We start from the raw sequence: 70,898 nt of genomic DNA, 5'->3' as shown, positions 1-70,898 counted from the left end.
CAACTCTCGGAGCCATGTCATTAAATATAAAGACCCTGTTGTCAATCAAGCAGCAGCCTTGAATTAATTCTCCTGGTACACGGGCCTGATCCACGTGGCGTCACTCGGGTCCAGCGCGAGTTTTCAGGCTTGTACTTGTGCAGGTCGGAGAAATGCAGATAGTAGTTGAAACTGCCAAAGGTGTACATACATTCCTCCTTTGTGCACGAAGGCAGAGTGCCCAAGCGACGTTCCCTATACAAAAATGGTCTATAGACAGTCTACAGACTTCTTATAGACTCTATTGCCTTCCTATCGATGTTTATTCTTGTCTATTCATAGTCTATAGACAAACGTCTACTAAAAGTGTATGGCCATAAATCTATAGATTGTGCATAGTGTCTATAGGATTTGTATTGCCTGTAAACTGTTCTGTGGGGTTAATCTGCCGAGAGTCTACAGACTTTATAGACAGAAGTCTATGGGCAGTCTATAGACTGCCAAAAGAAATTTTTGTAAGGGTTCGGATGGCGTGCCTTCTATTTGCGGGCGTACACATGTCGAGGTGGTCGTTTCGAAATAATGCACGGACCTGCCGAAGTTCCAGAATAATGATGGGTTGAGGTCTGCACGCACTGACATCCCAAACGTACATCCGGGTCCCGATGGCACACGCCGCGTGGAAACCCCGCCCGAAGGCTTCCCCAGTGGTGGCGACGCGATGCCATTTCATTGTCTCCAGGTCCAGGAAGTACAAACACCAAGTGGAATCAATCCGCAAGCCCCCAAAGATGTACATGCGCTGACCCACCACGCACGACGTGTGACGGGTTCTTCTTCCCGGCCCCTCACCACTGACTTCAGGCCGGCTCCATGTAATGGTGTCGGTGTCGAGGCGGCAAACGGCATTGTCTGCTTCTTTGTCGCCACCTCAGCTGAAAAAGCCCATTGGTTCCAATTGGGTTCCAATTGGCAGCAGCTTGTCCAACTGGTCTTGCCAAGTGGTATTAGCTGGAACCAATTGGAGTTACTGCGTTCTAATCGGCAGAAGCTTGTTCTGAAGGTTTTGCCAAGTGATGTTAAAAGGGCTGCAAAAGGGGGTCTCAACAAAGATGCGATGTGCCTAGGATCCTAAAGGACGCTGCTTCACAAATATCCTCCTGCAAGAATTTATTAGATGCGTTTTGTGGAAGCTGAGTTATCTGTAGACAAAATTTTAATTTCCGCGTCTTCGCACCTTTCCCTCTCCTCTCGTCACTTTTTCACGGTGAAATGTCGGCGCTCCTTCGCCGGCCTCTAGCATTCGCCCCCTCCGCCGTCTGACAACGTGCGCGAACCAATGCTAGCAGTCTGCTGCTGACGCAACGAGCGCGGATGCTGACGTATATACCGAGCGCGTATTCGGGCGAAAGCTCACCACCAAAGGTCGCCGCTAGGCGCGCAAGCAGGAGTTTTTAAAATTGTATCCTAAATTATCGGCTCGCTCTTGAGGTCTTGTACACGGCATGAACGTTCGTTGGCCTGTACTTTGGATAATGCGAGCATTTTATAGCCAACCTCAAACACCGCTTTCAGGGACCCTTTAACTGGAACCAGATGGAGCCACTGGGTTCTTTCCAACTGGCTGTAGCATGTGCACCTGGATAAAACTGGTGTCCGTGTGCTTCACCCTAACATGTTCTGTAATTTTTAAAAATAGCTTTTGTTAGCGAGCGCTTTTTTCGGCATAACATTGACAGCGGCTTAGCGCATCAAAATACAGCTAAATTAATGTTAACTATTAAGTTAGTCTGCTTATTTATTGAGAGGTGTGTCGCCCACCGTAAGTAATATATCACTTTTTAGAATCTCGAGAACGCAGTTACCCTCTGTGCTGTGACCCAACAAATTACATCATGCACCGAGTAACTGCGTTTTCGAAATTAAAGAAAAATGCATTGTTTCCAGCATCGGTGAACATAAAAACAGATGCATGGGCCGATTGAAAAATTCTCGGTAAAAACCTTCAGTGTTTCTAACCAAACCGCTCTGGACTCAAAGGCCTTAGACGTCAAGCTTTCCGCTATGACGAAAAAAATGAGGTGCTTAAAATTCAGTGCTTGGTCCTTTCAATACGGAAAGAAAAGACCCTGTAGCAATCTCACACTGGGTGGACACCTTCTCTGCCATGAAGAGTGAAACGGACAGTCCATGAATGCAGACCCAAGCTATTAATGAGGTGTGTGTCTCGACATGCACGATGCTTTCTCATCGCGTCCTGCAGCCGCAGCGGCTGCTTTTTATGTAGGCGAAGCGCAAAAAGACGTCCGTGTGCTTTGCAGTGTGTCATTGCATGTTGAAGAACCCCAGGTAGTCGAAATTTATTCCGAGGCCTCCAATACCAACCCTCTTCCTTCTTTCATCCCCTTGTTCCGCACTTCACTAAGGACACAGTATTGCCTGTTGAAAGCTTGATGACAGCCTCGACTACAACCCATAGGCTGGGAACCTTCGCCTGAAGAGCCGGTGCTCTAAAACAACCAGTCATTGCAATATACAGCAGCTACGAACTCAATTGAAGCGCTCGTTATTTGAGAAAGGAAACTTTTAAAATCAGCAAAGCCAGTCTGGATATCATTTAGCTCCTATGTACACAAGCACATGTTCTCAGTGATAAATCCAACTAGTACAGCATAAGACTTGATTGTAAGCAGAACTTAATGCTGCTTGTGCTCAGAGAAAACAACAAAACAGCATTAAAGAATTGACATGGCTGCTTTATTTCAGCTATGAAGGACATTCCCTAATGAGAGACATGCACACACAAGCACACATCACCAGAAAGTAAACACAAGTTCAGGCATTACCAACATAACATATAAGGAAAGATGGCCCAAGTATAAAAGCTGTAAAAGCATGTTCCAGACACACAAAACGAGGAAAGAAACACCTCTGAACGCTTCAATCAGTCGAGATACGCCCGATGAGTTGGGAATGTCAATAAATATTGCAGGTAAAAACAAGAGTTCAAAAAGCAAACTCTCAGGAGTATTGTTGCACAAAACGGTTTCAAAATATCACAATAAGTAACGTGCAGGGCTTGTACACGTGAGAAAAGGCAGTCTCATTTCATTTTCTTTTGTCACACCAGCATGAACGTTTTGTGACAAGGAAATATCAACTGCATCATATCACTGTGTGATCATGACATGGCAAAATATGCCTTCCTGTACTGAGCTACGACAAAAATGGAGCTCTAATCAAAGGTAAAAGAGGAGATAAATCGCATCACAGTTATAGAGGTTCATATTGCCACATCTCTGCTTACATACAACGAGTTCACTTTATTAAAAAGAAACCTTGAAATTGAAAAAAACAGATACTGACCGCAAAAACAGAATAAGCCAAGCAAGGGATGTGGTAATGGAGTCCCACTTTAGATAATATACAATGCCACAAAAAATTGACAGAAAAGGCAGAATCAAATTTCATTTCAAGTCAACAGATTCCTTAAGATGTCAAGTTAAGGAAGTAAATGGTACTGCTCGTATTGTAGCTGATTACGAATTATCATTGTGAAATAAAAACCTAAGTTTTTTCTGCAAAGCAGTTTTGGTTGTCAATTTTTTTAACCTACAGTAGAACCTCTGCGATCTGATCATGGCTGATATGAATTTTGGAGTGATATGAATTTGTAAAATTCCCTGACTGTAGCTTTTCCGAACACTGTCCCGCATCTTTATGAATGACATGAACGCAGAAGCTATGATCGCACCTGTGATCAGTGTTGCCTTCACATTGTCAATGTTGTGATTGCCATTCATGCAGTACCCACAGGCAAGCATTGAGTGGTGGCACATGATCCGCACATTGCTGACACTGTAAATAAATCTGGCCAGTCATAAATAGATTTGCTTCATTGCATTTCCCATGCTTCAACATAAGAATTTTGTTCAGTTTTTTGGTAATACGAATACTTTTTCGTTCCCACGAGATTCCTACCAGCGAGATTCTACTGCGGTGCAAGTGGTATTAGCAATACACCAACGAGCTAATGCAAGAACACAATGACAGTTACAAAGCATAGTGATACTGTGATTTATTTACTTGAGCTGAGCACTTGTGCTGATCGCACAGATGGTCATCTCAGTCATCGATGACAGTAATTCAATGAGTCGAAACCCTTCCAACTATATATACCTCGACACCAGTATTACGTTAACATACCTGACATTCCACAAAATCTGACCTAAATATGCACTGAACTTTCAGTTTTCAGTGACGTGATCAAAGTTGATAAATCACACTTGAAAATGCACTGTAGTGCATCCCGCTGGAGACCACAGCCACCAAAACCACTCTGCAGAAAAAGCTAGTTTGCAGAAAACTTAGACGTGTTAGGGGATCCTACCTCATGCAACATATTATGACCAGGGATATTGTGAATGCTGTTTGGAACACAATAAATGACAAGCACAATTTTTATATCTGCTCGTACATCATGAAGTGATGCACTCATTCACTGTTGGAAGGAGCAAGTCTACATTCCTACAAAGCATATGGAAAACAAAAGTAAGCATGATGCTCAATGCAACATTCACACAAATACTATCTTCAGGGGCGACCTCAGTCTTGGATGAGACAGCACTTCTGCCAGTGTGTGGAGTGCTAACATAAACAGTGCGACCCTAAGGGAAACTAACAACACCCTGACCTGAGCAATGTAGGCATGCTATATGTCAAGTGACTGAGTGCATGTGAACGTCGCAAAACAAAACACAAGACACCAGGAACGCAGTGTCTTAGCTTTCTTCTCTGGTCATCAGTCTTGGAGCACGTCAATAATTCCTTCCTCTAATGCAAAGCTCCATACACAACAGTGCCCTTGCCTTTAAACTCAGCATACTATTGGAATTGAGCTGCACTATATGGCTTTGTGACCATAACGTCACGGTAAGCACATTTCACTTTCGTTTACACACAACCTGAAAATGATTACATGTGTACTCAGGTGAAGCTGCAGCTACATTCTTGGAGTGGTCCTTTCCTTCAACACCTCTTTCAAAAAGCATAAATTGGCTAGAGTGGCAAAGCCGGGCACGGCAAAAAGAATTGTAGAGCAGGCCCAGACATAATGAACATCAACTTGAGGTTGTGCACTCACTGAGCACACTAAGATCAAACAAGGAATACTGCTGACAAGACAGAGGTCAACTGGTCACCTCTGCGTAGACTACAAGTGCAACGACATGGTATCCCCCGACGGATAATATGCATTTAATTGTTACCTCAATCCATTCTCCAAACCAAAACACCTTTTCTAGATGGCATTTTCAGTGCTGATACCACAATTGGGCTTCACACAACCGGCCATGAAAAGTATGCTATGCTCAGCAAAATTCCCTAGAGGTGACATTCTCATATCAGAAACTGCTATTTGCTGCAGCAAAGCATCAGGCCAGAAATTAATCAGACAAAAGGGTGCAGGTTTCACTGAAAAAGACCAGTTGAGAATGCAGCCCTTTCCGATTGCATTTTCATTTAAACAGACCTTATATAAATACCATTCAACAGAAGTTACCTTGAGGACAAGGTAAGCTGCCTTAGGGGGGCACGAGCATTCTCATACAATTTTCCACTGCTAACATTCTTTACCATCTGAAGCCCAAGACAGCGAAATCACACTATGACAAGCGAAAAAAATACACCAACAAGTATTTGCTGAAATTTCAAAAGCAAGAAGATTTGCTGACACCACCGTCCAACCTAATTACAGCAGATGGCACCCTGCTCCGCAATGGCAGATACAGTCACTTGGTAAAAAATCACAGCCGGGACAGTGCAGCACAAGTAGAAAATGGATAAAAAAATCCTAAATGCAAACACGTCACACAATTATTCAATATCTAACATCACAAGCACAATAACTGTACCACTTGCTAAAGCAAACATCCACGCAAATTTTCTTTTGTTTTTTCCAAAAAAAAAAATAATTTCTTGCCCTGGATCAAAAACAAACTTGCAAATGTCATTAAAACTGATAACTAGCATTTGCAGTAGAGAGTTTTGTAAGTATGCCTCAGTCTCACTGTGTAAAAAATTGTCCTGTACTGCTCAACCAAGCAGTGAATACAATTTCCTAAGCTCCAGATACACCTGACCGAAGACGGCAGTCACAATAGCGAGCTTTCTTTTAAGCATAAAAACTGCAGCCTCACAATGTTTCTGTTCACTGACAAGGCAGTACCTAAATTGACATTAATTGAAAGATAAAACAAATTTTAAAGCAGTAAATTCTGGTGTTCAATGTCTTGAAGAGGCAAATGGGTTATGAGGGACGCTGCAGATTTATAGCCAGATACAACTATAATTTTCAGTGACCACCACACAGAATTCCTAGATGACAAAAAGTTGTCTGCTAATCACATGGAAAAATTATAAGCTCCCGAATTTTGATGCCTCTGGTTTGTCTGATATATTCAAACATCAAAAAGCTGATTTTGTTTACGGTTGTGGTTGCTTAGTTCAATAATACAGGATGCCTTGGACCATGGCCCATTGTTACCAACTGCTGTTTTCTTCGAGCTGTATCCTACTACAGACTGCCGGGGTTCTTTAACGTGTGCTAACATTGCGTATATTCGCACTCTGTTACTTTATTTTTTCTCTCAAAAGATACAGTTCACATTTCCTTAGACAGCTGTAACCTGCAGTGCCTATACAGCTGTCATTATCATCAGCCGAGGGCAGTCCACTGCAAAATGAAGGCTTCTTCTACATAAGCATTGCTGACGAAAAAAGTGTTTTGTAGCTTGTTGGAGATCTTTATGTGCGAGGTGCAATGTGTGTAACCCAGATATGTCTGCAAAGACGAACACTGCTCATGGCAACAAAACAGCCGAGTGACTATCCTGGCCTTGTTGGCCCACTCACACTTTATTGCTGGCTGCCGCTTTAAAGAGGCACTGAGGACAACTTGACCGAACATTTGCTTTCAATAAAAATCAATTCTACGGCATTTTCTGGATATGCCCATGCTTGTCCGGCAGCAAGAGATGCGTTTATTGCTGAAAAAATTGCACTGAAAAAGTTTCCTGCCACTTGATCCAAGCCTGTGACGTCTAAACCAGAAAGGACTCCGTGATCATCATTTTGAAGCGAATGATGTAGCCTGGTCTCTGGGGTACAAAATAAAAAACTGTGTCGACGTACCACAGTTTACATGTAAAATCAGCCAGAGATGGCCACATCTGTACTTCATTTCTTGCCCTTTTCTAGCTTATAGCTCCACTCTCAATGAAAGAAACGTCTTTGGCATTAGAATGCGGTAATCTATCAATACAGGCCAAGTTCGATTAGTCCTCAGCCTCCCTTAAACGTCGACAGTTTTACATCAGCATCCTTGCTTCAGCTTTAAAGGTCATCTTTAACATTGCTCCTCAGTATGCACAGCTGAGAGAACACAGTGATGACTGTCCGAAACATATTTCCACTAAGTATTGCACTCAGGAATTGCAAATTGTTAACTGTTACTACTGTATATGGAAGAACTCTGTAACTGCTATTGCTTTTACGACATGTCAAGACAAGCTTGTTTGCAGTTCATACTGGAAATCATTGGCTTGGACAATGACACGAAGACCAGAGTGCACACGTATACGACTCATGTTTTCTCACATTGTTTCGTCTTTTCCGCTGAATTAAAATACGCTTCCTTGACATCACTGGCCTTTAAACAGCATTGGCTATCCCCTGACACCGGTTAAAATACGACGTGCAGTATTAAATTGAGAAGTGAGCGCAGTTTTCAAGTTTCTTGCGCCATCAATTCTTAACTGCTGTGGCTTGGTAATGCACTACCGACCAAGAGTTCAGCACAGAACCCTAAAGCAAGTGAGTAAAGACAAAGGGTGACCAAGTACCATTAAAGGGCCAAAAAATTACGAGGTTAACTTAAGTCTCCTTATGTGCGGAAATGCGAAAGCTACGAGTGGTCCGCCACTTGCACCATCTGCTCGGCCGATGTCTTACATTGCAAGGGGGGAGGTTTCAGTGGGTGCTGCATGACGCTGCTACTACTGCACGCCAAGCATGGAGGAAATTTACCGGAAACGGAGGAAATTTGGTACTCGCTTGATTGCAATAGATATAACTAGCATGCTCATACTTATTTCGAAGATAAATTTTTTAGAACTGTGGATTCTCTAGATGTGCCTTTATTCAGCTTCAAACGTCAAAGTGTCGTGGTGGAGTAGCAGCGTCCCTGTCTCACACGTTGGTGGCCCGGATTCTATTCCCACCTAGACCCCAATTTTCTTATGTTTATTTTAATGTCTTATGACTTGCATGACTCATGATGTCATATGACCAATGCCATCACATACCTAGTCACGTCACAGGGGACCAATTTCCAGCAACACATTTTGCGGACACTTCCAGTGTCAATATAGCCATCTAATGCTTTCGCTAAAAGGGTGTTACTTATATACCTTCAATATTTTTTTCTTGAAACTGGGCCTCAGGTTCTCTAGATCAATTTTCCCAGTTTGTGCAAAATTATGTAAATATTTTTCACAAAAAGCTACCTTAAAGGAAAGGTGAAATGGTTTTTGAGAATTTAATGTTTTTAAGAAGTCGAATCTATGAAGCTTTTAGGTAAAGCATGCCAAGTAGTTTTGCGCTAGCATTTAAAATAATAAAGTAATTGCCGATTAAGACCACAGCGGTAGTCAGGCTTCTCCTCACTACTATAGAGAAGTGCGTAGAAACTTGTGATTACATCACTGTTACCGAAATTTCAGATGTCCGCTGCCTTCGCTCGCGAGCTGCCGTGTGTTTTCCAACACCGTCAAACAATGCTTCCTGGGCTTCACCTTCGGCGACGTTGGTTTACGACATTGAAAACAATTTTCATAGCTAGAAACGCAGCACCACCCTATGTGACGTCATCACTGCAGCTTCTGCTAGTCAATGCGCACTGCAGAGAAGCCTGAACGCCGTTGCAGCGTTATTCTGCGATTACGTCACCATTTCAAAACCTAACACAAAAATACTTCGCATGCTTTACATGCAAGTTTCACACATTCGATCCCTTTAAATTAGTCAAATTCTAAAACTTCTTCACTTGACCTTTAAAATTAAAACCAACTGTAGCTGGCATGCTATCAGCACAGGCCGTAATGTCTTTGTAGAATTACTGATGTGCAAGTTAATGGCGATACTAATGATGATAGCAACACCCAGCTTGGCTCAATTCTGTCATGCCAATGGCAGCAGTTACTGGTCTGATGGGCATAACCAAACTAGCAGAGTTTAGACTAGTTGGTTGTCTATGACCAAACACAGTAGCGCTTGAAATCCTAGACATTTCTAAAAAAAATTAACTTTACTGAGCCAGATAAAGATAACGGTGATGCAGGAAGTAAAGGCATGGCACAGAATAGGGCCATCAGCCTTTTGGCTGCCGAGGACCGACATGAGCAGTTTTGCAGTAACCACTCATGCATGGCGTGGAACACTGATCATTTTGCTGACAGCATAAATGTGTTGTGTGTATGTATAACACTGAAAGGACACAAACTGCAAGGCTGCAAATCCAAACCACTCCACGGGAGATTATGGGAAAACCTGGATGGCTGGATTAGCAAAAAAGTGGGAAACCATAAACCAAGAGGAAGAGAGCCCAGCTCAGCAGGAAGACTGAAATGATCAGGGGACCTGCAGTTCTCAAGCACAATACTGCTCACAACCATATAAACTCGGTAAAAGTTCACGGACTCTTGACTAGGTGGTGAATTAATGCACCCATTACCAAGTGTTATATCTCATGCATGCTTTCTGGCCTGCTCAAAACATGTGTAAAGAACTAGTTTGGACAGCCTGATCTATACTGATCTAAAGACGTTTTTTTGAGAAAATGCAGTCATTCTATATCTGTCTGACCTACAGTCACAAGTTCTTTTTCTGTCTCAGGATAATCATGCCCTATACATAATTATAGACTGTCTGGATACAACGAACTGGAGCAACTTCTCTCTGTTAAAATCGAAATTACTGAAGAAAGATGTGTGGCTCCCATTTAGTGTTCACTGCCACAGAGTGCAATGTATTCAACTACCAAGCAGCAGGTGTGAGAAAATCCAACATTGGCAACTCGTAAGTACGTGGCAGTTTGGCAACCTGAAATGGATAGCCTGGGCGAAAACTAACTCAGAGTTGGTGATTTCGTGTTTTTAATGCCACTGGTATACAGTATTACCTTCAAGGTCTCCTATAAAAAAAAAAAAAAAAGCAGTGAACGGTCCTAACGCTCTAACTTCGACTGCATTATTCTTGTTCTCTGGATGGCGCCCACCGGTGAGGTTATCATCAACTGCGCTAATGTGGTGTCAACCGAAATGCAGATGAAACAGTGAAGAAGGCTGTTGGTTGCCTCATAGCAGGACTTGTCGAGTACTGCTGGAGCAACAACAACAAGGCGAGAAGCATTACCATGTAAAAGAAATTTTTAAAACAAGCGTAACGAAGATTCAACTGCTAGTCAAGAGCATAAATAAAATTTATAATTCTGCATAATTCGATGCATAATTTCTTCATTCCTCACTGACTGCAAACTTGAGGGATAACAAACATGTGAAGCTTGACAATTATGTCATTATAAGCAGGGGTGACTGTATTTTGATACATGTTGTATTTACCCAAGTGAAATAGGACCACAATTGTAACAAGAGGGCCGACCTCGCAAGTGCAGAAAGGTAAAAACAAAAAAACAGAAATGTAACATGATGGACGATGTCACAGTAGACAGAAAGACGAGTAGAAGTTTACGAACAAAAGTACCTCAACAAATGGCTTTCGCATGCTCTCTTTCAAGAGAGCCCCACAAAAGATTATCACATAATAACGATGCGAAGATAAGTAGAGAGTCTCACTGCGGCGTCACCACGCACTTTAGAAACCTTAAAAACGAAACTTACCAGTCGCTCAACCGAGCGGCGAGTCATGTAAGGTGCATCAACCAATATGCGAGTAAATATGACAGAGTGTGCTTTTGGCTCTGCGTAATATTAGACTTTAACGCGAATACTTTATTATAACGAGAGGAGTGACTTTTCACTTCTATTTTCAGTAAAAAAAGCTTGCATTACATTTGAGTAAATAAGGTATATTATTTATGACAGCTGTTGAAGAAGAAAGAAAAGATCGAAACATGCGTATGTATTTACCGAAAAACAGAGAGCACAAAAATAAGTTGCAAGTCGTCTTTTGCATTGTGCTCTTCTTGACCATCTGATTTGTGTTGTGGTATCTTTTGGAGATTACCAGGATTGACTGGCTATATCAGAGCCAGTGGTGTCACCGGGTGCTTTAAACAGTCTCCATAGTGCCCTATACAACTTAATCTATGTCATAATACCATTGTAAAAATTCACTTGCACATCCCTCTTGGCCAAGTGATACCATTCCATGCAGCGCATAATGCCCGTGACTGAAACAGCAGGATACCTCCACCTGTTCCTAACGAGCCGCGATTTGCTTACCATACTGTAGGCAGCCACGAAACATCACCACACTAGTACGTTTGCTGCGGCCTGATCAATTTGCACACAAGCAAACAAGCTAGCCCAGGTGGCAAGTGAATACACATGGATGTGTGCCTCAGCTGGAGAAGCCAAAGGCATGATTCGAAGAGAAAGTAAAAAAAATTAATCGGGAGAAATAAGGGACTGAAGTTGATATACCAAGGAAGCCAGCAGTCATTGAAATCACAAATGAAGTGCCAAAAAAACACTGAGGAGTTTTTAACGGGACTTTCAAACATATTTCGGACTTCTGTAGCATCACTGGGAATTCAGTGCCGTTATGGGCATGTCTGGCTGATAGCAGCAGAGATAACAGCCTGTACAGCTTTCCATAAAAACTGGCCAGGAGAAGAGCAAAAGTGCCGGAAACAATTAAAAAACTATGCTGTCGATGAAAGTTCTCCTAGTGGTCCTTTAACAGCCATCAAAAACTTTTTTTTTTCTTTGGCTGTCTGTTTTCCAGACTGCGGACTAGCCAAAAGAAAAAAGAAAAGTAGGCCTGTGTGAACAGCTCTTTCTTGGTACAAAGTGAATAGTAACTTTCTTTAAATAATTTCGAAGTGAATATTTTGGATACTTCTGGCACAGAAAAAACGCTGAACGGCGCCATAGGCATTTTTAAAATCATGTTTCACAGGTTTTTAATGTAGTGCTTCGTCAGTAACACACAAGGCCGTTGCAGGAAAAAAAAAAGAGGCAGTGCACTGAAGCTTTGTCACACTCATTGACAGTGTGTGTACTTTCTGCAAAAATGGCCATCGGAAATAAGGGGAGTAAAGCCAACGTATTTGCACATTGTGGGACTGATTTGTGGCATCTCCAACAGCTGGTCTTATTGCAACTGCGACGTTGCGCAGCTGCTACCTCTAAGCAGTGACCTCATGAACTCCTGTTAGGCGTGCCTGTGCTCCCAACAATACCTCGTGACAGGGGGCACCCATCACCATGTGCCTCATGCTAGCTACCTCTCGTGCTCACGCCGTCATGCTTGATCAGCGAATTTCGCACAGAGAAGAGTGACTGTGGCAGCTGCTGTCAGCTCAGACCCATCCTGTGACAGTCAAGAGAGCCACGCCTCCTTCAACTGATGCACGTTTGCAGGCATCTGGCAGGTACAGATCTCGGCATCACACTAGCATCTGCTCGCGTGTGCTGCCGCATGGGCATGGAAGCATGCGGTGTGAACGCACTGCAGGTGTTAACCCTTTGAGGGTCAAATTATTTTGAAGAAAACTTTCCCAAGTGGTCAAATTAGTTTATTGCGGATCTTGAATGTACAAAATGTATAAAATCGGGAATAAATAGTAAAAAAAAATTTGGAACAGTACTTTGGTGTCAGCATCACTCACAACTGGAAAATGTTCAATAGAATTTCAAAGTGTGGTACTCCTTAAAGCACGGCTCCACGCACAGCGCCTTATCACAGGCTGCACACATAAAACGCGTGTCTGCTCTCCTCTTGGTCCGGCGAGTTGTGTTGGCACACACATGGCATCTTCTCTGCGTGCGGCTGCCTTGGGCAGAGGTCTGAGGCACCCTCTCTGGGAAGTGGCGCGCTGTCAGTCGCAGCGGGTTGTCCGTCGTTCGTCTTCCGCGCCTTGGTCGTTGGATTTCGGTTTGGTATTTTTCCAATATTTGGATGGCGACTTTCTTTCTGAACACAGCCAGCTTTACCGGGGTGCCAGTTCTCTCGCGGTAGAGAATAAATGCGTTCAGCAGTGTCATGTCGAGCAGGTGAAAAAAGAACTTCTTGTTCCACTTCAGAGTTTTCCTGATGCTTTCACTGAAGCTTAGCTGCATGTCGACTCTGTCGACGAGTCCCATTTTTTTCGTGTATTCAAGTACACATGCAGGCTTTTTCTTTTTTTCTCCGGTCGCTATGTCCACCTTATCAGACTCCTGCATCTCCGGTCCATGCATTGTTGTCAACATAGTGACTTCGCGCTTGTCGCACCATTTCAAGGCAAGCAGAGTGTTTGTGTGAAAGCTTTGAGTTTCACCCTTCTTCAACTTCTTTTTGAAAGAGGGTAGGCCCTTCCTATTGATACGCACAGTTCCGCATGCATTTGTGTTGTTGCTGTGCAGAAATTCAAAGAGCACTGGGCTTGTGTACCAATTGTCCACAAAAAGAGAGTGTCCTTTTCCAAGGAAGTCCGCCAGAAGGTCAGCAACAACAGCGCCCGCATAACCAAGCTCCTTACTTTTGGCCAGGCTAACTGTAGCTCCGGTATAAACTAGAAATCTAAGTACATACCCGGTTTTCACATCACACATCATGAACATCTTCACTCCGAACCGGTGTCTTTTGGATGGTATGTACTGCCGGAATGAAAGGCGGCCTCTCCAAGGCATCAGAGATTCATCACTGCATAAATCTTGGTACGGAAGAAAAAATCGGTCAAATTTTTCCTGAATGGCCTCCATGACCGGTCTGATGGCCCTTAGGCGATCGGATTGCTCCGTTATTGAACTGAAGTGCAGGACGCGCAGCAGAAGAGCAAAACGGTTCACAGAAAAAATCTCCCGAAAAAAAGGGGTCACCAGCATCGGGTCTGTCGACCAATAGTCCCGCAGGGTGTTCTTCCGCACGAGGCCCATAAGCAGTACTATTGCCAAAAAGCAGTAAAGCTCCGGGAGGTCCATGACAGCCCAGGCTCTGAGCCGCGATGCGCCGGAGTGACATGCGCTTGCTATATCATTCCCATACTTGTTTGTTTCGGTGACGATGAGCGACACAAGTTCTTCATCGAAAAACAATTGGAAGTAATCCAATTCACTTGCTTCTGGCGGGAGCAGAGAGGCCGCAACCTGTCCTGATTGCGAGTCGTCAAAGGTGAAAAGAGATGGCGAAAAATCACCTGTGTCCCACTGGGTGTCGTCGCGTCTTGCCCGCTTTCGAGATGTTGCGGCTGCGCTGAGGTCGGAGGTCGAACTTGTTGAATGCAGTTCGTCATCCGAAGATGAGCTGTCCTCTTCCGATGAAAAACTGTCTTCTGATTCCCACTCGGTGAGTGGAGCAAAATCAGGATCGGAAGAGTCATCGCTGTCGGTGTCAAGAGAACGGGCAGTGCGTCCGGCCATATCGCCGCTATGCCGTGCATCTGAAGAACTCGACCGAAACTCCGTAAAGAAGGAGAGCGAGAATATCTCGCGAGCGACGGTGATAAACAAGCTAAGAGCAGCACCAATAAAGATAGAAATCAACTTCCGCCGCCTCTGCAAGATAGTGCTGACAAAAAGAAAACTCAAATTTCGCGCGACTCCGTTGCGATCACGCGGCGAAACCAAAACTACAAAAGGGGCGTTGCCGCAGTCTGTGCCGCGCTAAAGCTAGAAATCAGTTCTGCTTATCTCCGTAAGAAGGCAGCACAAAATTCAAACACTTGTAAGTCCTAAGAGGTGGCAGCACCTCCCAGTGAGCACGCATCATCCTTTTGGCGCAAAATTTCAAACGGAGAATCGAAACCGTACCCGTACGGCAAAGACCTTGCGGGACAGAAAAGCGCCGCCGTACATATACGGCAAAAACCTTCAAAGGGTTAATGAAGTCAAGGCTTTGGTTGCGCACGCACCGCAATGCCATCCCAGAGAAGGTACCAAATTTACACGATTGCAAGTCGACCTATTTTTTAAAATTTGCAAATCCGAAGTGGGGGGGGGGGTCGACTTACGATTGAAACGAAAGCACCGCACTATAAGTAAAGGCGAGACAAACGAGATATTGGGCATGCTACAGCGTGGTTGCATTTTTGTTGCGTGGCTCCGTCGCATCGCTCTTGGTGCTGGCCTTGAGCAGCTGGTACGTCAACGCGCAGAACTGGCATACCCTCCTAGCACGCACGGGCGGTGGCCGATGGCAGCTATCGATAAGCAACAAACTAGCTCCCCACACGTGGCTGCTGACTGCGGTTGCTGATAAGCGGCGGCGGCCCGATAATGCAATCGCGTTGTATGGGAAGCTGAAACGTCCAACAAGTTTTCTTTTTACTTTCAAATGCGCGCTCGGCGCTGACGGGAGTGTTGATATTTGATGAAAGGGCCGCTGTTCCAATCGAGGCGGCACCCCCACTCGGAACGGCAGCGGTGCCGGGAAGTGTCCGTAGCTGAGGGAAGAGCCGACACCATTCACGCGTAGTTTCTCTTTGGCTCTGACGCATTTGACTACTGCTGGCCGCGTTTCAACAAGTCTTTAATGAAGTGCTTCGTCAGTCATCATTTGTGCACCAGGTGTGGCAAGCAACCAGCGCTCGTTCATGGCTACATTTACGTTGGCTGCCATGTTTTATGCCGAAGAAACAAACAGCTGCGCGCCAGGCCGCAAGTTTGATGTTTGCAACGGGTGATACAGGTGTGGCAGCTGCAGCGAGGAAAATTTTCAGCTGTTCTACGCTATGTCGTGATGTGGCTGTTTGCGAAGTGCGGGATTTCGCTGGACGACGACGTTAGAACGATGAGCTGTGCGACCGCAGCAGCGATCATGACGGCAGCGCTAGTGAGGACGATGGCGCAAGTGTGGACGAGTACATAGTCCAGTGACTAATACGTTTTCGTTTTGGAATGTGCCGATGGGCACGCCCGCGCGCAGCAGCCGATAGCGGCTGGCGATAAACGGTGGCCACTGGATAATGCTATTGCATTCAACTATTCAAGGCTAAGCTTAAACAACCTCTGAAGTTTTTTTTTTTTTTTTTTTTCGGAAATGTGATTTGGGGGGTCGACTTCCATTCGTGTCGACTTTTTTCAAGTCGAGTTGAAATTTCGACCACCTGGGGTTCTGTAACGTACACCGACATCGCAAAGTACATGGGCCTCTACAATTTCACCTCCATTGAAATTCGAGCGCCGCGGTTGGGATCAAACCCGCGTCTTTAGGCTCAGCAGCTGAGCACCATAACCACTAAGACACCTCAGCAGCCCACTGAAAATGACCGCAGCTGGTGCTACTGCACCTGTGTGCTATTCTTCTAAACTCAGAGTTCCAAACAGTTTTGCCGCTGCACTTATGAGGATCAGTCCTGATGAGGACCAACTAGAACTATCACTTTCTAACTTCCAGTTAGAAAACGCTTCCAGCATCGCTCTCAACCACTAAGCCAGACTTAACATATTATGAGACAGTAGATGCCAGTAAAATAGCTGGGATGAAACAAAGGCAGCTGGTTTGGTATCTTTCGTACACTGCCCATTATTATACACAAGCTGCCAGATCCTAAGCCCCAGCTCTCAGAGAGTAACACCAAAAACGAATGAGTTCCTTTCGGTTTGCAACAAGACTGCTGACTTCCCTGATTTACCAAGGGGACAGGGAAACAATTTTATCACGAAAACACCATTTTCATCTGAACCATCACATGAATTATTTTCGGAAGAAAACATTCCCTGGAAGGCATTCCATTACAGCAATAGCTTTTCTTGGATTTCTGTACATTGTCCGTAGAGGCCCCCCTGAACAACTGATTATTGAGGAGGAAGATAATGACAGAAAGGACAGTACTAGGACAATCTGCAATCCACCTTTTCCTGCATCTTGAGTAAACGAAAACTCGAGACAGTGTCAAATTTTGTACTGCTTATGTGGAAGATACTGCACTCGAGCCAGACTACCACGGCTATACATTCCACCACAATCTTAACAAAGCCCATTTGGCGTCACATTAAGGCTACTATTACAACAAAACAATGTCGAAAATGTCTTCAAAGTGCATTGGAAAAGAAGTGCTACTAGGAGACTCACAGTCAGGCAAAAAGCCTACACAACTGGCCAAACACCCACTCACACAATTATTGCCACAGTTACTTTGTAGTACTCACGACACGGCAAAAAAAAAAAAAAAAGAAAAAGTATGGTTCCTCTCTCCCACCTCGCCTACTTCCTGTGATTGGGGTCGACGTTGTGCCGTAAATGCATGATCAGGTCCATGATCTTGACTTTGGCCGTGTCACGGCCCACGGCGTCGAACGTGCGAAGTGCAGCGGCCACATACATCCCGAAGTAGTGCTCCTCATCGAGTGTGCTGCTCCGCGTCGGTGCCGCTGGCACCGTTGCAGGCTGTTCCTCCTGCTGTTTTCTTCGCTTGTGCGGGGGCGTTGGGGCACGGTGCTCCGAGACGCTTGAACTATCCTGCTCAGCCTCCAGCACCTCTGCAGACTCGTCCTAGAAGGTTTTCAAAGCACGACACAAACCTTTTTCAGTCACAGTGTCGCCACATGTGCATATACCTTGTTTGGTGTCACTTTTTCATACTGCAGGACTATGAATGTGCTATGAATGGCATTTAGCCTATATATTTTGTATGCTTTGTGCAACAAGCTGTTTAGAACCACTGGAAGCCACACTTACAAAATGAACACAAAAAATCAGTTATGGGAGTTTAACGTCCCAAAGCCACACAGGCTATAAGGAACGCCGTAGTGAAGGGCTCAAGAAATTTCGACCACCTAGGGTTCTTTACCGTACACTGGCATCGCACAGTACACGGGCCTCTAGGATTTCACCTGCATCAAAAATTGACTGCCGCAGCTGGGATCGAACCTGCGTCTTTTGAGTCAGCAAGTGAGCACCATAGCCACTCAGCCAGAACGCAAAGTATAATTTTAGAAGAAACATTGCGGATAACTCCATCCAATTCTTGTTTGTGGTTAGAATTTGTTGTTTTGTCCTTTCTGGCTAAGTAGATGCTTAACAGCAAAAGACATGGTTGTTGCCAAGAAAACTGAAATGGTGCATTTTCCCTCCGCCGCCAAAGCCATCGCGTCAGGACTAAAAAGAACTCTACGCTCACTATTCAGAAGTGAATGGTGGTGAAGCATAGCCTCAGCGATCTGTGTTTAAAAATCGGCCGTGACATAATTCAGTTTGTAAAAACGGCCAGTAAAAGCAATTCCTGTAACTATTTCACTCGCCTTTTCGAGGTAATAAATGCTCTGATTACAGTGAATGTAGCCATCTTGTTATTACAACATGGTAATTTATCGATACAAAGGCCAAATTCGATTTTTTTCTCGGTGTCCTTGCAGGATGGCTATCGCTAGGCTGTTTTGGTATTTTGATGGCCGCCTCCAGGCTTTTCTGGTAGCCTCGGCCCAGCTTCTGTGTGTGTGTTTTCAAATGCTTGTTTTCTGAAGCGCAAGCAATTTAAGAAACATAAAATATGCTGATCTATTTACACAAGGACTTGTAGTGATAGAAATGACTGAGTCTCTGAAAGCAGTGTTGGGTCATAATGTAGACATAAGAGTACTTTAGAGAAATTACAATACCCATCTGGGAGGCAGTATGTTCCCTTCAAGAATCTGAACATTTAAAGTCCTCCTTCTTCCCACCCCCCTCGCTTTGCACAATTCATGATTGAGGGGGACAATTTTGAGAAGTCAAGCAAAGCTGTTCATGTGAAACTAAAAGAAGTTACAGAGATTCAATAAAATCTGAAGAACAAGGTCAAAACAAAAAATAATATTATTCAGGACCGTGTCAGAAAATATTTCTCCCGACTGTTTATAACTGCACTGACAGGAACAGCAAAAAAGAGGTGGTATCACGCGAAAAAATTTCACACAACAAACTGAGGCTCACAATAAGACAGTCTGGCTCGAGAATGCTGTTGACGTCCCAGTTGCACTCCGTGCTCGGCGCATCTGTTGTCGGTTCGTGGTTGTTCTCGCTTGCGGCTGCCATTTCCAAGGTCCGTGGAAGATAGCACACATTGAGGAACTTCATGTCTTCATAGAAGTCCCATTTGGAAGTGTACGTCTCCTCGCCATTGCCATTGCACGTCCCATTGTGCTTGAGGACCTTGTTGTACTCGCGGAAGAAGTAGGTCCGCAAATTGTGAAACTTGTTCTTGCATTCCAGCACTGCATTCAAGAAATACGACTCAGCACAAACAGTGAATATTGGGCCAATTCGTTTGGCATTCGAGGCATTGTGTCAGCAACTCTCAGGAGTGGATTAGTGAAAGATTCTTGGAGGCCATGGTAAGATTTAGGGGGGGGGGGCAGTCTTGTTAGCACAATGCATTTGTAGAAACTTTTTGCTGAAAAAGATGGAGGCCAATGCTGTTTTCTTTGTACCAACGTTCCAGTTTTGGTAGAATAAATAATTGTCGTAAAAAAAAAAGGACTTGTAGCAAAATTTGGGTTTTTGAAGCATGAAATTTTATGCACACTTTGATTGCAGTCACATAATCTTCAGAGCGCTGTTATGAAATTAACAAACAGAGATATTATCAAACACAATTTTATTTTTATCCAGGATGAATGCATGTTCACATCCTTGCTTATTGAATAATAAAAGAACTGCAAGAACGAGATGCGAATATACCAAAAGCCACCTCTAACTTTTTGATTTAGACATTGAAAGTTGTGACATGAACAAGCAATACTGCCACTACTGAGCGTGTGCACCATAACGCACATTAGCTTTGGTGTTTTGAGACATTCCCTTGATAGGACAAAATGATAAATGGGTAGCATGTAGTTCTGTCAAATTTGGGCACTGCTAAATATATTTTAGCACTGATCTCAATACCTACTGTTATAAATGCGGCTATTGGCTGTTGCTCAACTCCCGCAGAAGCGGTTATGATGCCGTTTGTTTGGCATCTGGCTGCGAAATGATTGTGATAACTAGGTTTAACATGTATGTTTCAGTGAAAACGTAACGGCACACCAGTGGCTAGGTGTAGACGCAATAAAATGATATTGCATTTGTTTGAATACATGTCACAACGTTTAGATGAGAGATATTTGACTACTTTCAGTATGTTGATCGACACAATGCAAAGGCTTTGGCTATGCAAAACAACAATCCTTATTTGTGCAGTTGCTAAAGCAGAGAGCACTTTAGGACCCAGAGCAAAGATCATCTGTTATTCTATCCATTACAACTTACTTGAACATCCAAGTGTATTGCACAGTTCGAGAATTTTTTTGTCTCGAAGTCTCCTCTTCTTGTAGTCTGGGTGAATTGGGTTGTAAAGAAACTCGTTCTCCTTGAAAAAGTCGATGAGTATTTTCTGCCGGTCGTTACTCCAAAGAAACTGCAAAGGAATAAAAAGAAAGATTGTACACGCCTGTAAACGCGCAGTTACCGAGCATTCTTGGGCACAAAACATACTTTCCAATGTAAGAGCCTCGTACAGCGAAAAAACACTAGTCTAGCTTCAATCAACACTTTATCCACACGGTAGTTCCCAGATAGAATGTTCAAGTTCTGTCACTATATCAGCATTAAATGTGGATATGAAAGATGCGGCGAGAATAACCAGCATCACTGAAAGCAAGCATACAAGGCCAACGTATCGAACTTTAGCAGAAAAAAAAAATTGATCCGATCGCGCTTTATTACCTTCAGCGTGCGCCTTAACCAATCGGCACGTTTTCATGGCGAGAACACAACAAATGTCATTAGAAGGCCGTCAAACCCTTTGCTGCTAGGTCTATGGCGACGCAACACATAACAATAACGGCTATTTACAGCCACTCACCGGTTTGTGCTCCATATTGCACGTTGACTATATAGTTTTACAGTGTATAAACACGCGATCAGAGTCAGCAAAGAGGTTTGGAGGGCAGTTTTGACGGCATTTTGCCTACCGCTCAGCAGCGGCCAATGCCCATTGACAACCAAAAAAGAAACCAACCTTAAAATGCTGCGCTGACGATGCGGACAAATTTCTTCAGAGGAGTACTGCGTTTCGCTGGCGTTTGCGTTTGCTACGGGGCCTACAATTCGCCCCTAAAAGGACCACCATTGCTGCGAGCAGTAATTTTTTTTTAAACTGAAAGTTAAACTTCACTTCGTAACCGACTGTGCTTCGCTTCATTGCTTAGTTTACAATGTTACCATAACAATGTTCGCTCTCGCCATCCTTCATTCCTTGCAGTTGCTCACACCGGCTGCTCAAGGGGCGCTGCCTTCAGTTTGTTGTGTTTGTTGGAGGAATGTAAGCCTAACTGCAGAAGGATGTTACTTTTGCCAACGTACGAAGGTTTGTTTTTGTAATTACGGTATCGGACTGCATCAGGTTTCAAGGTGAGATGTCCCCTTTTCTGGACACCATTTTTCCACCATTTCTTTCGTCGCATGTGTCCTGCCCCAAGTTCTCGAAACTCGCTGGTGCTTGTTGCGGAAGGCGATGTGTGACCGTTTCCGTTGAATTTTCGCTGCTAGTACCGCACCTAGTTAGTTCAGAGTAACAAGAGTGTGTAGAAGTGGCACTCAGAATTGACCTTGACGTCAGGAAAAAGTTCTGCGTTCTTGTGGAAAACGGCAGGCAACGCGCGTAACGGCTTCGTCCAGTGACAGATGTTTGTCTTGGAGACCATCCAATCTTTGGTACCCGTACTTATCTGACAAAGACTTGTTGATACATCGCGGCTTATATTTAGGAACACAGAAACTGCTGCACTGAAAGTTATCGCTTGAGAATGTGCGTCTGAATATGAACCTGAGCGCGTGTCGACCAGGCTCTAGTTACCAAATCCTGATACGTGTTTTTTTTTTCTTGTGTCGTAAGGTAAGCATTGCTGTACCGTTTAACAAATAGTTTGAAGCTGATCGATCGCATAATATTGCAAAGTGCCGTCTGTTGTTACCTGTGAACTTTGGAGGGTTGCGAAATGCTCTCTTGCGCAAGTTCCGATTTCTCTGTCGGCGAGCGACGCCTTGGCACGGGCTCAAGTTTATTCGCGTTTCGGGTTATTTTTATTCTGATTCCTCCTGAAACTTGTTTCAAGTTCCGTGCCGTGCTTTCGAAACCGTGACGAAGTCGAATGCACGCCTCCGACCGGGTACGTCGAGGCTGCACCTGCCGTAATCCAGAGTAAGGGGTGTCTTGTAAGTTCTTGGAAAGTTCATGTTTCGAAAGACCTGTACCGTAACGCGGTTTCAACGAAAACCTAGTTAGCTTCTGTGTTAATTGAAATGACTCAATATTGTACGTATTGCAGCAAAAGACATATCTAACTGTAGTACATCTGGCTGTCTGCATGTACTGTTTGAGCTTCCGTTCTGTCTTCACTATGGGAGTTTTTAGACCGCAGTGAATCCAAGAGGTGGAGGCTGTGCACAAAGTGTGGAGAAAAACTTTTGAAAAATGCTTTAACTCGCCTGGAGGCCTCACGCACTTGACATTTATCCCGGCGATGAATACACCTGTTCAAAGCGGAACTCATCCTTGTCACTAGTATCGATTTTAGTACTCAGCGGCACTAACATCAACACTGCAAAACGCTGAACATAACGTTTTGTAGTGGTAAGAGCATGTGCACATCTTTGCACATTATTTATTAACTTTTTTTTTTCAATTATAGTTGAATAATTCAAGCGGGGTTACCAGTTGGGTTCGAGCACTAACTGCCAAACAGATTTAAAAAATAGCCCAAATATAGCCAAATGTGAAAATGACATGTAGCCCAAAATAAATTAAAAGAAAAATGACCACAAAAAAATGATCAGGAACAAAAGGGCTGTCCATAACTAGTCTCTAACGTTTCTCCGTTTCCATTTCCTTCTGAAACTCGCCATCGCTGTCATTCGCTCCACTTTGGTCCTAGTGGTATGGTGCCACCATACTAGCAGTGGAGTTGAAAGCAGACCATTTCGGCCCTATCGTTTACCCCTCCGACGGGCTTACCTTCTAATTAATTAATCACTCTTCCCCAGACTTTCTGTCCTGTGAAGCAGTGTGCTGCTTTGTGCATGTTTTTTTAAACACTTGAGCAGCTCTCATAGCTCAATACTTCCGTCATGAAAAGTGCCGGCTCGATGTCTTGTGAGCAATCACGGTGGATAAACATTCCAGTGGTGTTAATGAAACAGTTTTCTTTTTCATGTAAACAACATGCATACTTCATACGTGCCTGCACGCACATACATACATACATACAGCATCATATTTGATGACTTGTGCTTCAGTCGGAACAATGCATGTGAGGGTTCCTTACCTGGAGTTTAAGCCGATGTTTCGAATACAAAAACATCAGCCCGAAATTTTACACAAGCACTAGTGGGCCTGTATGTGTGTGGGCAAGACGAGATGCGGGAGAACGTTCCCCTCCGCAAGGCTTTGCCCCCGCTGGCGGAGAGCGGAGCAGAGCACCATGGCGACACGTCAGCACGCGTCGAGTTCCCCAGCCGAAGAGAGAGTCCTGTCCTCGTGCGCGTAGCAATCACGCCATCCTTGGCGCTCGTGGCACTGCTACACCGGCGCCCTCCCTTGTTCAAGGGACACTGAGGAGAACCCTATCAAAATTTTTTTGTTAGCAATATCTGATAGTTCGGCATTTCATGGCTTTGTTGACGCTTGTCCGGGAGCGAAAGATGCATTTATTTCGAAGAAATTTGGTTTCGAAGTTGAAAAATTTTTTCCCGCCGCTCTGATTCAAACTCGAGAAGTCTTATGACGACACAGAACGGAGTGACATGCAACGTGACGTAAACGGAGACTCCGTGATTTCTGGCCGCTAGCGGTGCGGTCTAGCAGCGGCCGAAATGAAAGCTACCGCCACCGCACGTTGAAGGCATCTATTGGGAATCGCTGCCGTCGCTTCGTTTACGTTTGCACCGGCGTCTTGCCAGCGTTACAATGGATCCCGTTCCCGAAAGCGACGACGTAGTTCTCGCAAAAACTCTGGCCTGCATTTTAGCGACATCAGCCCCACAGAGCGTGCGATGCTTTTGAGGGAGCACGGTTAGGTTAGGCGCCGGTGGGTCGTTTCCCCCTTCCTCAGTGAGCAGCCGTTGCAAACTAAATATCATAACCCCAGTGCGGGGAGTCGCAAGGGGCTAGGACAAGGTCGGCGCCTTGCGCCCATTGGAGGCTGGCCGGGGCTTTGGGGCCAACGGATTGTGATTCCTTGAACGGCGCGGTTGCACGGCGCAGCAGGCGGCGTCGAGGTCTCCCACGGTGGCAAGGGCCAAGTTATTTATTTATTTTCTGCCACAAAAAACAAATGGGTGCTCGAGGGCGGTCGCGTTTAAAGTCGGCGGCTTGAAACCAAAGCCGGCGCATGAAGCTTCAACGGCTTCCGCTAGATCCAACGGGTCCACTGGATCTGGCTCTCTCGCCAACTTGCATGTACCTTCAGATATGTACTGTGAATGGATTAAAATAGCCGAGATTGAAAAGAACAGCTCCGCCCAACTGCCGCAGCTATTGAATATAACGCGCACCTCGCCGCGGAGCCAAATCAGTCTGGCCGGGCCGGCGGCGGCTGGCGCACTCGGCGCGAAATAGATACATGCTCCAATCTCCCCGCCAGTGCGGTCAGAGTGCGCTGAAGCCGCCGAACGCGTCGGCGGTCAAGCGCAGTTGGAGTTTAGTCTCGCTTTGACCGACATGACTTCGCCGTGCAGCACGCGCGCGCGCCTCGTCGCAGCATAAACGCGCCTTAACAGAGCCTGCGCTTAACCGCTAACCAACGTATTCAGCGGCGGCATCCATGGGAGCCACTGAAACCCCCCGCCCACTCACTGAATAAAAGAAAAGAAGTCGGGTGCCGAGGTTCGGAATCGAACCAGGGCCTTCGGCGTTTGAGGCGGAAACGCTACCGCTCCGCCACAACGGCTCAAGTTACAGCCGACAATAAAAGCGCATCTAGTGAATGCACTCTTCTGATGCAGAAATCTCCGCGCTTTCGCTAGGTATATCCTGGCCTAACAGAGCTAGGCCATCAGCACTTCTGAACTGCCTTGTACCTTGTCTCCCGTCCCTAATAAACGATGTCCGTTAAGTAGTTTGAAGTTGACTGGCACAGCCGCGAATGTTTCGCCGGGCAAGCGTGCGAATACACAAGTGCTGCCTTGTACGATCACCGACCATCGTGCCATCATAGCTTTTCATCGACCGTTGCGATCATCTGACAAGCCTTAACAGGCTCCTTCAAAGGTTAACTAGCACTTGAAGCGGCACTTGGAGTTCCTCTGCTGTTCGGCGCTTGTAAATCGAAGCGCGTCAAAAACAAAACCACGGGGCACGCAAAGCTCATAGAAGCGAAGCGCCATAACAAATCGAAACTCTCCTGGCCGCCTGTGGCACCGCCAAGCATTCGTTTTCTTTGCTTCCAACATTCAGGTCATCTTTTGCCTGCCTTGCTTGTGTGATAAAAGTGCACTATTGGTTTTAAAACAAAACTTACTTCAATATTGATCTGCGCAGCCTACCTTTGTCAGCCTCAGAGATTCGCGAAACCAAATAGGATGGAAAATTCCTCCAAGGTGGCGTCTCTCGTCCTATGGCGTCACCACGCTTGTACTTGCGAGATTGGCCTGTGGTGGCGATACCTGTATTTTGGTTCTTGCTATTTTCTACCTTACAAGAGCTTTGTCTTCAGTAAGAGCAGCGTTTTTGTGATCAGGAGCTGGTATTCTATCGATACAAGCCAACTTCAATTTCTCCTCAGTGTCCCTTTAAACTAACTAGGGAGGGTGCATCGCGGGAAAGCAAACCACGAAGGATGAGCGGGACAAGTCCCAACATCCTATCCCCCTGACCGGTAGCATCACCCTATTCTGAAAGCCTGAAAACTAAACACGGTGGTGATGAGAGGCATGTGACCAAGTTTGAGTTCAAGGGTACTACTGCGCCTTACTTACTTACTTGAGTCATGGCTCTTACTTGAGTCACGGCATATTCAGCTGACGGGGGGGAGGAATTTTGATGCCTTCCTAGGAACCCTTTCCCTCTTACATCCGGTAATGGGGGCTTATAAAGGCAAGCTGCCGCTCGCCCACAGTCACAGCAGACAATGCGTTGTTGCACCAGATCATAGAATCAAGTAGGCTTAGTGCGCTGTTATCTGGATACGCTGAGTTCATAAGTACTTTTAATTCCAACATGCACCCAGCTTGTGTGGCATCCTGTGTTGCCGTGTTATAAAAAGTGCTCACAAGTTGCATTGCTTAGGAAGTAATGAACTTGCAGAAGTATATGGTCTCTACAGGGTGGGATACATGCCCCCCCCCCCCCCCCCACTTCATTTTTGAGTGACCTGTGCAGATGGTTTCATTAGAGGGCAGTTCTGCCATAAACTGAAATAAGGCAGTATAAAAAAATTGTTCGGGAAATGTGTGGTTTTTGATAGCTAAATGACATGCTGTCAGCATTCTCTCTTCTGCAGTTGCAAGGCACGTGCTTCTCATCTTTTTGCTCTTGTTTGTATCTATGGTATAAAGTTTTGTTAAAGCGGAATATGCACTTTCCCTGTCAAAAAATACACTGAGGCTTTATATAAAAAAAAATAAATGCTTATGAGTGAGATTATGGGTGGTTCAGTGCTTTTCTGTGTCCTTGCGCTGTGTTGTCACAATGCCATTCCTGCCAACTCTTCTAAATTTTCCGTGAAATGTACGAATTTGGGCACATATTACGATTTTACGAACCTTTGCCTAAATTTTACGGAAAATAAATTCTATTAAAAAAAATTCACATCTTTGCTGGTGGTACCTAGTAACTACTTGTACCGTTGAGTGGTACCTTGTGCCGTCACAAGAGAGGAATATGTATCATCTGTGAAATTAGCAGCAGCAACTGGAACATTGTAACATTGTACAGTAAAACATCTTTAATTCGACCCAACCAAATAAATGTTTTTCTTACTTGTCAACCCCCGCTAATTCAGATAATCCGGACTGCCGCCAGAGTCCTGCCAAAGGCCAGTTTAAGACTATGGCTTCGGCAGCTTGTTTATTCGGACGGGATCCTAAAGTGGTGCCCGTGCCATGGTTGAACGTGCTTGACAAATCGATCGCCCAAATATTTGTCCCCAAACCTGAGCTTCATGTTGCATTGCTTCCGGTGTCCCTCTGACACATGCGCAACTGCAGGTAATGATTTGACGATCGGCAGGCCTCCTGCGATAGGGCGATAGAGAGCCTGGCCTGGCTGCGTAATTTCATCCTCGGAGCTTCACCACCAGCTCAGAGCAGTGGCGGTGCCTGTCAGCTACGCTTACTAGCCAGCCAGCCGAGCCACACGCTGTTAAGAGTGTTTATTTATTGAAGGCTTCTTAATTGTCACTCATCCACTTGCTGTTTGCCATTTGTGTGTCTCCTCACGTGCAACAACACGTGTGAAGAGACTCCAGCACCGTCACGTCGTATCGTACACTGAAAGATGCATCGCACCATGACATTTTGCTTTAAAAAAAAAAAAATGTCTGACTGGTTGGAGAGTTTTTAAAAATTTGAAAGCCTTCAGGTTGGCAGTTACGCAATGCTTTAGTGTGACCTGTCTCACCTGGCAGCTGGAGGGATGTATTGTTGAAATGCCAGCCATTTGCATGTTGCAGAGTTCCTTCTTTAGTTTACTAAGCTTTTCTTTACCTCTGTTCAGGATTTTTTTCGGGTTTTTTGTTGTCCATTCACTGTTGTTATGCTTCTCTAAAGTAAAGAAAAGTTAACAGAGGTTATTTATGAACTGCCCACTTGCATTGCTGCTTTAAGTTGTTCTCTGTCTACTGAGAGTTGGGCAGTGAAATCCCCTGCACGGCTATACTTCTTTCCTACCAGATGTCGGACGCAGGCTCTGACGCTGAAGTGAGCTCAGGTTCGGACCTTGGCTACGATGACTATTATAATTGCCCGGAGGACGGCGAGACTGACCAGCAGGACAAGGAGAAGCTGGACCCCGAGTACTTTGAATTCCAGTGCCTAAACATAGAGGGTGTTGAGCGGCTACTCAATGAATCTGTCGAGGCTATCTGTGCCAGCCTCAGTGTGAGTGAAGGGCTGCCTTTGCTCTTTGTTTACATAATGCTGCTGCGTTCTTCTGTACTTTCTGTTTACACGAAGCAGATCGAGATGCAGAAATGCTGTTATAATGGTGGCTCTTTTAGAGCTACATGTGGGAACTTCTTTTATATAAACAATATTGCAGTTGTTGTAGTATGTTGTGACTGAAAAGGCCCATGTTTGCCTATTGGATAGTGAAGATGTTATCCTCGTAGACTTGAGCTGTGAGCCTCGTGGGGTGGAAGTGGGTACAATTAGGGGTGAATTTCTCGGCAAAGAGTCTTTCTTTTGTTGCGGAACAGATGTCAATAGGGCCACAAAAATCCAGGCAGTTGAATTATGCTAGGGACGAAAACTGGGTGAGGTTGTCCTTAATGTCATTGCTAGCTATACCTGGATGGAAAATGAGGGCTTGCCCTTTCCCAAATGTTGATTCCTGTTCTAGCCTTTCAAACGAGAAAGTTGTTGTGTTTGGTTTTATGGAAACTAAGCCCATCATGCGCCAAATGCAAGGTTATACATGTCTTCTTTGTGAGGAAGAATTGAAATGCTCTTAAAAAACTGGAACATGTTTAGAAGCTTCACCTCTTTTTAAAAAAAAGTCAAAACACATGAACCATCAAGTGCATTTTTTCCTAGGAGTAAGGTAGGGTGGAATGGAGTGTGTCCATAAATTGGCGAGAATTGCTTTTTTCTTAGCGTCTCGAGTCTTGTGCATGAAACTGCGAGGTAGTTCATGGTGATCATTTCTCTGCATAGCTTGCATGTCAGTTTCTCATTTTCAGTGTGGGTGAAGCTATGGGGTAGGTGCATGTATGTCCATTGCGAAGACAACTTAGAATTAATTCCAAGAAACGTACCTGGTGTATGCATGACTTCCATTCTCCTGTGATGGGCTTTACTAGGTGTAGCTTAGTATTTACTTCATTATCTCATTTATTCTGCCATTCATCTCTCAGTTTACAGTGTACTGACTTCATGCAATCTTTGTAGAATACAATTACTCTTTTGATTTCCTTGACACGAGCTTGCGCTGTGCACACGTCTGTTCTCTCGCTGCCACTAATTGAAACATGGTTCGGGGCCCAGTAGAATTTATTGTTGCGTCATTGTGTTGTGGCACTTGTTATTTTGTTTATCATAGTTCATCACTCCTTTTATATTGTTCTAGCTGTATATTTCTGACAAAAAATGATTTCATAATCATATCTCTGATATGCTGTGCTCTTATTACATGCCATGTGCAACGAGTCTCAAGTACTATTCAAGTGAAAATGGTTTGCTTTTTTCTCTTGCCTACTCTTATCCTAATTATTTCGGTGAAATTAATTAAATGAATTGAAAAAAAAAAACATGTTGCTGGGTGCCTAGTGTGATGTTCTCCCTGGCGTAATGTCCAATTTGTGTGTAATAGTTAGAAACCATTGATAAGACAGTGTGGAGGAAGATCTTAAAGGCAAAAAAGCTCACTCAAGTAAGAGTAAGTTATGATGAAGGCAAAATGCAAAAGTCTCTAGTATGCTGTGTGGTGTCAGCACGCATTAGAACACCCCAGGTGGTCATTGTTGATCCAGAGCCCTCTGCCACAGTGTCCTTTATAACCCATGTGTTGCTTCGTGGGCATCAAAACCATCAGTTTACAATTTACAGTTTACTACTGGGGTGGTCTGGAGAAGGCTCATCAGAAACAATGAAACAGTGATATCATATAAAGATAGGACAAAGCTGTTAAGAAGTTTGAAAGCATTAGGCATCAGTTAGCTCACATTGTTGAGTCAAAGGGTAACCATTGAGATGTGTGTGTGCTGAGGGACTTGCTAGTGTGCTAGTGTGCCTAGTGTGATGTTCTCCCTGGCGTAATGTCCAATTTGTGTGTAATAGTTAGAAACCATTGATAAGACAGTGTGGAGGAAGATCTTAAAGGCAAAAAAGCTCACTCAAGTAAGAGTAAGTTATGATGAAGGCAAAATGCAAAAGTCTCTAGTATGCTGTGTGGTGTCAGCACGCATTAGAACACCCCAGGTGGTCATTGTTGATCCAGAGCCCTCTGCCACAGTGTCCTTTATAACCCATGTGTTGCTTCGTGGGCATCAAAACCATCAGTTTACAATTTACAGTTTACTACTGGGGTGGTCTGGAGAAGGCTCATCAGAAACAATGAAACAGTGATATCATATAAAGATAGGACAAAGCTGTTAAGAAGTTTGAAAGCATTAGGCATCAGTTAGCTCACATTGTTGAGTCAAAGGGTAACCATTGAGATGTGTGTGTGCTGAGGGACTTGCTGATAGAAGCTGGAGACATACGATGCTTGTTGAAATGACCCGTGGGAAAGAGCGCAGTTAATCTGCCATTCCTCTCCAGGTGATGCCCTCGCTAGCCAAAGTTTTGTTGCACACCCACAACTGGAATGCAGAGGAAATAATCCAAAAGTACAAGCAAAATGCAGCGCAGGCCTTGGCGGATGCTCGGATCAAGCCGCTGCGATCTGCGGCCGTTGAAATGCAGGTGGGAAAATTTTCATTGCTTGATCCTTAGTCACTCGCCCTTGCCTGGCTTGCAGCGGGGTATTGCAAACAGATGTCTGCTTCAAATGCCGGGTTCCAAGATATCAGCAGCTTGTCCCAGCTTATAGAGTTAACAAGTTCGCTGTGGCATTGATTTTTGGAGCCCTAATCCCTGCGATTCACGGCCCACCAGTCGGTCACCTTCAAATTTTCGTGTGGGTGTGGTGTGACCCATTTGTGAGCCACCAGCAAAGCCACCTTTTTGGAACGGCCAGCAGATGGCGACAGCGACCTGGCATTTTGTGTTTCACGGGCTATTTGAAAAACCTGCGGCTGTTTCGCGCGCCTTGGTATTCATGGCTTTGCAACATGAATACACGACGTGATCCAGTAGTGACCCAGACAGCATGAACATGCTAAGCTGCATGCACGTGAAGTGTGAATTTATTTTTTGTTGCTTAGTGATTATGAGCAATGACAGTGTTTTGTAGCCTCTGCTAACAGGCAAAGGTTTTTCACTGGTCTGTATGACATCAATCCTGGTGCATTCTCGAGACCAGGGGTCCTCAATCTTTTTCAGCCACAGTGTTTTCGAAAGACGCTAAGGGACCCCACATAACTTTGCCTTTTCTGTTCCTCACTACCTAACATGCATGCAAAAAAGAGCGTTCAGATGCACGGGCCCTAAGAAAATGGCTAAATTCAATTAATAATGAGCAGCTGTGATGTGAAACTGTCTGCTGTGGAGCCATCACAGTATGGTCAGTCCCTAAAGGAAGTGCATAAAGGAAAGGTGGGTGTTGAGGCATGCATGTACTTAGGTGCTGAGGGAACCTAAAAAGCACTCCCAAGGATCCTAAAGGTTCCTCGGAAGCCAGTTTGACAAGGACAGGATAGTATTGTCATTTTTAGACTTGTCCACTTCTTTTAATAAGGGAGTAATTACTCATTGGCATCCACCCGAACGCAGCCATATGGCTACAAAGGAAAGGTATAGTACAGCTTTCTCAGAAACTTCGTAGTTACAGGAAAATTCGTCCTGGTCCGGGGTTCAAATCCGGGACCACCGCTACACCGGAGCAGTCGCTCTACCAACCTAAACATTTGTCCACTTCTTTTGCATCTAGGTTTCTCATGAACACTTATGAAAAGCGTGCGCAGTGATAAGGAGAGATTGGTCAATGCTGTATTGTTTAGCTGGCAGAACTCTTCCCAGAAACACTCTCAGAGTTGTCTGCACTGCACTTATGACTGTGGCGCGTTGCTGTAGCTGGAAATGCACTGTTTTCAGGTAAAATACATTGCTGTCGCAATTAATTGATTAACTTGCTGGAATCTGGAATGCGGCTGTCCGATTCATATACTCATATACCAGGACAGTTTAAGTGCTCTGCGCAGCCAAGCGCGTATACTGACCCTGTAATGCCGCCAACGCATTGCATCAATGAAATTCCTTTTCCTTATCTACCACAGCTGTATAAACATAGACAGAAATGAACTCCTGAAACCACCCTCTCAGTATTTCAGCAGATTAAATCATGCATTGTCCGTTATGTAGTACACTTAAATATTTTTATTTCCACTGGCCATTGCAACATGGAAATTGCTTCTGCATGACATTGTGAATGCCATATCAGTCGATGTATTCGCCAACAAAATTGAATTGTTATTTTAGGTATGAGACATTCTTTTGGCTTTTTTTGCTTTTCTTTTGCGTTATGAAGCTTATTTTTTAAAAATTTCTGTGCCTGCCCCTCCGTCCTTTTTATCAACCCAGTCCTATATGGGCCTGTGCTGGCTCACAGTATGACCAAGTGAATGAAAAATTTAACAATTTTCACTATCCGATATATCAGTGGCAGCCAGCATGTAGGGAATATGCCGATCTACAACTATACACAGCAATATGAACCTGGCTAGGGATATGTGAATATAGCATTGCATTATGCTGTGAGACGTTGCTGTAATTGGCTTTATGAAAGTTTCAGTTTTGCAGTGCTTTGTTGACATCATTTTGTTGTGGTTGGATAGGAACAGTTTGCTGCGCTCTCCTTGCGAAAATTGTTTCTTTGTTTCGTTAGACTGTAGATGCATGGCGCACAGTGCAAAAGATGCATCTCCTTTTTCTTTTGTCTCTCATTTTCCAGGCAATACGGAACAACCCTTCAATGCAGTGTCCAATCTGCCTTCAGAACTTTCCTGGGGAACGGTTCAGGGGCCTGGCCTGTGGCCACTACTTCTGCCCAGACTGCTGGGCAATGCACTTTGAAATACAGATCCTGCAGGGCATTTCTACATGTATGTATAGCTTGCCACGGCAGCGTGGAGCCGTATTATAAGAGAATTCATGAAGTGCTTATTGTATGCGTGTTGGATGTGGTAAATCGGTAGAGAGGATATCATTCGCTATTGGGGGCCACTGCGGAAGCATTCATGGCTCTTGCAAATGCGGTAGCTGCTTGGCCATTCTGAAACAGCTTTCAATGGGTTCTTTCGATATTTGAATCGTGTGGTGTGCTCGGGAGACTTTGGGAGTGCCATATTGACAATGACAAATGTTTTGACTGAAACTTCCCCTTGATGCATCTGTTCCCACCTCTGCAGCCATGGAGCATGTGTTGCAATGGAATTGTAGAAAATTTTATTCAACCGAACTAATCTATCGTTACCAAGCTTAGTGCGCCTAGTGACAGAAACCTTGACGATGCACTATTGCAGGGGTTACTAGAAGTAAGCATTGCTAAGTAACTTTTACATTGTTATATAAACGAAATTTTATGCTGTAATCGGGCATTACAAATGTCAATTTGCTGCAGTATTTTTGGTGACTAGTAAATAGGTCATTTTTTGTGCCTGGAAAGCACTGTTATTAAAGGTCTATTCATGCGTTACTGACTGTACACAGATGCTACTGTGGTCTTATAGGTGACACTGTAGCTGAATAAGCAGAAAATTTTTGTCTTGATTTTGTGCACTCCTCTGTGTGTGTATAGTACACTACCATATTTTCCGGACTATAGTCGCTGGACTTTACATGTGTAGAAGCTGACATTTCTTTTCATGCAGACTATTTATGAGTATGAACTACAGTGGAACCCCGTTTATACGTTTTTCACCGCACCGGGGAAAAAAACGTAACAGCTGGGTAAATGCAACAGTGCGCAAAGCTCCGAAAATGAATGAAAACAGTGCAGCTTTGACTTGAAACAATTTATTTCCGCAAAGTGATCTTAGAACTTGAAAAAAGTGGATTGCCGTTTCTTTCGCTCGCTGGAAAGCACCACGTGTTTCTAATAGCCTGGAAGGCCTCATTGCTGTCAGCGCCGCTTTGAGATGCGATGTACCGGCAGAGGATGTCAGAGCCGCCGGGGTCTCCAAAGCACGTAGTATCTGCCAACTCCCTGGAATCATGCAACGCCTGCTCCTCATCGACATCGCAGTCGGCAGCCTCACTTGCGTTTGAGTTTGCAACGATCTCAGCGATGCTTTGGCACTCCGACGTCACGACGGCAGCATCCACGGCGACATAGCCGTCGTATGTGACTCCCGTGGCACCCAGTGCATTCATAGCCTCAGTTAGCTCTTAATCACAAGAGGCTGCTTTCGACTCTTCGGCTTCCATAGCAGTTTCCACTTCCTCGTCTGTGCGAAAGCCACACCGCGCGAAGCAGTGCCGTGCAATTGATGCACTCACTGCAGTCCACACTGAAGCGACGTAGTGCATAGAGTCAAGTACTCAAATGGTCTTAGGCTGCTCTCCGTGACCAATGTGTGCGAGACAGCGCTTCACGATGCACTTCCCTTAGGAATGCTTCAAGTTCTCTATTGCGTTTAGTACGTCCGGCTTTTACTCAAGGGGAAGTGCCTTTTGCTTGCTAAGCACGCATAGATCGCGGTTACAAGCTCCACCATGGTTCAACATTCACGAGGGGGATGGCCATCTGGCGATGGCCTCTCCAACTCGTGTGCGGTTTCTTGCAGCCAGCTCCGTAGCCAAGCTTGGCCAAGACTCGTCAAAACTCAGAATGGCGGTTTGCGCGGCGCATTGCCAGGGCGGGTTCGGGGCGCCAGGTTGCGACGTATCATGCGGGAACGTTTTCACAGCTGCAACGTAACAGTGAGGTTCCCAATATATTGAATCCTATGGGAGCTATGTCGGGACCGGATGAAAACGACGTAACAGTCGGGAAAATGCAGTAGTGAGGAACGTAACAGCAGGGTTCTACTGTATACATGATATAATTTTTCAAGATCGTTGGTTATAGACTAAATTTAGCATGGCTGTCAAAGCAAAAAAAGGGAGGAACATACTGCAGCTGCGACATTTTGCTGTGCTAAATTGCAGTTAAATCAGCTTCGATATGTAAGCAAATGCTGCTGTGTTGGCGGTGCTTAGACTGGCTGCTCTTGATTGCTTGGGTTTGTGAGCACATGCGCAAAACCTCGATCAAAAGCGCCACGAGCGATGAAATAATGCCACGGGTGTTTTGTTCTTGAAGAACAGTTGCGATGGTTCTGAAAAGACGAAAAGCCTTCCTGGCAGGACTCAGTTCGAGGTTGTCTAGTGCACTCAAGCAGTAAAGTTGAACCAAGCAGCAGAGAAAGAATTTGAAGTCAGTGAAAATTGTGCACAGATGTGGGCTACTTATCCAAGATGTCTGCAGGAAATCTGGGCTGGTTCTTTGAAACATCTATGAGCGATCTAAAAAACTAATTTTTCAGCCAAAATTCATCACCGGGTGCAGGCTACGTAAGCAAAAACTTAGTTTTAAGCCAAAATTTATGCCACCATGGACTATATACCATGTGTAGACCATAGTTCGGAAGATACAGTATATTTTGAGCAGAACCACTCTTTTTTTGGCATTGTGCTTCTGTTTGTGTTCAACTACTGCTGAAGTGGGGTTTGTCGTCCTTTTGAAGACCTTATAGACGCAAGTGCCTATATACAGTGGGCTCTCATTAAATCGAACCTCCTTAATTCAAAAGTCCAGTTTTCTTTAGCTGGCAATTTGTCCCTCTCAGTATGAACTCCATCTAACTTGAACAGATTTGCAGTCCTCTACGAGTTATAGATATTGAGTGTCGACTGTGCAGGTGCCCATGAAAGTTTTTGGTGCGCTGAAATCACGAAAAGCTTTTTTCGTTACATACGGCTTAGCCAGGCATTGAGAAGTGCATTGGGCGAGTCGCACAGGAAATTGCATAGCACATTCATGAGTTCGTGGCTGCATGGTTAGACTGGCCAGAAAATAAGCTTTGTAGTAATTTTCATGTTACGAAAACTTTTGTGGGCACCTGTATATTGCAGAGAATGTGTAATTACAAGTCTGCTCTTTTGTTCTTTTTTTCTTCTCTTCTCTCCCCTTGCACGCAAATTCTGCACCAGCCATTGAATGCATGGCGCAGTTCTGCAACATTCTGGTCCCCGAGGACTTTGTCCTCAGTCTGCTGAGCAAGTCTGTGCTGCGTGAAAAGTACCAGCAGTTCATGTTCTCAGACTACGTGCGGGTGAGCAGGTGTTGGTTTTTGCTTCTGGGCTGGGGGCACTGGAATAGCTCGGGAATGTCCCAAAGCTTGTTCATTGATTTGAAGGCACATTGAGGAGAACTCCGTCTAGTTTTGTTCTCCGAAAAAATTGATCGTGTCGCTCTTTCTGGTGCACGTTGACACTCGTTCAGCACGAAAGGCGCATCGTCTATTGAGAAAACTAGAGTAAAACTTGGAGCTTTTTTCTTTTCTCCTGCCACTCAATTCAAACTCGTGGGGGCCATTGGTGAAAAGAACTCTGTGATCACTGTTTGGAAGTGAATGACGATGCAGCCTAGCCTCAGGGATCCAGACAAGGAAAAAAAACTGTCCAAACATGGTAATGATGCCTATATTTTATTTTATTTTAACTTTTTGTAGCCTATAAAAGCTCCATTTTTGTTGCACATAGCCTGTTTGTGATTAGAACACATCAGTCTATTAAAATAGTTCAATTTAGATTTGTCTTCAGTGATCCTAGTACCAAGAACCTTGATATCATGGTCTGCATAAAAACAGATGGAAAAGTACGAGTCTTGTCAGGGACGTAAAAGGAGGTAGTCTCAAGTAATCATTTGGCAGAAATGTTTGTTATAGTGACATGATCTTCGTCAGTGAATTTTTTAACATCCAAATGTTGAAACTTCAAAACTTGGAATTCTAAAGACTAGTTTACCTCTTGTACCTAGTATTCTGAATTGCTTGCTTGTGAAACTAGGTGGTTAAAAGCAGGTAACTGTGTAACACAGAATTGATATTTTAAAATGCAGATCAAACCCTCCTTGTGTTTTCCTCAGGTCTTAAAAGCAGGTAACTGTGTAACACAGAATTGATATTTTAAAATGCAGATCAAACCCTCCTTGTGTTTTCCTCAGGTCTTTAGTTTATTACAAGCAAAAAAGGCAGCTGTGCTGTTGCTAGAAAATTACACATCATGTATGGCGATAATGAAAGCTTCCTTCTTGGCGAGACTGCGACACTTTATATCTACTACTCTTCTTCCAACACTGTGCTGCAGTCGTGAACTACAGTTCCCAGCAAAAGTGTACGGGATGCGTTCGTTCAGAAACAGATTCATCGTAGCACTTCATTGCGACCAGCTCGCCTGGTATGTTGATACCATTGGATAGAGCATGCATGTCCCTTGGTAATTGCAAGCGTTTTATCTGGTTAGTTGTTCTGCGTGACTGCACGAAGATATTTCATCCCCACACCTGCATCCCGTAAACCTTTTCTGCCAACTGTACATTTCTGGCAGTGTCTGTACCGCTAACCCCATCTATCCTTTTGCTGGCAGAGCCACCCAGAGCTGCGGTTCTGCCCGGGTCCAAACTGTAGCGTCGTCATCCGAGCCAAAGAAAACAAAAGCAAGCGTGTCATCTGTAAGAACTGCAAGACGACTTTCTGGTGAGTCCACTGCTGTGGGACCTTGACCGTATGCAGCTCCGCTACCTCCTTGCTCTCGCTCTCGAGGCAATAAATAGCTGCACTTGACAGCCGTAAAGTGGAGCGAGGTTTGCACCAAAAGCTCGAAATCTACATATGCCTGGGCCATCATAAGATTAGGATTGAAGGCTGAGTCAGGCGATCAAGTGGTGTATATAAACTGACTGGAAAATGAATGATGTCTTCATGCACAAATCGCTTAAGTTCCTCAGAGGAAGATCGGATATATGTTAAAGGGGCTCTGAAACACCTTCCGAGGCAAGCACATCAACTCGCTCAATCACTGCATTGTGTTGTCATCAACACCTGAGCCAACGCTTCTACACTCAACAGAGGACCCACAATTACGCGCGAAAGTTGGCATGGCCTTTTTCATGCTCGCACCCTCCTCCGTCGCACAGCTCTTGCATATACCAGTTCAGAGATCACTTTTGGTTAGATTCTTTCAGACGTCAGGCAGCTACTGCGGCCAACATGTGGCGTAGCTCTGGCGGGTCAGGAAGCTCCGCCCCCGGTGGTGGGGCAGGCGAAGGAGTGCCAACCTTTCAGTGTGCGAAAAGTGACGAGAGGAAAGGGAAAAGCGTGGAGACGCTGAAATTCAAATTCTGGCTACAGATAACTCAGCTTCTACAAACCACATTAAAAATATTCTTGCTGCAAGATATTTGTGAAGCGGTTTTCTTTTAACGTCACAGGCATACCACAACTTTAATTATTAGAGCCCCTTTCAGAGCCCCTTTAAGCTGCCTCATTAGAAAGTTGTGCCGCGAAGTATCAAGCTGTGGGGAAGCGAGGGGGGGGGGGGGGGGGGGGGGGGAAGGGTGAGCTACGTGGGTCAGAATTTCCTGCTTTTGCTTGCTCTTATTAATGTGCAGATAGGCCAGAACTCTACAACTTGCATCTGAGACTGCACGCTTCTGCCCTTTTTTTTTCTTTTTCTGAAAAAAGCTTTCGTTGTGGAGCTGACTACCATGCACCAGCAGACTGTGATACGATAAAGAAGTGGATCACGAAGTGCGCCGACGACTCTGAGACTGCCAACTACATTTCTGCTCACACTAAGGATGTAAGTTGTGAATTTTCAATTCTGCAGCGTTGTTGAAAGGTCACTGAGGATGACTGAAACCAGCTTTCGTTCTTGGGAAAAAATTGATTGTTCCGCCCTCTGTGCACGCTTTGATGTTTGTTCAGTAGCAAAAGATACATTTCTTGCTATGAAAATTGGGTTCAAATGTACAGTCTCAATTATATGACTTTCAGGGTACCGCGCGAAGCTGTCGTATGATCCGGGCGTTGATTTCCCCTAATGCCTTCGACAGTGAAGTGCACCTTGCACCGATCGCCGTTGGTCGCACACGCGGAATCGGAGTGCGAGCCGTCAGCAGGACTGTCATTACAGGCCGTCGTGCGCTCGATCACATAGTTGCACGCATGTCTGCGTCTTGATTTCGATCTGGAACCAGCTTGGTTGCCGTCACATTTGCCAATAAAGTGCTCCGCCAGCGTCTGTCCTTCGGCACGGTTCCTGCCGGCTGTCATACGAAGCGGGGCGTGCATAGTTTTCCATCATACAATCGAGGCTTTTAATGCGTTATCCTAATGGGAGAGTCACCGGGCTCGCACTAATTCGTCGTAAAATGCGGGTCGTCACATGAACAGGGGAAAAATAATCGGGGTTCCACTGTAGTACTTTTTTTTTTCTGCTATTCGGATTCAAATTGATATCCTCAGCACCAGAAAGGACTTTGTGACTGCAGTTTCAAAGTGAATAGCTGCGTGGCCCAGATTCCAAACTCAAAAAAGGCATTGGTGTCATTGCAGCTTTGCTCATGACAAATCCAGGTGTTTGTGATGCCAACATTCCATTTCTTGGCATATGTGGAGCTTCCACTTCAGTTAAAGTAGCCTGTTTTTCATTAAAGCGATGCAGGTTAACTTCAGCTTGACCTCAGTGTCCGTTTCATTACAGTTAATTACAGTTCATTACGTTTCATCACTGTTTCATTACAGTCTTGGGAACTATGTTCCATTTCAATTGTGGCACTGCAGAGAAGCCACCACGGCAGGTGACTGGTGCAAAAAACGTCGCATGCCCTCTCGTTCGGCCAACTTGTATGTTTGTGCATGTGCGGTTGGTCAATAAACGTATTATACGACTGCAATTTGTCGAAATTTTAAACGCAGTAGCCGGGAAATTCTGTTTTCCGGGAAAACGTATTAACCAGGAAAAATATGGTGTAACTCTATGGGACATTTTTATGTCCGGGATTTTGAGCGCACGAACCGGGAACGTATCAAAGAGGTTTTACTGTACTCCCATTTCTGAAGTGGTAATTTTAATATCCTATAACTCCACGTTCTATGATAGGCAGAATGATAATTTTACCTTTATTGCATTCCTTTGTCAAGAGAACCCATAGCATGCATTTCAGCAAGTTTCCTGCAGAAAATTTTCTTGAAAACTTCATGAAAAACATACACAACATTTACATAAGTGCTCAAGGAATTGTTTTAAATGAAATTAAATGACATGTTTAGAATCAGTACACAAAAATACATGTTCCCTGAAGATCTCTTAACTGTGACTGCATTAATAAATTTTTTGTTTCAAGGCTAGGCTTCCCCCTTAAGTGGTCTATCATCGTATCGGAGCACTGGCTGAACAAACATGTGAGCGTGCAACTTGGGCACTGCAATATGCCTAGTTTACTTGCCGAGTACTGTTGGTTATCTGTCCCAAGTTTTAACAGGTAATCGGTTCAGCAGGTAACCAGTTACAAATTAACAGCGTAGGCTGTTAATGTTTAGGTTCATCACTGAACTGTGAGCATTAAAAACTGAAGCAGTCGTGCCTCATTTTGTTAGTAAAGTAACTGTCTCTTACCGTATTTACATGATTGCAAATCGACTCGAATGTAAGTCAACCCCCCCACATCATATTTCTGAAAAAAAAAAAAAAAAAACCTTGGAGGCCGTGTAGGCTTGGCCTTTAATAATAGAACACGATAGCACTATCCTGCGGCCTCCGCTTATCGCCTGCCGCTATCGGCTACCGCGCGCGGGAGTGGTCATGGGCACATTCCAAAACGAAAATGTATTAGTCACTGGACTACTCGTCCACACTTGCGCCATCGTCCTCGCTAGCGCTGCCGTCGTGATCGCTGCTGCGGTTGCACAGCTTATCGTTCTAACGTCGTCGTGCAGCAAAATCCTGCACTTCACAAACAGCCACATCATGACATCACGTGACACAGCTGAAAATTTTGCCTCGCTGCAGCTGCCACACCTGTATCACCCGTTGCAAACGTCGAACTTACGGCCCAGCGCGCAGTTTTTTTCTTCGCCGTAAAGAATGACAGCCATCTTGAATGTAGCCGTGAATGAGTGCCGGTCGCTTACCGTACCCGGAGCACAAATGACGAATGACGAAGCACTACATTAAAAAACTTTTGAAACGCGGCGGCAGTAGTCAAATGCGTCAGAGCCAAAGAGAAACTACGCGGAGCGGCGTCGGCTCTTCCATTGGCTACTGACACTCCCCGGCGCATCTGCACTTCTGAGTGGCAGTGCTGCCACAATTGGAACAGCAGCCCTTCCATCAACTATTGACGCTCCTTTGAGTACAGAGTGCGTGGTTGAAAGTAAACAAAAAAAAACTTGGACGACGCCTGTTAAGAGTAGAGCGTGAATGCGTTATCGGGCCGCTGCTTATCAGCAGAAGCAATCTGCGGCCATGTGTGGGGGAGTGGGCTGGTACAGGTTTGCTGCTTATCGACAGCCACCATCAGCCGCCTCGCGCGGGGTGGGGATGCGGTTCTGCGCGTTGACATAGCAGCTGCTCGAAGCCAGCACCAAGAGCGATGCAACGGAGCCGTGTAGCAAAAATGCAACCACGCTGTAGCATGCCCGATATCTCGTTTGTCTCGCCTTTATTTATGGTGCGACACTTTGGTTTCGATTTTATGTCAACCCCCCCATTTCGGATTTTCAAATTTTGAAAAATAGGTCGACTTACAATCGTGGAAATACGGTAATTCAGCTGGAGGTTGATGGTGCTAGCATACCTATGAAGCACCTTCATATTTCTTTTTTTCTTTTTCTTCCACTCCAGTGTCCACGGTGCCACATATGTATAGAAAAAAATGGAGGTTGTAACCATATGGTAAGCCCTCAAATCTTTGTCCTTTGTGCCGGCATTAAGTAGGCCTTCTTAAACTTGTTTGCCCCAAGGAACCCCCCCCCCCCCCAACATGCGCCAAGGACCCCCCCCCCCCCCCCCACTTCACAATCGGCACAACCATTAGGTGTTGCCTGTGAATTAACCATGTGTGCTTTTACCACAATAGCGTTAAAGGCACTGTTACACGGAAATCCGGCATTGATGGTGTGATAAAAAAAAATCACGAGCATGACTCTGGCCCAGAGAGCAACCTAGGAGGCATGTGGGCCACCTAGCTAGGTCACGTGACCTTGTGGTGGCATCACAACCTACCCACCGGGATTGTGAGCAAACTGCCCGCCGTGGCAGGTGGCAGTGAAATTAATGATTGGTCGCTCTGAAGAGCAACCTGGGCTCCACAAGGCCCACTGCTGTGGGCACCCGCCATCGCAGGGGCAGTGGTGCATTGCATAACCGCTGCACCACTGCGCCAGGAGGATGTAAAGGCTCCCAGCTGGTCTGTGAATGTAAAGTAGAGAATGGCCTTCTGCAACATGGGAATTACCCGCTGCTTCCTTCACCTGATGGTGCAGGCTCGGTCCATGCCGAATCCCGCAGCGGCACTGTGGTTGCCATTAGCCTCGGCGAACGTGACTACAGTTCGCTTGAACTTCAAGCTGTAGGCAGCCCTCTAGGCTCTGAAATTTTAACAGCTCAGATGCTGTGTCTGCTTTGCACACGCCTGCGAGAAGTGTACTGGGAAGGGAGGACAGGCCAGTGTGAATTGTCGCGGGAACCAGTCGGGTGGTCTAATTTGTGCCTTGTCATGTGTGTGAGCAGACATGCTAGGTAAACCTCTTCTCTTTTACAGTATCACCTTCTACCCGAACTAAGCCTTTTATCATTAGGCACTAATGCAGCTGTTTCACCTGATGATATTCTTGCAGCATTAATTCTTGCTATACAACTGCAGTCTTGCTTTCTTCACACTTGTGAAGAGTTTGTACGATCGAACAAGTGCAGAAACTAAGGTCTTCCCCCGGGATCCTCACCCTAAGAAGTAGCGTTTTAATATGGGAATTCATAACGGGCAGCACAGACAAAAGTGCTAGCGCGGAGTAGGGTTGGGCCACTGCCCTCGCCCTCAAACAGTGAATTCTGCCTTCCCTCATCCTCCCTCGCCTTCACCTCATCATGTCTTCCCTCCCTCACCCTGAACTCACCATGTCTTTCCTCCCTCACCCTCACATATTTTCATCCACCCACCCTTCCTCACCCTCACCTCACCATGTGAAATCCTCATGAGGTGAGGGTGAGGACACCCTCATGAGGGTTCGCCCTCGTGAGGATGCCCATCTCTGGTGCAGTGTGTCGATGCCTCCTTGCCCCCCTTTTTTTTCTTACTCTCTTGTTCTCTTTCTTCTTTGCAGCAATGTTACAGTTGTAAATATGATTTTTGTTGGATGTGTCTTGGAGGTATGTATGCTTCTAGCTCTTGAATCTGTATATATATATATACATATAAAGTAATCTTGCTTTAAAGCTGGGCAACAAGTCATGAGTAATCTTCAGTCTGCATTAGTTAGCCTGTGCTCTTTTTGCGTGTGCACTAGCATCTTATTCTCCAGGATGTCTTGATCTGTTTTGAGGGTTCTCTTGTCAGGCTGTACCTGTGCCATAAGTGTGTGGTGTTTGTGCCATCATGCTACAAAATTATTCTGCTACTATCTACACAGTTTTACATATTTGGTTCAGCCTGACCTTAATTGACAACAATGCGCACTAAAAACCTCGTTAATTCAGACTGCAATGGAGTGGAAAAAATGTTCCGAATTATCCGGATGTCGAGTTATCGAATGGCGTCCCAAAACTGCCAAAAACCGTTTGTGTGAAAGCGAAATTTATTTTGTGGGACCCTGGGTAAGTGTCTCCCTTTAAGGACAGCTGCGCGACAGCAGCGATTTCTCGCAGTTCCATCAAATGTTTCAATTCGTGCACGTTATCGGGAGTGGTGGAAGCAGAACCACTCCACAATGGCAAGGGTCTGCACAGCTTCTTTCAGTGTCCAAAACAGTAGCGCTGTAGTTTCTTCGCACGTGGCGTCGCATGTGAGGAGGCTTCACTGCACAAACAGCAATGGCAGGTGACGAGCACGGTGTTTGGTGCACTGGAAGAACAGAAATACTACGCATACAGAAGCGAGGGAAGCGCGCTTTGGCACTGGAGCGGCAAGATGCCTTCGAAAAACAAACAAAAAAGATCAGCATTAAGGCAGTCACTGTACCAAACGGTGTGCAGCTTGCTGGCTTGCTGTTATTTACAGCTGATAGCCGCCTTCGCCATGGGCTGGCGGCAAAGCTCCGAAAACGAAACTACCCTGTCGGACTTTCTCTAGGCCTATCGGCAGGAACCTGCCGACCATCAACATGCCTCCCTTTGCGTGCACATCAGAGGGGCATGGAGAAAATGTGACGTGCGATTAAGGCCTGTGGACGAATATCTGGATGATTGCCTGTCAAGCATGTCATATTTCGACATGGTGCCCCTTGGGGGCAGGTCAGAATTACCCTATGTGAGCCCTACGGCATCCAAATAAACAAACACTGCCCCTCATTTTTTGGTTTTGGAATGAAGGGTAGTTTCCGGCTCGGCACTAGTTTCCGGATGATGACAGTAGCGATGCGTACCTCGAAAACAGACTTCAGCGCCGTTCCTGGCATCTCTTCAGTCCGAATGAACTGGTCCACGTGCAATTTCACTCCGAATTAATGAGTGTAAGCTGCCATTGACTTATGTACATTTTTGAAAGGAGGGAGCAGGGAGGCTGAATTTCCGAATTACTGGGGGCTGAATTAACGAGGTTTGACTGCAGTACCTTTTGATGAGTAAAAAGCAAGTATGGCTACCAGATGTGGTATATGACAGCACTGATTAGAAAATGCCACCTCTCAGTAGAATGAATTATGTGGAGATGAGCTGGCAGTACGCATTGGGGAAGCGCTAATACCTTTCTCTATTACCATGGCGGTCGAGTTTCGATGGAGACGAAATCCTAGTGGCCCGCGTACTGTGCGATGCCGGTGCGCTTTAAAGAACCCCACGTGGTCGAAATTTCCGGAGCCCTTCACTGCGGCGTCCCTCATAGCCCGAGTCGCTTTGGGACGTTAAACTCCCACAAACCAAACCTTTTTCTATTAGTGAATATGCATAACTAGATTACACTCATAGTTACATGGTAACAGTTCCTAAAAAAAAAAAGGTGTAACGATTAGCAGATGACAGGACATGAAAAACGGAAGAAACGGGCGCACCTCCAGTGTAAATGTTTGTTGTGTTTTCTTCTACCGTGTTGTTTGGTCATTGGCATGGAGCACATTTTGCCAGCTGTGGATTAATCAACTAGCTTACCCTTCTTAAGAACTGCTTCACGACACCTGCCGTCCGAAAACTGCGTCACCTCATGTGGCTGCCATACACTTTTCAGACTGGAGGACACATGGGAGCGAGTACTACGAGTGCAGCCGTTATAAGGAGAACCCCAACATAGCCAACGAATCCATCCATGCACAGGCGAGGGAAGCCCTCAAGAAGTACCTTTTCTACTTTGAAAGGGTTCGTTTTCTCCGTTTGTCACTCGCAGAGCCAATATCTTGCCGGTTACGTGAGCTAACTTGTTGAAAGTCTAGCTGCTTTAGAAGGCTGTGGGGCAGGACCAGGTGTTTCGGTTGCGCTAAAGAGGAGTGCCAGGTACTTTCTCTTGACTGGAGATAGTGTATTTAAGCCTCACAAATTCTCCTAATATTTATATATGTATATGTGTGCATATAAGGTTTTTTTGAAGAAACATGAGTGAATTGTGTAACTGTACCATATTTACTCGAATCTAAGCACCCCCTTTTTTTTCACAATCGCGATGCTCAAACTGAGGTGGGGGGTGTTTAGATTAAAAAAATCTGAAATCCCCCCCCCACTTCTGTTCACGGCGAGATCTCAACAAGACTGGTATGAGAGAAAGCATATTTTGCAGACGTTAAAAAATAATGGGTGCAGACAGTGAACCCGCCGCTTGTGTCTGATACTCAGTCACTCTCACTGCCACTTGAGTCCATCGCACCGCTCTCGGTATACCAAAGCAGGTCGTCTTCCGTTAAGTCGAAGTAGTTTCTAATTGAACACTTCTTAAATGACTTAGACCCTCTTTCATGCGTCCAAAGTCCACCCTATGATGGTTGACAGGGAGGCTTTCTGCTGCTTTCCGATCGGCATCTTCCTATTGGGGTTCCACACCTCTTCTTCGTGTTCCTGTCAAAGATTAGCTTTAAAAAGGTTTGTTGACTGAAATGTCGAGGGGTTGCAGCACTGGTGTCATGCCGTCTGGAATCGCAGCCAAGTCGCAATTGCTGTTCTGAATCTTGGTCTTTACATCTGGGGTGAGATGGCCACGAAACGTGTCCGACAGAAGTAGCGACCGCTGAGCAATGCTCCCGGGCACTGCTGCCATGTTTCTAAAATCAGGTCAGACCTCAGCTCTGCTGTCATCCACCCGTCTTCCTGGACTCTTACGGTGACATCTTTAGGAAAAAATTTATTTTTTTACACATTTTTTCTTTTGAGGATGATGCATGGCAGAAGCTTTTCGCCGTCGGCTGTTATGCACAGCATCACTGTGACACGCTGCTTTTCGTACCTTCTCGTCTTCGCCTTCTCTTCTCGAGCTCCTACTTTATTAACTGTGCACGCCCTCAGCCCAGCTTGTAGCTGTGTTCCCTGCAGAGCCTCATCACACACCAATGAAAGGCAATTTTTTTCTTTGAAATCGGCTGGCAGCTTGCATATTGTTGTCCGGAGTTTCAGAGAAGATCCATTTCTTCTCATCATACGGTCCACCCAGCATTACACAAAGCACCGTGTGGGGAATCTGCATTCTTGTTGCAATCTCCATTGCTTTAATCTGGATTGCATCGGCAGTGACAGCAAAGCTCCTGCATTATTCGCTGTGAACAAGCTTCTATGCCTCTTCAATTTGCGGATGTTGGCCCTTGTGTGGTCCCGTAAACTTTGATACCGTAAACTTTGCACCTTTGATAATCTGGTCTTGCTGCTTCCTCCACCTGATGATGCAGGCTCGGTCCATGCCAAATTCCGTGGCAGCACTGTGGGTGCCATTGTCTTCGGCAGACGCTATGACAGTTTGCTTGACCTTCAAGATGTAGGCAGCCCTCTTCAAACTCGTTCCAACTCCCATTGAGGCTGCAAAACAACTGACACCAAACAAGGCAGCGCACGCCTACGATACCTTCTCGAAACCTGGCAAGCGCTTCCGATACCAGGCTCACATGACAACACGCTGATAGTTATCGGGGTTGCTTTTGGCCGGTTTTTGGCGTTCTGTGCTGCCACCTGTTGTGTAGTGTCGGAATGTAGCAACACAAGAAGCTGGAGATTGCGCCGCGGACGCACTACCTCTGGACTCCTACGGCTCCGCCTTGACGACAAGAGTGAGCATGCGTACTTGGTGGCCTTGGCTATGCGCTCTTCCTCACAAAAAAGGGGGTGCTTAGATTTAGTGCACACTTCACTTCCAAATTTTTTGCAAAAATACCGGAGGGGGATGCTTAAAATCAAGAAACAACGGTAAATATCGTAACAACCCTCATATAATACGGACATCCATGTAATACAAGGTGTAATTTGGGGATAGCAGAAGCGGGAAAAAAAAATTTTTTCATCCACGTGTAATGCGTATAGGAAAGGCAGTCAGCTCGAAGACATCCCAGAAGTCGCGGAAACGAAAGGTCCTCCAATTATTTGTGTGCGCTGACGCACCGGGTACGATGCGTCTAGAGTGGGCACCAGATATCTGCCTCGTACACATCTGGGTGTCTTGCTCGAGCTTACTCCTGTCCTGCGCCGTGAGCATGGGCAGACCGGTTCTGGCATACACGCGGGTGCGGTTCAGAAGTGTCCATAGTCGGAGCTTTAGTGATCATCATCGTCAGATTTACTGCCTTCCAAGAGGCCCTTGTCAAAGGTATCTTTTCATAGAAACACGTCTGTGTACATTTGAGTGCATTCGGTATCCTGCATGTCTTGAAATCTCAACTGCTGAGAGCTCCTCGGCAATGATGGCCCAAGTGTCCACAACCCAACTGCACAGTGTGGGTCGAGAGACCTGTATCCGGTGGCAGTAACTGCAGGCTCTCCCTACCTCATCCGAAACATGCAGCAGTGCTTGAAGTAGCGATGCTTGCGGTAGCTACGATTACTTTTCTTTTAAAAGCAGTGGAGTACTGCTTTCGCACTCCCGACACTATGGGAGGTGCGATTGTCTGGGGCATCGTGAGGTCAGGTCTGTGTAGTGAAATTGCATTGACATTGAAACTACTGACCTACGCTACCACTAGTAGCACCTCCTCTCACTTGAGGCATGATGGTGATGGCGCGAGATAACAAAACAGGAACTGCAAAGTTCGGCCGAACATTGTTTGCATCCAATTGTAATACGAGGTGGAAGTTTGACATGCTAAAATCTGAAAAAAAAAAAAACCTAGTCTTTTATGTCTGTTTTTATGTTACCATAGTCATTTTTGAAACTACCACTTGCAGTGCTACCAGTGGTGCTGAGACAGTGCAACAAAGCGTTTTCCACAGTGCAGCGACATCATTCTGACCTGTTTGTTGCCAATTACTTGATTATTTCAATATTTTTTCACTTTGGAGGCTTTACCTTACAAGATTAGACTAATGCTTATGCTTTACAATCTCATCAAGTCGTGTTATGACCCGCCGCAGTGGCTTACTAGCTATCGCTGTCAGCTCCTGAGCCTGGAGTTGGGGGTCTGAACCCCAGCTACAACGGTTGCATCATCAGTGGAGGTGCAGTGCTAAAGATTCCTGTGTACTGTGCGATGTCAGTACATGTTAAAGATCCCCAGGTGGCCGAAATGAATGCTCATGTACAGCTTTGGGACATTGAACCTTGCATATTGCACCATTCCAAATCTCGGTAGTCCCTTTTTTTCCGTTAATTTTCGCCGCTTTTTCCTTCCTCATCAGTGGGAGAATCATGCCAAGAGCCTACGGCTGGAGGAGATGACGCTAAGCGCCATCAAGAGCCGGATTAATGCCAAGGTAATGGCAAACGAGGGCACGTGGATAGACTGGGAGCACCTGCTCGAGGCCGTCGCCCTCTTGGCCAAGGTGAGTCAGTGGTGCAACTTGTGTTTGAATGAGAGCTGAGCAGGGCCAGTGCATTGTGGAAAGAACAGAACTTAACTAGGTGTGGCGGGCAAGATACAGCAAGGTAAAACTCTTGACCGTTTTCGCATGATCACTCTCTTAACGGTGTTCCCACGATCACTTTTTGTGCACGGAGGTAGGTTGGCTGTGCGGCCTTGGACACCTGCTGGCTGCACTAACGTTGTAGAACCGTGTGACGAAATGAACATGGATGCTTGAGGGTAGCCTGCAGTTTTTCATACTCATTTTCTACGCAGCATCACTGTCATGCAAAAAAAAGGCAGCTTTCGGCGAATAGCTTGTCATGTGGTGAAGCCAACCTAACTGATGGAAGCCTAGAGACAGCCCTCACCTAGTGTGCTTCACCCAGTTTGCAGTCCCCTTGTGTTTGATTTTTGCGGGGTAAAATGTGCATCCTTTTGAGTTTTCAGTTCTGCAAAATTTAAAGTTTTGATTGCAAAAAAGAGGCCTGAATCAAGGTCTTGCTGCCGTTACTAACTTTTAACAAAATTTTCTTTAAAACGTCTCTCATCCTAGGCACTGTCACTGTTCTCTATAGAGATCATTTTGGAGCTTCCCATGCATATGGTTGCGAAGACTGCTGTTGTCAGCAAGAAGAGAAATTGGTATTTGCAGTAAAGCCTCATTAAATCTTATTTCAATGGAGCAGAAAAAAAAAGTCAATTATCAAACTGTCAAATTATCAAATGGCCTCTTAAAGCTGCTGAAAGCCATTTGCGTGAAAGTAAAATTTATTTGATAAGAAGCTGGGCAATGTTCATTTCCTTTCTAAACCTCACGTGAAAGGTTTCATGACGAGTTCACCTTGTCACGGGTATTTCACTACTTTTTGAATGTCTTTTGACGAACTAAGGTTGTCAAATGATGTTTTCCCTTTTAGAACATAGCTGGCAAGAGCTGTCCTTTTGCAGCACCAAAATGAGCTGGTTTAGATTTTTTTTAAATTGTTTTCAGTGAGTCTTAGGGGTCAAGATGACAACTGCACGACAGTGACGATGTTTGGAGTTCTGTCAAATGCTTTGGTTTGTGCAAACTATCAAGAGTGTTGGAAGCAGGACTGCTCTATAGTCTCCGCGACTTCTTTTGGTGTGCGCTGCGGGAGCACTGGAGCTTCTTCACGTGTGGCGTCACACGTGAGAAGTGCACGAACAGCGAACAACACATGACGAGTGAAAAGCTTGGCGCACTGGAATAAGGGAAATACCACTCTGATGGAAGTCAAGAAAGCGCGTATTGGCGCTGAAGTGGCAAGATGCCTCTGAAAAAAATGGTGGTGGTGGGGGGGGGGTCAGCGCATGGCAGTCATCTTGGCTGGCTAGTTGATACTATGTGCGGCGCCATCACTGCGGAGTGCCGGCAAAGCTCTCGAAAATTAAACATACGGCCAGACTCTCTGTCGGCCTATCGACTGAGATCTGCTGATCATCATCGCAATTACTGTTGTGCGCATTCCAGAGGGGTGTGGAAAGCAATGCAATATGCAACTCGGGCATGAAGACAAATATTTGGACGCTCGCTCGTCAAGCAGGTCATACCTACACATCGTGCCCCTTCGGGAGCCTGCCCGAATTGACCAATGCCAGCCCCAGGGCATCAGAATAAATGAGCTTCCGACACCGTAGACTTGTACCCCTGTCACACGAGCAAATTTAATTTCATTCGAATCGAATGGCAGTTGATGCATCGAATGTCATTCGATCTCTTTCAGTGCCACACATTAAAAACAATGTAATTCGCAAATGATAGCAATGGCGATCATTGAAAAGAAAGTTACAATGAAAATATCAGCGTGCGTAAAGGGCACTTGAATTTGTTGTGTAGTATTTTGAAAGTGTGTGAGAGCATTTCTGTGCAATATTATAGAATTAAATATTATTTCCTGCCATTCTGCACCACTTTAGCCATCAAATGCCAAACCAAGTATAAAGTGAACCACAAATTAGATAACTGTAAACAGACGAAATGGCTGACACTGCAGAACATGGAAATGACTTCTAAAGATGAAGCGCTCAGTTACAGATTTAAGTACATCAAAGCTAGACATACATGGAACGCCAGCGAACAAGAAACACTCCACCCAAAATGATCAACGGTCGCAGGAACAGCTCTGTTTCACGCTCGGCCATTGCCGTTGGCTGCTGCTGAGACCAAGAGCAATAGCTATCCACGACAACCTCTGCTGCGAATAGTTTCACTCAAATATTACATTTTTTTTTTGGCAGAGCTTTACAAGTGCAACTTCTATTGCGTATCTGATGTCCAGAATATACATCCGGCTCGAGATCGAATGTGAACGAGTTCCCAAAACTCATTTGATGGCAAATGTCATTCGAACTTAATGACATTAAATGTTCTCATGTAGCAGCCGATTTATGACCTTAGATGCTAATGCCATTCGATTCGAATGACATTAAGTTTTGCTAGTGTGACAAAGGGTATTAATTACTTAGGCTTTTGAGGGGACTCCGGCAATGGTCCGAATTGCTCAGATTAACAGAGGTCGAATTAACGAGGTCTTACTGTGTTAAATCTGCCTGCTGATATTTCTGAGAGTGTTTGCATTGCTGCGATGGCAGTAACTGACTGTAATTTCTCTTGTGTGGCTTGCAGTGCCGTTATACGCTGCAGTATACCTACCCTTATGCCTATTATATGGAGCCTGGCCCCAGGAAGGAACTGGTAAGCTGTAGTCAAGTTCCACTGGCAACTTTCTCGCAGTTTATGACATGAAAACTGATTGTTGCTGTTTTTAGGTGCAGTGTGTGTAGACGCCTGATATTGAATTTGGAAAAACGTAGCATATGCGGTTTTGCACTCCCTTGAAATGATTTTGGTTCTTTGTTTGCCTGTGAGTTGTTTTACACTCATGTCTTCGTTTGTTTGTTTTTTGTTTTGTTTTTTTGGCTCTCCACAATATTGCAGAATGAATTTTTATTCTTCTTAATCTGTATGCAAATGAAATTGAGGTTTAACTTTGGCTTACTCGTTCCCTTGAGATCAGAGTCTCTGCTTTGCTTGCACTTAGCTCATTCTCGGCTGTGCTTAGAAGTTCTACCTTTTCCCATTCCTGTTTTCTGGGCTTCAGAATTGGGTACCTTGTGCATTATTGTTGCTGCTTTCGGTGAATGTTCTGTCCGAGTAAATGGCACTTACGTCTTGGTGTGACTGCAGTTTGAGTACCAGCAAGCAACCCTGGAAGCAGAGATAGAGAATCTCTCATGGAAGGTGGAACGCGCCGAGACAACAGACAGAGGGGTGCGTTCATCGCTTGGTTTGCCATTGAAGCATTGCATGGAGCAAGGCTGGCAGCGTCCAGTTCATTCAGTCTGCTTTCTTTACTGCTTGGCTAGTTCAGTGCCATCATCCTGTACATAGTCTGCACCGTTATTGTGGCTGCCGTGTTTGAGGCCAGGAGCATGGCAGAAAGCTGCACATGTTTCTGACCTGCTTGCCGCCACCTGGTCCAGCCAGCACTGGAAGCGAGGAAACAAGGTTCTGCGCTCAAAGACGGCACCTGTGATGTCACACGCACACTATATATATATATATATATATATATATATATATTGAGACACTGAGGACAAATTGAATTTGGCCGGTTAGTTTGATCTGATGACAGCAAGGCCACTTTCTCGGAAAGCGGAGTAAGCAAGACAAGGCCAAAAATTAAGGGGGTATGTGTAAGATATTTTTTTTTAATTTTTTACCAGACTTGGTGGAATTTGCTATTCTTATTCAGTTTCTTGCACTGATTTCAAATATATATATTTTTTTCAAAAAGGCCAATAAGTTATGAAATTAATGGTTTATAATTTGCAGAAACAATGAAAAATAACTGCACTACAGAAATTGACATTGACATATGGCTAGATACTAGAAAGCATAAGGAATACAATGTGAGGAGTACTTTTTCGATGTAATAAATATCGTATAGACTCGCGAAATGAACCCACATTTTTTACAGAAATGTTAACATCAGTTTGGGGGAGGGTTCATTACACGGGAAAAAAAGTTTCAAGAGGTTTTTCTGGAAGGGTCGAAAGTGCATATCATACCTCCGTCCGTCCTTCCGTCTTCAACAAACGCACACGGTCAGGCGCGTTCGTGCCGCTGGTGTTTAGCATCGTTGACTTTGATGCCATCCGACAATTTTATGGTACCCAAAGGCACCGGCCAATTGCGGCGAGATAATGCGAACATGCTGAACACGGGCTCTGAAAGTCAAGCGCGTGTTTTTTACGCAAGGTTAAAAAAACACACAAGATGGTTACGAGTGCGTAACCCAAATGTTTAAGCCTTAGCTTAGAGCACACATCTTGGCGCTCTGCCAAGTTCGCTGAGCACGCCTCCCCCCCTCCCCTTCCCTCTCCCACACCCCTTCTGGTGGGAGCTCTCCTCAAAACATAAACAAGGGGTGATATTATCGACTAGCAGTGTCTTGGCTCTGCAGACTCTTGGTGCGCTGCCAAGGTACCCGCTGCAGCTGGCGCGAAAACTGAGGAACCCACCACAAAAAGCTAAAGGCTAGAAAAAATTATGGATGATAAAAAGTGAGAGGCGGGTTCATTATGCGAGTATATATGATATTAGCGATGGGGGCTATAGTAATTCAGAGTTCACTGTTCCAAATGTCGGTACCCTTTTGTCTGACCTGAAGCAGAACTGCAAAATTTTAAAGCATAAATTCCAAAATCTGTTCCTAACATCGTGTGCTTTGCACTCTTAGCTGCATGCCACAATAAAAATTATGGAAGCCAACAGTCACCAAAACCAAGGAGCGTAGGCGATATCTTTTTTTTTTCTTTTCTTTAATTTGTGGTTTTCATCAATGGGTGAGTAATAAAAGCAGGAGAAAAAAAACCGCATGCCGCCATTGGGATCCGAACCCACGACTTCCAGATTTCGTGTCCGGTGTTCTAGCAACTGAGCTAGGGCGGCGACTGTCCAAAATTTTGCTTTCGGGGATATTTATGTGTAGTGTAACCGAACTTTAAGAGTGTTCACCAGCACCATCCTCATCCATAGCGGTGGACGTAGTATGCCCTGTATTACCATGAGTGCCACTTAGGGGCTTGATCGAACGATGAGGGTGAAAGCTGTGCGAGAACCCTCTTACGCTGCCTATGGCATCAAGACTGTCAGATTCGAGGCCTTCATTTAGCTATTTAGTCATTTAGCTATTCAGCAGACAAGGGAATGGAAATTGTGGTGACATTGATGTGTGTCATTAGCTCGTTATAACAAGCACCTCTCATTCCCTCTTCTACTATATAAAAATTTTGGTTCTAGCTGCCTTGAAGGCTGAGATATTGCTGGTGCATATGAGCAAGAAGTCAAAAATGGGTGTTTTGAAAAAAATGTTTGGGAAAAGACACCAAATAAATATCAATACCCATCTGTCTGCAATATCTGCCACGAAATACCTACTACTATTGCGTGGAATTCAGCTCATAGTGACATTATAAATTGATCCTGTGGCCAAAGTACTGATCCACGAGATGGGAAACCTGGTGAATGAAAGGAATATTAGGTGTAGATTCCGAAAATGCAATTTAAAAAAAAAATCAAATTTTTCTCTAGATTTTTTTCATCTCAGAGCCATCACCCCCCTCCCTTCACCAGAGGTTGCTTTCACAAGCAAACTGCGGTGAGGTCAAGTAGTTTTTATATGCAAATCTCTCAGGCCATCACCGTCCACTAGCAGCCAATAATCACAAGGTCCATATTTCTCTCATCATTGTCAAGAGTTAGGATCGAGTGTCAGGAAAAAACATTCCCTTTTCAGCTCCAGATTTGTCAGCAAAAGATACGTCTTGTCTTCTGCTGCTATCGAATTTTACTAAGAACAAAAATTGGATAGAATTATCCTGAATGTCTCTTTATGAGAAAATTCCCTTGCTGCTTTTGTTTATAAAGATAAAATGATTTGTGCACTCCTTAGATCTGTGCACTGCTTTCTTTGTTTGACCACGATAGGAGGCGTTGTGCAGTTACGCATAATAACAGTGATTAATGTTGCTGTGACATGCTGTGGTTGCTGTTTCAGGAGCTCCAAAACCAGATGGACGTCGCCGAGAAAAGGCGTTCGATTCTTCTCAAGGACTTCCTGGTCTAGTGGAGGCAGAATGGGCCTCTCTAGTCACTTGTGCACTCAAACACGTGGCCCCTGCTCAAGTGTACGGGCACACCTGAGAGTGGAGCAAAGGACTGTTTTTTGCACTAGGACACTTCACTAACGAAATAGTGCCCAACTTGCTGTGAGCAGATGGGCCATACCTCATCATCGCCATCATCGTGTCTTTCATGTTCGCCATCGTTTTATTATTTGCGCTAGGAGCGAAGCTAGCTGTGACTGGGTTGCCTGCCTGCAATTGTGGTGGCATTGATGTGTGCCATTAGCTCGCTTATACACTTCTGTGCCTGCCAAACTGTGGGAGAGTGGTGGAAGGGGAGCGTTGCTTATGTTGTAGTAGTACTAGATGGCACCACCACTTTCCCCCTAAGTGGTGTCCCATAATGGTGCTGCTGCACAACGTGATGCAAGGCAGCACAGGCCCTTTCACAGTCTACACTAGAGTAGTGAGAATATGAAAGCTCTGGCTGGGAAACAAATTGGATGATAAAAATGACTGGGAATTGAATAATTTTGAACAGGTCAGCCATGGATACTGATGACATGCATTACGAAACACTTTTTTTCTAAACGTGGGGCTCGGAAAGAAAGAGATCGTATAATCATCACATTGTGCACCCTTGGGAACACCACACATAGTGACATCATCATCAGCCTGTCATCATCATCAGCCTGACTACGCCCACTGCAGGGCAAAGGCCTCTCCCATGTCTCTCCAATTAGCACTGTCCTTTGCCAGCTGCGGCCACCGTATCCCCGCAAACTTCTTAATTTTATCCACTCACCTAACTTTCGGTCGCCCCTTGCTATGCTTGCCTTCTCTTGGAATCCACTCCGTCACCTTTAAGGGCCAGCAGCATTACATGCCCCACCCAAGCCCATTTCTTCCTCTTGATTTCGACTAGGATGTCATTAACTCTCATTTATTCCCTCACTCACTCTGCCCGCTTCCGGTCTTCGAAAGTTACACATCATTTTTCTTTCCATAGTTTGCTGCCTTGTCCTTAACTTAAGCTGAACCCTTTTCGTTAGCCTCCACGTTTCTGCCCCGTAGGTGAGTACCGGTATGATACAGCTGCTGTATACTTTCCTCTTGAGGGATATTGGCAGACTGCCATTCATGATCTGACATAACCCGCCATATGCGCTCCACCCCATTTTTATTCTTCTAGTTTCAGTAAAACCTCGTTGATTCGTTCCCGGTTCGTACGCTCAAAATCGTGGATATTAAAAAAATGTCCCATAGAGTTACTCTATTTTTCCCGGTTAATATGGTCTCTGAAAACTTGATTTCCTGGCTCCTACGCATAAAATTTCGACAAACTGTGGTCCTATAATACGTTTATTGACCAACCGCACATGTGCAAACATACGAGTGGGCTGAAAGAGAGCACGCGACATGTTTTTTGCGGAAGTCACCCGCCATGGTGACTGCCGCAAAAAACATGCAGTGCATCAAAAGCGAAGCACCCCCCCCCCCCCCCCCCCCCCCGAACAAGAAATAAAAACGCCGCGCTAGCATTCGCGACGGCTGTTTCTGTGGGGACGAGATATGAAGAGCAGAAACGCGGACGTTTCTTCATAGTGCAAAAGGGAAAGGAGGTGAAGCTTCTACGAACTACAGTGATGCGCTTATGTAAGAACGGGTCGGGTCTGGGAAACTCAGCTTAAAAAGCAGAAACACTGCGACAATCAGGCGCCGCGGTGGCTTTCCCACGGTACTTAGGTGTAAAGGGGCGAAGCATCCGAAAGTGATGAGATTTTGGTTACTTTCGTCAATGCCTTTGACGGACTGGATGCGTTACGAATTTCGTTCCGCGCTAAAGACAGCGCGAACGCGGACTGAATTCAGCGAGCACTGGAATAGGATCTGTTCAGCTCTTGTGCCAAGAAATGCCAATCACGTCTTTATAAAGTGAAATTGTCAATAAATGTCATTTTACCTCATTCAACAGTTACAGTTCTCAAAATCAGGCCGTTTGGATCATACGTTTTTATCGCAATTAAAAAAAAAACGTATCAACAAGGTTTTACTGTACTTCCCTGTCACAATCTGGATCAGCAGCCACTACCTGCCCTAAGTAGATATATAGTAGGGATCGATAACACAGAGGAAGTTAGTACAATTACATAATTTTGTTTAGTAAATAAAAATGATTGATGATCAATGTGAGTGGTACGGCAGAATACGTGTTACCGTTACTGTTCTATACAAACGGAGGAGCCGTTGCAACTGACAGGTTCAAACTGTGTAAGCGGGTGGCATGATCCAGGCCGTCAATCACTGTGTGACATGCTGTACACCTACTCCACTCTCCAATCTTGCCTAGCAATCGCAGTGTGATACTCAGTGACCCCTATCCCTCTCGCCGCTGCAGTGACTCAGTGGTTATGGCGCTCGGCTGCTGACCCGAAAGACGCGGATTCAATCCCGGCCGTGGCGGTCGAATTTCGATGGAGGCGAAATTCTAGAGGCCCGTGTACTGTGCGATATCAGTGCACTTTAAAGAACCTCAGGTGGTCGAAATTTCCGGAGCCCTTCACTACGGTGTCCCTCATAGCCTGAGTCGCTTTGGTACGTTAAAGGGACTATGCAATAAATTAATTGAGATTACGTAAAGCAGTCTAGAGATAGGCATTCGATCACTCGTCACCCCAATGCAAGAATTTTTGAGCTAGCATCAATAACAGCGAAGATAGACGATTAAAAATTACGCTCCTCCTCTCCCCCCTCAACTCGTACATGAGGAGCACCAGAAAAAAATAAAGAAAACAGGTCTGGGACTGCACCCCGCCTTTGAATACATCATCAGATGACGTTCGCTTTGCAACTTTCGGTTGTCGCTCCTAGCCCCTCAGAAGCAGCGGCGGCGGCGTGGCGGCATCTCTCCGGTCTCTTCTCCTTCCTGGATTGCGGCGCGCGTCAGGTTTCTTTGCTTGTCATCTGTGGTAATTAGCAGTAATAAACACGAACCTCGAGGTGCGACTGCTCGCTTTTACGGCCGCGATGGGCATCGAGCTCAATGCGTGCGCACGAAGAGCCGTGCGAGTGGCTCCGGAACTCCCGACAGAAGGAGGCGGCAGAGGAAAATTGAAACCATATGCGCGAAGGCAATGCCCTGGCTCGCACTTGCCCGAGAGGGTCGCGCGGCGGCACGAGCAGATGATTTTCACGGCTACCGGAAGTGTGCCCGTGATGTCGTGGCTGCCGTGGCTCCAGCGAATGAGAGCTTGTGGTGGCCTGGCGACGTCATGGTACAGTGACGTCTTTGTTCCACGATTTTAGTTCCAAAATCGGTCACTGCGAGTACACCAATCGGCCCGCGAATTTTGAAAAACACGGTTTTTAAAAGTTAATAATAAATTGCCGGCTCATTTCCGAAGACTCATACTTTGTGTGAATGCTTCTTAGCATCATTTCTAAGCATTGAAAACATTTGCAAGTGACTTTTTATTCGTTGCATTGTCCCTTTAAGCCCCCCACAAATCATAATCAAACCCTCTCCCTCTTGCCGCAACTTACCAACTCCCTCCTTCTCCGTTCTATCCCCTTAAAGCAGTATTCACACGAGTGCCTTCGAGAGGGGAGGGAGTTAATGACGTCACTGGCCAGTGAAGCCCCCACTCCCGCTCCCGCATTCACACGGGAGGTGAAGTCTGAAGCCTGTTTCACATGCAAGCGAACTGCTCGCGAATTCCACTGCCGCAGTGAATACACCCCTCTCAATGACAGCCCGGCGTTGCCACTCGAGTTTGTACGCCGCACGTATAATTTTTGTTTAAAAAAATTGTATAAAGTGCTGTTTAATGCTTAATGTACATGAATTATATTTATTTAAATGAACTGTGAAAAGAAATGACAAAATAATGCTTATATATTACGCTTTTTTGTTTGCAGGCGTCCAAAACTGGTTGCAAGCCCATATTTTTGCCAGCAACATTGGTTTTCGCAGCGGTGCGAAACGCCCAGCGGCGATGCATGTGAAACGAAAGCTTGCGAACCGCTTTGCAGCGCCGCGCCGCTGTTCGCTCTGTTCGCCAATTCGCTTGCATGTGAACTGCCGTTGAGAGGGATGCCACTGTTGTGAGATGACAGAGGTGCACGGGCTTCCACGTCCAGTTTCCTCAAAGTGCTTCGTGTTCTCATATGACTCACAGGGCATTGCCTCCCTCTCCATGACCGTGCTTGTTCTGGCCCGATGGGCAAAATCGTCCACCTTCAGTTCTGAACCGGTTTTGCTGGTGTTGAGCGCTTCCCTGCGACCTTTGTTCCCCGATTCGAGACTCCTCGCAGCCTCCTTTGCCCATCGGACCAGAAGCACGTGTGTTTATGATGTAGGCCGGGAGAGGACTTCTCTTCGAAGTACTTGGTTTTCTCATATGATTCGCAAGGCATTGCCCTCCTTTCTATGACCGCGCCTGCTGTGCCCCAATGGGCAGAACTATGAGAAAAACCAACCACTTATGGTTCTGAATCAGTTTTGCTGGTGTCAAGTGCTCCTCTGCTGCCTTTGTTCCCCTATCTAGACACCTCGCAGCCTTTCTTCTCCCAGTGAGAGCCTCCTGGGTGTGGCGCATGTTTTGCCCATTGGACCAGAAGCACGTGTTTATGACAACGCAAGCGAGGAGAGGTCTATTTCCTCGAAGTACTTGGTGTTCTCATATGACTTGCAAGGCGTTGCCCCCATTCCATGACTGCGCCTGTTGTAGCATGATGGGCAAAATCGTCCACCTTCGGTCCTGAACCAGTTTTGTTGGTGTCAAGCGCTCCTCTGCCGCCTTTGTTTCCCTATTCTAGATGCCTCGCAGCCTTTCTTCTCCTGGTGAGAGCCTCCTTGGTACGGCGCATGTTTTGCCCATCGAACCCCGAAACACACGCACTTATGACATAGGTCGGGAAAGGTCTAGTCCCTCAAAGTACTTTGTGTTCTCATAGGACTCGCAAGGCGTTGCCCCCCTTTCCATGACCGCGCCTGTTGTAGCCCGATGGGCAAAATCATCCGCTTTCGGTTCTGAACCGGTTTTGCTGGTGTGGAGCGCTCCCCAGCTGCCTTTGTTCCCCATTATTGATGCCTCGCAGCCTTCCATTGAGAGCCTCCTCGATATAGCGCATGTTTTGCCCATTGGACCCCGAAACATGTGCGCTTATGACGTAGGCCGGGAGAGGTCTATTTCCTCGGGAAGTACAGGCGTGGACAGAAGTAAATGGAGCGCGCCGCACAAGAAAAAATTGCGTGTCAGCGCCGCCTAGCTGAACTAGACGAAAGCTCAAAATCGCCGCGCGCATGTGCAGGCTCCCTTCCAACGCAACCCTCTCAATGGTCCGCTTGCCTCGCATTCGTTCAGCGTCTATGTCGTGCTGCTGATGATGACGATCGGATGGTCGCTCTCTGTGTAGCTAGCGAGCATTCGGAATACACAGACCTTTGTCTTGATAAGGCGAATTGTGCGGGGACGGCTCTACCATTAAGCCGCTTCGTGTGAGACAGCCGGAGGCCTGTTTGCGCTGCAAATAACCCGTGTGTTTCGAACTTTTGCTGCCGCTGGGACTCTTCTGCGTCTCGCTCGCAACCAAACGCGCTCGAAACACTCAGTGTACTGCCGCAGTTTTGTGCTAATTTTCTACTGTTATCACTGATGATTCGCCTTGTCCCTGCCAGGCGCCGACGCCGCACTAGTGCGTGCACCCTGCCTGTCTCCCGCAAAGCACACTATCCCTATACTGGAACCTGCTCTTATCGCGACTGAGCAGCGCGCTGCGTATCACGCTGTCATTTGCGGAGCCGGGAGCAGAGCTCATGGTAAGCACCTTGCATGCACCTTCGGATCTTAGGAAGTCTACAAGCAGCCGCTGTCTCACCCACATGAATGCCGTGGCAGCGGTGCGTCACTGTTGTGTGCCCCGCATGCGAAATTTGGCATATAAGTACCCGTGTGCGCCCACTAATCAGAGAATGGACCACCACAGACACCGGCAAGCAATCCTAACTCTTCCGTGCGAGCTGTATTACTTCACTGTTACCGGTTACATATAGACATTGGTCTGTTTGGCAATATAGACATGGCAACTCAGCAGCTGCATCCAGCACCTTTGGAAGCAGTCACTATACTCTCGACGCTGGATTGCGCTGCACAAAGCTCCAAGAGCAGTGGCTTCGTCGTATTTAAGCTGACCTTCTAGGCCAGGTTTCAATGCAAGAGCAATGTGCTGCAGGACAGACACACAGGGCACATGCTTTGCCGCTCTATCGATTCCTCGTAGGAGCAAGCCGAAAATGAGCGGTAACTGTATTAAAAGGGCCCGAAACTGCGGTGGTGGATCGAGTGTTTTGAGTATATTTGGCCAATAGCGAGACGGAAATGAATCTGGGAGGCAACTAAAGTTCGAAGGACGCGTGCTATTTGTGATGGAAACGCGCCTACAGCTGTCTCAGATGAAACTGCATAATGATAGCGTCACCCCCGCGGGATTTGCGGCATCAAGGCAGCGGTCTGTGCATCCCGAAATGCCGCTCGCTACAAAAGGCCCAACCATCCGACCATAATCATCATCAGTGCGCCCCTGACACCGGTCGAATGTGAAGCAAGCAGAGCAATGAGAGGGTTGCGCCGGTTGGGGACCTGCATATGTGCGTCGCGATTTTGAGTTTACGTCTGGTTTGGCTAGGCGGCGCTGACGCGCAGTTCTTGCGTGCTGCTACGCACTGACGAACAATATCAACCGCACAAAAGGAAACCTGCCCCCAGTATATGCCCATGGACTTCACTCTTCAACGCAACGAAAAAAATGTCGCCATTCAGCACCTCCCTGCAGTGCGCCAGCGTGACTAACAGCCTAAAACCCCTCCCCTTCCCCCGTGCCTTACGCGACACAGCTGTCGTTCTTTTCACCCCCCCCCTCCCCTCCATACTTAAAAGACGCTAGCTACTGCCCTCAGTCACCCCTGATGAAGGAGCCGAGTCGGCTTCGAAACGTTGGGTTAAAGTTAACATTTTAGGTTGGAGATGTGCAGTTTATTATAAGTCTTCAAACCCAACCAGACAGGTAAATCTGTCAAAATGTTTAGTTTTCAGTTCTTTCTTGTGCAGCGCGTTCCGTTTACTTCTGTCCGCGCCTGTACCTGGTGTTCTCATATGACTCGCAAGGCAATTGGTCAACGCCATTGGCTGAAGAGCTTTCTTTGAGGAGTATTTGCTGCTGTGTTTTTGAATTGCATCGAGATTGCTGTGAAATTTTATTTTGTTTTCTTGTTTTTCTTGCTAATACCAAACTTTTGGCCATGGATGTACACTATCATGAAAATGTGCGCTTTTTGACACATGCTGGCAACGGACTCAAAAAAACAAGGCGAACTTCACTTGTGTGACAAGTGCAAGATCATATTGAACTTATCAAGCATTGTTAAGCAACGCCACCGTGGTTTGCCATGAGTTCAAGTGCATATGAATGAATGTGGTTTTACTAGCCATCATGTTTTTAGTTGTCAGTCATGTGCCATTCTTTGATTTCATTTCGCCACTGGCAGGTGGCATACTCTTATGTAATCAGTGTGCACATTTTATTATTATTTTTTTCATGGTACTGAATCAGTCTAGTTTTGTTTACTTCGGTGGCAAAGAGCATGCGTTTTTTTGAAAGAAAATATTTGCCTATTTATCTTCTCCTGGAATTTTTTTTTCATACAGAACACATATTTAACTGGTGTCTTGAAAGCATTTTTTCTTCGTATTCGTATTCTATTTGTATTCAAAATTTCGCTATTCGCACCACCCTGCTGACAACCTTTGCTGTCTGCTGCTTTACAACAGTGGTGACAGATTTGTTGCTGCCCTTAGTAAAGAGACTGTCCTCACTTTGAAGTCGGTGTGCCTCAAGAAGGCTAGCTGTTTTGGCAGGTACCAAAGGGTATAAACGAAGCTGTGCACATATTTGATGGTAGAAGCATTGTGGGAAGCAAGCATGTTGCCTCATTGTGCTACGTCCCCCGCATTCTTAAAAAGGGGGCGGTGAAACACTCTTGGTGGTAGAGTCACTGGATAAGTTTTCAGAGTACCGCAAACCTCCTCTCCCTGTGATCGGATTTGGAAGCTTCATGGCTGGCCCTGACTGATGTTTCCAGCTCTGCAATCGCATGCGTGTGCCTTCGCAACATCATTATTGTAAATGACAAAATAAACTTCTGCGTAGTTGGCACAGCTAACTTCCAAGATAACGTGAACAGACACTCAAAATAAACGGGAAACTACGGCTTTTGTAAGTCGTTGAAGCAATGTCTTGCGCATGTATGCAGGCCCTAGGCAAAAGCCCAGAGTCTTTGGAAGCCCGCCGCTCTATGGGAAGTCCTTGCAAAGCATAATGTTTGCTGTTATGGCAACATTGGGCCGCGGCAGCCATATTTCTTCCAAGCCTGACGGCGCGAGGAAAAGGAATGCGGTACTCTGATGCGGCTACTTGGTGGTCCATTGCCTTGTTTTTCCTTTCTTTCCTTGAAGTGCACTGTCCCCCCCCGCCCCCCCCCCCCCCTTTTTTTTTTTGCTGGTACAGCAAGATTTGAGAGCATAACTCACCAGCTTTCTTCTCCTTCTTCCAGTAAGCTAAAAATACTAATACCCCTGTCACACGGGCACCGAGAAGGCCTTTGAGAATTGGGTCCTTATATTCAAAGGCTTAAGGAGTGGAGCTACACGGCACAAATGTTGCGCCTTTGCCGTTAAAGGCCTTGGAGGCGAAGGCGCCCATCCGAGACCTTTGGACCTCAAAGGCGCGGCCTTCGAGAACCTACGATCGCAGTGCCATTTAACGTCAAAAAGTAAAAGCACTGAAAAAAAAAGTAGATGAAGCCAGCAATGTTTGAAAACATCTTTTAAAAATACAAAAGGTGTGTCTGGCCTTGCTTTTTGTACGGTGTTTATATTTTATGCCCAGATTTTAAGACAGTAAAGTGTTGCAGCAACACCAAGTGCCCCTGGTGGCCAAGACAATACACAAAACCTGCTGCTGCTGATGAGAGCAGCTGTTGCAGTTCTTTCAAGCAAGCAATTAAAATGAAAAAAATTGTCCGAGCTCAACAAATGAACAGAATTCCCCACTTTAATTTTAAAACAGTCACTTCAGCCGGCTCGAGCACAGCAGCGGGTGCTAAGCCTCAACGACTGTTTTACCTATGGGCTGCACTGTGTAGCAGCGTCGTTGCTCCTTTAAGCTTTCGCTCCGTTGGTGAAAAAAGGTGCCTTTGCTGGAACGGCCTTCGAGGAATGCTGTGTGACAGGGGTATAAGATGAGAGGGAAAGTTCTACAGACAACTGACAACTCTGATGAAAGCTGTTTTAGTGTGCCTATATGACTATGGTGAGAATTTTTTCGACCTCTGTCCTGTCAAACTTGAGTGCCCGGTCCGTTTCAAGTGCATGAAAGAGCTGTCTAGTGAAAAGGAGCATTCCAGCGGCATGTTCCAAGAAGGCTCAGGCATTGTCTGCGCGTTGCAAGATGTTTGAAAACGATGCTACTACCAGCTGTAGAAGCGAAACCATTACTACAAAGGTATATTTGCACCCCGGAGGCTTCCTTTCCATTAAAGATGCTGTTAGTTGCCTGAAACGCTGTTTGCAACCAGTGTTGTTGGAAAGATTTTGCTTCTAAATGCTTCTAGTAGTTGCAAAACATGATTGCCGATAAAGTGCTTCATTGTGTTTGGGCTTGTTGGGCTCAAGTCATATTTGCATGGCGGATTGAGATACTTGACAAGTCGGAACACTTGGAAGATGCCAAGTGAATTCTTGTGAGAGAGCCTGGGCCTAGATTTAAGCCTCTGGGTAATGATTATAAACTGCGCCGAAGGCTAGCATGGTTTAGTTCAGCTTCCTTCACCAACTGGCTGGCCCCTGACCAACCCTTTTATACTGTGAAACAGGTTCTCAAACTGGGTGCTATGAAATGCATGTTCTCTTGGTCTCTTGGGAGCAGTTATTGCGTTCCCCGAGCACCCAAATCCATGCATGCCTCAAGCATCACCTGCCCGTTATCCACTTCAGTTGGGGGCTAATCATAGTGTGATTGCTTATAGCAGACTGTCATGATACAATTAGTCATTAATTTTTGGGCATTTTTTGAGGGTCCATGCGTATGCACGTTGTCTTGCATGCATATTGGGCAGGTAGCAACAGAAGCCAAATCGCACGGCTGAAAAGATTGTGAACGTCTTGTCTGAAACAATGTCGCAGAGCCGAATGCAGGGTTTGGCGAGATTGCATTTTCACTGCAGGCGAGAAACGGTAAGCACGTTTGGTGTAGACAGGAGTAAGGCAATACCGAGCAAGGCATTATGGGAGACGAGACTGATATTTAAGCGTAGCGATCATGCTTCTTTATACTTTTGACACTTGCGGTTTTGCAGGATGAAAAGGGTTTTTCTAACTCTTGAATGCAACCTCCGTTAAAAATCCTGACAGACGGAGAAGCCGTGCCAATATGAATGACTGCGTCTGCAACTGTTTTGTATGCTTTTCTGTGAGTGCGTGTGTTTTGGTGGCCAAGCCCAAATAGCGATGTCAAGCACTGTTTGAAAGAGAAGGGTAGTTGTTTGAATACTGTTGAGAAGGGCACGCTACACTTGTTGCACATTGAAGAGCTGGCATTGCAGATTTTTTTTTTCCTTTTTGTCTAGTGATCTCGTTGCACGTTTTCTTCTTTGTACAGTTGTATACATATATGTGTATATACATATAGGTGGTACTATATACATAATTACAAATTAAACAAAGTTGCTTCTTGTACAAGGCTGTGTGTTTCTGTGCTGGCTGCGACACGCAAGCCTGCAAACCTAGTAGTGCTGTTTTTTTTTTTAAAAGGCAGCTGCTGGAGTGCTTACACGTGGACTTAACCGGCAGCTGGTAGGGGCCTCACTGATCTAGTATCAGTGGAGGGTTTAAAACTGCCATGATTAGTTAACGGCTTCCGACACCTCAGTTTTGAATGCTGCGCTCGTTACAGAACATGATTCCTTTTGCTTTGCGAATAGAATGACTTGCAACCACTTCACAACGAGTTATTTCTTTCGCTCCAAGCTAGCGGGAAACTTGTGCCACACCTAAGTAAAACGAGAGCTCTGTACACTCGACTGGTTGATTTATTCTAGTGGGTGTTGCTGCAGTACACATTTAGTAATCCGTTTCCACTAACAAAAAAAATTAAAAATGTTGTTCAGGAGTGGAGTGTACAGAAAGAGAAGTTTGGTTAAAAGGGGGGTGAATACTTTCTATGCAACTTGCATCTTTTCCATAATACTGTTAACTGTGCACGCATCACATGGTGTGCGTACTGCACAGACTATGGGTATTGCACCAGCACAGGCATATGAAAGCATACAGTACGGACTGCATTGGCTATTTGTGCAGTCGCTGCATATGGAACAGCTCAAGATACTGTGAAATGTCAGTAGTTTAGGAGTAGAACTGCGTTATAGTAAGCTTTGATATAGTAAAGTGAAACTGCAGTCCCCTTTTGCCTTATATAGTTGACTGTACACATTTTTTCGTTGATGCTAATTTTTTACAACAAATGGCTATAGTAAAGAGTGTCCAGCCATGGCAGCGTACTTCCCGCAGAATGATGACCTCCCAGCACACGCAAAGTCGACGATCGCGAGGCCAACGTATGGAGGCAAATAGATAACAAAAACGATAATACAGCATTTTTTTTTTGATGGCTTCACCACACAGCTCAAGGGCACGAGGAGAAAACTTGTCGAAGGCCTTGGGGCAGTGTGGCAAAGTGTGCGGCGCGCATCGAAAAAAAAAAGTAAATCTGGCTACGACGGTAGAAAGGAGGCGGCGCAGTTTGTTGAGAAAGGAAAGGTAGTAAAAGTACAGTGATGAGTAGAGAAGGGAAGAAAGGGGGCGAACGTTCGCAGCACGGCAGTGCAGCGTGGGCTTTTTTGCCGCTCTTGACTGAGTCGCACGCGTTTCTTAACCATTATATCTTAAATGACGCTGGGGCTGCGGAAGACGACGCTGTGTTCACGCAAAGCTTTGGTTTTTGCATGGAATCAAACTAGCATTATATTATCCACGTAGTATTCGTGCAAATGCAGTACTTCCACAAGACATAATCGAAATTGAAAACATAACAAAATGTGATTACTGAAAAATGATTATCACATAAGGTATCAATGAAGATGCTAAGAGAGGATATGAGGAAAAAAATGGACCACCAAATGCCACCATGCGTCAAATTACAGCATGAATATGCCAGCGGTTCAGCCGAGAGAAGCCTTTCACAAGGTGCAATTATGGGTGCAAAAATCACACGTTATACATTTGGACGGCTGCACCTACTTGTTTGAATGAGTACCTCTTCATGTTGGTGGCAGCGATGTAGCTCAGTGACTGCACCCACAGTCCTTAGGCAGTGAAGAGCCAGTATATGAATAAAACAAAAAACACAGCTGCTAGTTGCATTGCTGTACCAGTGCACCGTTGCACTTGACCTCGTTCTTGCGCTAATCAACAAATATACACTGCTAGAAATAAGAGTGCAATTAATTGTTTTGGTTATTTTGATTCTGCTTGAACTCTGTACTTTAGCTACAAAGCTAACAGGCTCCAGGATATGTAACGATCGCCTAGAAGGCAATTCCTCTTTAAAGGGGCTCTAGAACACCTTCAGAGGAGAGGACATCAACTTGCTCAGTCACTGCTTTGTGCTGTCATGAACACCTGAGCCAAACAATACACTTCTACAAACAGCAGAGAACCCACAATCACACATGAAAGTTGGTGAGCCCTTCCCTGCGACTTTTTCATGCTCGCACCCTCCTCCATCGCTCGCACCTGCAGATACAAGTTGAGAGGTGGCGTATGGTTAGATTCTTTGAGACGCTAGGCAGCTACCAAGGCCGCGGCCAATAAGCCGCGTAGATCCAGCGGGTCAGGAAGCTCTCCCCCGGAGGTGGGGCCGGCGGAGGAGCGCCGACCTTCCAGCGTGCAAAATGTGACGAGAGGAGGGGGAAAGGCGCAAAGACGCTGAAATTCAAATTTTGACTACAGGCAACTCTTTCTTCAAAATGCATTAAAAAATTCTTCCTGGGCTATATTTGTGAAGTGGCGTGCTTTAACATTCCAGGCATACCACAACTTCATTAGAGCCCCTTTCAGAGCCCCTTTAAAACAGTTCCTCAATGTAGAGCCTTTTCATGCAGAAATTAAAAGCAGTTGCATGTTGGGACTGGAAATAGCAAACAACTAACTCCAAGTTGAAAAAAAAAAAATGCACAGGACATTTAATATTACAAAACTTATTGACAGTGCCTATGTTCTCCTTCCATGCCTGACCACCGTCCAACCGTCTTCATCAGGCTCCTGTCTCCGCGATTGTTGTTGCTGGCTTGGCCCAGGTCCATTCAACTGAAGACTTCCTAGCTGTGATGACACTTCTGTGTTGATGTGACTCTGAAAGCACAGAACGTGATATATGCTGCAAATTAAGCATATGTAACATTAAATATAAATGTTGCAAGCACAGAAAAAGCACCAATCTCTGTTGCAGTGGAAAATTAAGTACAGTGATCAACTACACTGCATGGGGTAGCTCTGTCTGCTACAGTGCTTAGCAAAAGAAAATAGCCATGTTCTGCACTGTCGAGACCTTTCGCAGGTGTCCCGCTCTCTGTCTTCAAAATTTCCCTTCTGTACGAGTTTGAAGGCTCGTGCAATTAATATACTTTGAAACCTCGAAAATTTCACCTTACTTTTTACTAGATTTCTTCATAAACCCTGTGGAATGGCACCTGAGCATGTTCAGATTAAGAATGCCCACACTGAACAGAAACCATAAAGAGGATTAAAAAAAGAGCAGTAGTGCCTTCCAAATTCTGAACCTTTCCAAGACCAGTCTCAATGATAAGCTGCTTTCCACAACAAAAGGCCATGCGATTTCTTAAAATTAACTGATGGACTGCTGCACCACCTGTTTGATGAACTTTTGGAAATCAAACAAAAACAAGTGATTCATTGCACATGAGAATTGTTATGCACTTCATGGCCAAATATTATATTGGTATGCCTGTAATCTAAAGTCTGTTTAGCATACACCATGTACCAAAATGACTTGCCTGCATCTCGGCTTCATCGTCACTGTCATACTCGCCAGCAATAGGTACACGAAGTGTCCTTGTAGGCGGTAGCCTCTGGGAGAGTGACTGTAAAACTTCATTTCCCTTGCCTTCTTTGCACATCTGGTAATGCTTGCACAACAAGGCCGATATCTGTGGAGAACAATTAAAGTGCAAATGACAGCACTTTTGCGTGCACAGTGCTTGCGAATTGGGCTTCTAAAAAGACAGCAAGCTAACTATAAGAAAGCGAACGTTGAAATCCTACATATTCTGCATACGACGAACCTGCACGCTGGCACAAGGCAAGGAACAGCCAAATATGTAGTAACCATTAGTTTAAATGTGTCTAGCACGATTAGGTACTGAACCACACGCAAAAAAATGCTTGCTAATTTAGCTAAAAGAGTCAAATGGGGAGCGCTGATGCGCATTTTTACTTGGCCCAAGCTGCCGTCTTCGATGATGGTGTCGAATTCGTTGTCTATGATCTCTGCTATCAAGTCTGCCACTTCATCGGGGTGCAGAGTACCTACGAAAAACAAAAAACAAGACGATACAGCGAATTTCTGCCGCTTGCATACACGAATACTAAATGGTTTCTCTGACACGCCGCCGACAGGTACTATAACTACTACTGACCGTTTTCGGCGAAATATTGTTCCAGGACGCCGACTAGCCATTGTTCTTTCTCTCGCGCTTGAGGGCCACCCATGCCATTTTCAATCGCAACCTGAGAAATGCAGCCAAAACGTTAATACACTGTTTGGAGTCATAAACCACGGCTCGCTATAACATCACGACTCAGATCCTCATGACTGCTGAGCATTTACAGTCACAAATGCAGGCTTCCCTGAGAACACCATGTTTATCGCGTGTACCGATCACCACACTTGGTACTGCTGAAAAAAAAAAAAACTGACTGAGGCACACCTGTAGACCATGCCAGTCCCCAATTAGCGTTTTGACGGACACACGAAATGCCGTGTCAAAGCCGCTTTCGGACGCCGCCATGTTTAACGTGCTGAGTTGACGCTCGTGCTGCCCCCTTATATAGACACAAGAAAAGTTTCAGTTTCGATATGAGGAGGTGAGCAGTTTCGGTTATGCTCGTTCACCGGCCCAGTGCACCGGGTCATCGAGACAATAGCACTTTAAACTGTACATTTAAAAAAATGAAATATGAACATAAAGCACATGTTTCGCACATATTTTTTTGTTGAACCGGTGAACCTGTGCCCCCCGACGATTTTCTTTGCTCGGACCACCATTCCCTCCTTCTCTTAGTCCACCCTCCTTACAGCGCGGTTCAGGTGTCCGCCGTTATGTGAGACAGATATTGCGCCAAAAACTAATTTTGATGTTCTTTTTCCACCGTTTCGTCAACAGCGACTACAAGACCGAGTCGCGGAATCTCGGCATGTTGTAGCAACGACAGCTATAGCGCTTAGCGAGAAAGGATGAGCGGTGCGTTTGAGAAGAGG

The 70,898-nt window shown here is 45.5% G+C and overlaps 3 protein-coding genes across 5 annotated transcripts; 1 reads left to right on the top strand and 2 right to left on the bottom strand.

Moving 5' to 3' along the window:
• Positions 1-16,872: 16,872 nt before the first annotated feature.
• Positions 16,873-21,192, bottom strand: LOC144107932 (uncharacterized). Its single transcript, XM_077641170.1, has 4 exons — positions 21,026-21,192; positions 20,431-20,578; positions 19,114-19,394; positions 16,873-17,694 (listed from the first exon to the last, which is right to left on the bottom strand). The coding sequence occupies exons 1-4, from the start codon at positions 21,038-21,040 to the stop codon at positions 17,407-17,409; spliced, it is 732 nt and encodes a 243-aa protein (XP_077497296.1). The 5' UTR covers positions 21,041-21,192; the 3' UTR covers positions 16,873-17,406.
• Positions 21,193-21,424: 232 nt separating this feature from the next.
• On the top strand, positions 21,425-58,686 carry ari-2 (E3 ubiquitin-protein ligase ari-2). 3 transcript variants are annotated; one of them, XM_077640124.1, is made up of 15 exons: positions 21,425-21,573; positions 28,051-28,257; positions 30,637-30,780; positions 32,927-33,077; positions 36,169-36,290; positions 37,606-37,715; positions 38,703-38,820; positions 41,866-41,916; positions 43,344-43,389; positions 45,398-45,525; positions 48,970-49,113; positions 51,784-51,852; positions 52,345-52,428; positions 55,220-57,594; positions 57,646-58,686. In XM_077640124.1, exons 2-14 carry the CDS (start codon positions 28,051-28,053, stop codon positions 55,286-55,288), a joined length of 1,443 nt encoding a protein of 480 aa, XP_077496250.1. In that variant the 5' UTR covers positions 21,425-21,573; the 3' UTR covers positions 55,289-57,594; positions 57,646-58,686. The 3 variants fall into 3 exon arrangements, with proteins under 3 accessions (XP_077496250.1, XP_077496249.1, XP_077496248.1); XM_077640122.1 differs by lacking the exon at positions 21,425-21,573 and adding an exon at positions 21,968-22,057 and having other exon boundaries at positions 57,646-58,063; XM_077640123.1 differs by having other exon boundaries at positions 55,220-58,063.
• Positions 58,687-68,562: 9,876 nt separating this feature from the next.
• LOC144107138 (pre-rRNA-processing protein TSR2 homolog) lies at positions 68,563-70,450 on the bottom strand. The gene is made up of 5 exons (XM_077640125.1): positions 70,348-70,450; positions 70,057-70,147; positions 69,855-69,946; positions 69,415-69,567; positions 68,563-68,752 (listed from the first exon to the last, which is right to left on the bottom strand). Exons 1-5 carry the CDS (start codon positions 70,426-70,428, stop codon positions 68,612-68,614), a joined length of 558 nt encoding a protein of 185 aa, XP_077496251.1. The 5' UTR covers positions 70,429-70,450; the 3' UTR covers positions 68,563-68,611.
• Positions 70,451-70,898: the final 448 nt, after the last annotated feature.

Source organism: Amblyomma americanum, chromosome 10 (genome assembly GCF_052857255.1).
Source record: "Amblyomma americanum isolate KBUSLIRL-KWMA chromosome 10, ASM5285725v1, whole genome shotgun sequence".
NCBI classification, from domain to species: domain Eukaryota; kingdom Metazoa; phylum Arthropoda; class Arachnida; order Ixodida; family Ixodidae; genus Amblyomma; species Amblyomma americanum.
Note: the sequence above shows the minus strand (reverse complement) of the source record. Positions and strands in the feature narration are given on the sequence as shown.

What these genes read in the sequence shown, in the direction of transcription:
- LOC144107932 (XM_077641170.1), bottom strand. An exon ending in CAATACACTTGGATGTTCAA is followed by an intron (nt 19,395 to 20,430) that starts GTAAGTTGTAAT and finishes TCTTGAATGCAG; the next exon opens with TGCTGGAATGCAAGAACAAG. An exon ending in TCGAGCCAGACTGTCTTATT is followed by an intron (nt 17,695 to 19,113) that starts GTGAGCCTCAGT and finishes AAAACCTTCTAG; the next exon opens with GACGAGTCTGCAGAGGTGCT.
- ari-2 (XM_077640122.1), top strand. Translation starts at nt 21,983, where the DNA reads ATGAACCTGAGCGCGTGTCGACCAGGCTCTAGTTACCAAATCCTGATA. An exon ending in AACTGCAAGACGACTTTCTG is followed by an intron (nt 37,716 to 38,702) that starts GTGAGTCCACTG and finishes TTCTGAAAAAAG; the next exon opens with CTTTCGTTGTGGAGCTGACT. An exon ending in ATGGAGGTTGTAACCATATG is followed by an intron (nt 41,917 to 43,343) that starts GTAAGCCCTCAA and finishes TCTTCTTTGCAG; the next exon opens with CAATGTTACAGTTGTAAATA.
- LOC144107138 (XM_077640125.1), bottom strand. Translation starts at nt 70,428, where the DNA reads ATGGCGGCGTCCGAAAGCGGCTTTGACACGGCATTTCGTGTGTCCGTC. An exon ending in GGGACTGGCATGGTCTACAG is followed by an intron (nt 70,148 to 70,347) that starts GTGTGCCTCAGT and finishes TGCATTTCTCAG; the next exon opens with GTTGCGATTGAAAATGGCAT. An exon ending in ACAATATTTCGCCGAAAACG is followed by an intron (nt 69,947 to 70,056) that starts GTCAGTAGTAGT and finishes TGTTTTTCGTAG; the next exon opens with GTACTCTGCACCCCGATGAA.